Source organism: Salmo trutta, chromosome 7 (genome assembly GCF_901001165.1).
Source record: "Salmo trutta chromosome 7, fSalTru1.1, whole genome shotgun sequence".
Lineage (NCBI taxonomy): Eukaryota > Metazoa > Chordata > Actinopteri > Salmoniformes > Salmonidae > Salmo > Salmo trutta.
In genome coordinates this window covers 10,405,970-10,469,509 of record NC_042963.1, presented here as the reverse complement: position 1 = coordinate 10,469,509, position 63,540 = coordinate 10,405,970, and the positions used below count along the sequence as shown (strand labels likewise).

The following is a 63,540-nucleotide window of genomic DNA, read 5'->3' as shown; positions in this document are numbered from 1 at the left end:
CAAAGAAATTATCAGTCTATAATTTTAATGGTAGGTTTATTTGAACAGTGAGAGACAGAATAACAACAACAAAGTCCAGAAAAACGCATGTCAAAAATGTTAGAAATTGATTTGCATTTTAATGAGGGAAATAAGAATTTGACCCCCTCTTAATCAGAAAGATTTCTGGCTCCCAGGTGTCTTTTATACAGGTAACGAGCTGAGATTAGGAGCACACTCTTAAAGGGAGTGCTTCTAATCTCAGTTTGTTACCTGTATAAAAGACACCTGTCCACAGAAGCAATCAGTCAGTCAGATGCCAAACTCTCCACCATGGCCAAGACCAAAGAGCTCTCCAAGGATGTCAGGGATAAGATTGTAGACCTACACAAGGCTGGAATGGGCTACAAGACCATCGCCAAGCAGCTTGGTGAGAAGATGACAACAGTTGGTGTGATTATTCGCAAATGGAAGAAACACAAAAGAACTGTCAATCTCCCTCGGCCTGGGGCTCCATGTAAGATCTCACCTCGTGGAGTTGCAATGATCATGAGAACGGTGAGGAATCAGCCCAGAACTACACGGGAGGATCTTGTCAATGATCTCAAGGCAGCTGGGACCATAGTCACCAAGAAAACAATTGGTAACACATTACGCCGTGAAGGACTGAAATCCTGCAGCGCCCGCAAGGTCCCCCTGCTCAAGAAAGCACATATACATGCCCGTCTGAAGTTTGCCAATGAACAGAGGACAACTGGGTGAAAGTGTTGTGGTCAGATGAGACCAAAATTGAGCTCTTTGGCATCAACTCAACTCGCCGTGTTTGGAGGAGGAGGAATGCTGCCTATGACCCCAAGAACACCATCCCCACCGTCAAACATGGAAACATTATGCTTTGGGGGTGTCTTTCTGCTAAGGGGACAGGACAACTTCACCGCATCAAAGGGACGATGAACGGGGCCATGTACCGTCAAATCTTGGGTAAGAACCTCCTTCCCTCAGCCAGGGCATTGAAAATGGGTCGTGGATGGGTATTCCAGCATGACAATGACCCAAAACACACGGCCAAGGCAACAAAGGAGTGGCTCAAGAAGAAGCACATTAAGGTCCTGGAGCGGCCAAGCCAGTCTCCAGACCTTAATCCCATAGAAAATCTGTGGAGGGAGCTGAAGGTTCCAGTTGCCAAACGTCAGCCTCGAAACCTTAATGACTTGGAGAAGATCTGCAAAGAGGAGTGGGACAAAATCCCTCCTGAGATGTGTGCAGACCTGGTGGCCAACTACAAGAAACGTCTGACCTCTGTGATTGCCAACAAGGGTTTTGCCACCAAGTACTAAGTCATGTTTTGCAGAGGGGTCAAATACTTATTTCCCTCATTAAAATGCAAATCAGTTTATAACATTTTTGACATGCATTTTTCAGGATTTTTTTGTTGTTATTCTGTCTCTCACTGTTCAAATAAACCTACCATTAAAATTATAGACTGATCATTTCTTTGTCAGTGGGCAAACGTACAAATTCAGCAGGGGATCAAATACTTTTTTCCCTCACTGTAATACAAAAAAAATATAAAAAAAGATAGGGCTCAAAATTATTAGCACCCCTGTTTTCAATACATGTAGCACTCTCCTCTTGAGAGGATAACGACCCTGAGCCTTTTTCTAAAATGTTTTATCAGATTGCCAATAATTTTGACTCCTATCTTTAGATGTTTTTTTATTAGTTGTTTAACAACATCTATTTCTCTGAGAAATTGCGTTAGTATAAAGTAATTTCAGATTTTTTTTGAGCATACAATATAGCTCAGTATTTGTCTTATTTATTTTATACAGTCTTTTTTTTTGCTCATCTTTATCAAGGTTGCCAATAATTATGGACCCCACTGTACCACATCACATTGTCCAAGTAATATTCAGACAGGATAACAGAGGGAAATATGGTGACATGGGAGGAAAAGTAGAGGGAGGAAAAGTGGACATCTTGCTATTACCACTGTTGTTAATGAGATCACATCCTGCATAATCAAACGTTTTAGGCTACATCCTGGTTTAATTGGATGTCTCTGTTATTATAATCCTAATTAGCCTGTCAAGAAGAAGAAAATCAAGCGTGAGATCAAGATCCTGGAGAATTTGCGAGGTGGAGCCAACATCATCCGATTGGTGGACACGGTGAAAGACCCTGTGGTATGTCGTACAGCTCTACTTTCTTCTAGCTATGGGCTAGTTCTTAGTCACCTGAGGTCAGATTTGTTTACATTGTAAATCAATTTTGTCAGTGTTCCTATACATATAATAGCTGTTGAATTGAAGGTCCGTTGTTGTCAGTATACCTTTTATGCTTGCAAAGAGAACAAATGTTATCCTCACAAAATTAAGATTTGACTAACGAAGAGGAAAGACCACACCTTATCAACATTCTTACAGTTCCAGTTACGTCCTTTCTAATATCAGCACATTATACTTTACTTATTGTGAATGCGTTTGATATTCTTTTAGTGATGTTCACTTTAAACTGTTTGAAAGTTCTGCGATCTAGTCATCTTACTCACAGCTGAAGTCTTAAGCTAATTAACTGACAGATGATCTGAAAGCAGGTTACATCACGTGGTTCTTGCATGGCAGCCTTGATATTAACTGTACGTGGGGAAACGGGACTCTGTCTTTTTTTACATTTTGTCAGGGTTATTTTGAGAATAATGTTTATGGATGCAAGGAAGATACCCAACCGATAACATTACCTCCTCAAATAATTGCTTACATGCAATTCTTCATCACCTATTCGCTATGCTGCTGCCTACAATAACAGTAATGGGAATTATGATCATGGGAATTACTGAGGCTAATATTAACATGGCTTATCTTTAATTACAAAATGATTGCAATTGCAACCGGGACCAAATTGGGATGTGATTGCTATTATATTATTTAATGTTTTATCTATGTTGATGTGCTTCTGCTGTGTGGTGGGTGTTAAGCCACTTGTTGCTCTACCTTTCCTTCGCAGTGTACATTTGAAGTCGGAAGTTTACATACACTTACGTTGGAGTCATTAAAACCCGTTTTTCAACCACTCCACAAATTTCTTGTTAACAAACTATAGTTTTGGCAAGTTGGTTAGGACATCTACTTTGTGCATGACACAAGTAATTTTTCCAACAATTGTTTAGACAGATTATTTCACTTATAATTCACTGTATCACAATTCCAATGGGTCAGAAGTTTACATACACTAAGTTGACTGTGCCTTTAAACTGCTTGGAAAATTCCAGAAAATGATGTCATGGCTTTAGAAGCTTCTGATAGGCTAATTGACATCATTTGAGTTAATTGGAGGTGTAGCTGTGGATGTATTTCAAGGCCTACGTTCAAACTTAGTGACTCTTTGCTTGACAACAGTGGGAAGATCAAAAGAAATCAGCCAAGACCTCAGGAAAAAAAATTGTAGACCTCCACAAGTTTGGTTCATCCTTGGGAGCAATTTCCAAACGCCTGAAGGTACCACGTTCATCTGTACAAACAATAGTACGCAAGTATAAAAACCATGGGACCACGCAGCCGTCATACCGCTCAGGAAGGAGACGCGTTCTGTCTCCTAGAGATGAATGTACTTTAGTGCGAAAAGTGCAAATCAATCCCAGAACAACAGCAAAGGACCTTGTGAAGATGCTGGAGGAAACCGGTACAAAAGTATCTATATCCACAGTAAAACGAGTCCTATATCGACATGACCTGAAAGGCCGCTCAGCAAGGAAGAGGCTACTGCTCCAAAGCTGCCATTAAAAACGCCAGACTATGGTTTGCGACTGCACATGGGGACAAATAGCGTACCTTTTGGAGAAATGTCCTCTGGTCTGATGAAACAAAAATAGAACTGTTTGGCCATAATGACCATCGTTGTGTTTGGAGGAAAAAGGGGGATGCTTGCAAGCCGAAGAATACCATCCCAACCGTGAAGCACAGGGGTGGCAGCATCATGTTGTGGGGGGTGCTTTGCTGCAGGAGGTACTGGTGCACTTCACAAAATAGATGGCATCATGAGCAAGGAAAATTATGTGGATATATTGAAGCAACATCTCAAGACATCAGTCAGGAAGTTTAAGCTTGGTCACAAATGTGTTTTCCAAATGGACAATAACCCCAAGCATACTTCCAAAGTTGTGGCAAAATGGCTTAAGGACAACAAAGTCAAGGTATTGGAGTGGCCATCACAAAGCCCTGACCTCAATCCTATAGAAAATTAGTGGGCAGAACTGAAAAAGCGTGTGCGAGCAAGGAGGCCTACAAACCTGACTCAGTTACACCAGCTCTGTCAGGAGGAATGGCCCAAAATTTGCCCAACTTATTGTGGGGAAGCTTGTGGAAGGCTACCCAAAACATCTGACCCAAGTTCAACAATTTAAAGGCAATGCTATACTAATTGAGTGTATGTAAACTTCTAACCCACTGGGAATGTGATGAAAGAAATAAAAGCTGAAATAAATCATTCTCTCTACTATTATTCTGACATTTCACATTCTTTAAAATAAGGTGGTGATCCTAACTGACCTAAAACAGGGAATCTTTACTTGGATTAAATGTCAGGAATTGTGAAAAACTGAGTTTAAATGTATTTGGCTAAGGTGTATGTAAACTTCAGACTTCAACTGTATATGGCTCATAGCGTAATGTCATTTTTAATGTTTGCTTTATCAATGAATGTGATTTGAATATTTCCACCTTTTCTCAGATTTTTTTTCCTCTATTTGTCCTCTCTCTCAAACCTCTCTACAGTCCCGAACGCCTGCGCTTGTCTTTGAATGCATCAATAACACAGATTTTAAGGTAGAATCATCTCTAGGCATGGGGTTTCACTGGTATGGGATGGTGTAATGAGTGGGAATCTTGATCATTTCACCCATAATGCTTTTTTAATAGCCTATTAGGCTATACAGTTTCAGATACCATGTTGGTAGCAATGACTTATCATTGAATTGTTCAGAGAATTTTTCGCTCAATATGTCTGGCCTGTCTGTCTGTCTTTTTTTTGGTTGGTTGAAAGTGTTTAGGCAAATTGTGTTTGTTTCATCATGGATGCATGCATAACATACTTTCTTTCTGCAAATTAAATCTAAAACTTTATTTTCTTCTCTGCCCAGGAGCTCTACCAGAAGTTAACAGATTTTGATATCCGTTTTTACATGTATGAACTACTTAAGGTGAGCCTTATAGTTTTGACCCTGTGTGTTTTCACATCCTAGTCCTACCTTCACACCTTCCTAACTGTGGGGTTAGTTTGTGGTGTCTAGCCAATATGTCTCTGTCTCTGACATGATTTGGGTCTTTGTGCTCTCAGGCTCTGGACTACTGCCACAGTATGGGGATAATGCACCGTGATGTCAAGCCCCACAATGTGATGATTGACCACCAGATGAGGAAGGTAGGGGGAGCTCTTCACCTTTCTTATGAGATGTTGGGTCCTTAGAAAGCTCTAGGAGTTGGATGTTGTGAATGATGTCTTGTCCAAAAGTTATTCTCTTAATTAAGCTGTTTGAAAAGTCTACAACGCTTACAGAAATGTGTCAGAGATTTGTCTGAAGTTACTATTTCTCCACCATTATAATGGGTGTTGAACTCTTTTAGTCTTCATCAAATACAGTATTCTAATGGCATCAGATTGCATAAGGACACATACAGGACAGCAAAAATTATGAAGCTTTTTCCAGTAGCAATTTCCCTCTCGCGGTTTGTATTGTAACGCGGCGCGGTTTGTATTGTAACGCGGCACGGTTTGTATTGTAACGCAGGCGCGGTTTGTATTGTAACGCAGGCGCGGTTTGTATTGTAACGCAGGCGCGGTTTGTATTGTAACGCAGGCGCGGTTTGTATTGTAACGCAGGCGCGGTTTGTATTGTAACGCGGCGCGGTTTGTATTGTAACGCGGCGCGGTTTGTATTGTAACGCGGCGCGGTTTGTATTGTAACGCAGGCGCGGTTTGTATTGTAACGCAGGCGCGGTTTGTATTGTAACGCAGGCGCGGTTTGTATTGTAACGCAGGCGCGGTTTGTATTGTAACGCGGCGCGGTTTGTATTGTAACGCGGCGCGGTTTGTATTGTAACGCAGGCGCGGTTTGTATTGTAACGCGGCGCGGTTTGTATTGTAACGCAGGCGCGGTTTGTATTGTAACGCAGGCGCGGTTTGTATTGTAACGCAGGCGCGGTTTGTATTGTAACGCAGGCGCTGTTTGTATTGTAACGCAGGCGCGGTTTGTATTGTAACGCAGGCGCGGTTTGTATTGTAACGCAGGCGCGGTTTGTATTGTAACGCAGGCGCTGTTTGTATTGTAACGCAGGCGCGGTTTGTATTGTAACGCAGGCGCTGTTTGTATTGTAACGCAGGCGCTGTTTGTATTGTAACGCAGGCGCGGTTTGTATTGTAACGCGGCGCGGTTTGTATTGTAACGCAGGCGCGGTTTGTATTGTAACGCGGCACGGTTTGTATTTGTGCTGCAGCTACGTCTAATAGACTGGGGCCTTGCAGAGTTCTACCATCCTGCACAGGAATACAACGTCAGAGTAGCGTCTCGCTACTTTAAGGGACCAGAGTTACTGGTGGATTACCAGGTAAATCCCCAGCACATGCAAGCAAACACACAGACACAATTGGTGATTCTATACATTTGCCATGTTATTGTGTACCGATTTCATTGTTATTGCTAACTGTGTGTGTATTGATGTATGGCAGTAACTGATGCATTCTGTGATTTCCTGTCAGATGTACGACTACAGTTTGGACATGTGGAGTCTTGGCTGCATGCTGGCCAGTATGATCTTTCAGAAAGAGCCCTTCTTCCATGGCCAGGACAATTATGACCAGGTATCCCACTAACTATAACCACTCAACAGACGTTCCCTTTCTATTGTCACCATCAAACTTTAGTCTCACTACAACCCAACTTATTCAACACAATGTTACTACTAACTTGTGTAATCTCAACCTCTCTCATAGTATGATAACACTGACTCAGTGTTTCCCCTATATTTATTTAGCAACGGCGGGCCACTACTGTTAAATCGTTGCCACCACTCCAATTTTTTATTTTATTTCTCATTTTTAGAAAATACTTTTCGGGATGGTAAACCGTTTCAGTGTAAACTTAAAACCAGATATAACAACTAGACAGGCATTGGTCCCTCATTTGATACATTTTCTCTCAGCCCCATGACAACATGTTGCAGGAAACTAACTTTGACACCGCTCCGCAAAAGAATCCTAGGGGAAAAACTGACTGCTACAGTCTATTAGAGTAGATAACACATTCACTACCTGATGATAACATGTACTAACCAAATTAGCTTGTACATGGAAAAATATTCCCTAAGACAAACCCAAACACTTGTGTGAAATTGTCACTGTTCTATTTTCAGCTGGTCCGAATTGCCAAAGTCCTGGGGACAGATGAACTTTTTGGTTACCTGCGCAAATACCACATTGAACTGGACCCACGCTTCAAGGACCTTCTTGGCCAGTGAGTACCAAAAGGCAGTGCTGTTGAGACATGGAAATAAGGGTTACTCCTGGTATTTACCTGGTAATGAGGAAGCATATTTGAATTAGTTGTAGGATATCAATTATTTCAACATGCCCCACTACAAGTTTGATTCTATTAGTGATATATTTAAGCAATAAGGCACAAGGAGATGTGGTATATGGCCAATATACCACAGCTAAGGGCTGTTCTTATGCACGGCACAATCTTTAATAGCTGCCAGACAGTGGCCCGCTAGTTCCAGAAAACATAATTTCCCAGGCGACGATAATGTTGTACAGTGCCTTCAGAAAGTATTCATACCCCTTGACTTATTCCACATTTTGTTGTGTTACAGCCTGAATTAAAAATGAATACAATGAAATAAAAATCTCACCCATCTACACACAATACCCCATAATGACAAAGTGAAAACATGTTTCTTGAAATGTTTGCAAATGTATTGAAAATGAAATACAGATATCTCTCTTACGTAAGTATTTACACCCCTGAGTCAATACTTTGTAGAAGCAACTTTGGCAGTGATTACAGCTGTGGTTCTTTCTGGGTACGTCTCTTAAGAGCTTTTCACACCTAAATTGTACAATATTTGCCCTTTTCTTAAAAAAAAGATTTAAGCTCTGTCAAGTTGATTGTTGATCATTGCTAGACAGCCATTTCCAAGTCTTGCCATAGATCTTCAAGCCGATTTAAGGCAAAACTGTTAACTAGACCACTCAGGAACATTCAATGTCGTCTTGGTAAGCAATTTCAGTGTAGATTTGGCCTTGTGTGTTAGGTTATTGTCCTGCTGAAAGGTGAATTGGTATCCCAGTGTCTGAACCAGGTTTTCCTCTAGGATTTTGCCTGTGCTTAAAGCTGTATTCCATTAATTTCTATCCTAAAAAAAACTCCATAGTCCTTGCCGATAACAAGCATACCCATAACACGATACAGCCACCACCATGGTAGAAAATATGAACAGTGGTACTCTGTGTTGTGTTGGATTTGCCCCAAACATATCACTTTGTATTCAGGACAAAAGTGAATGTCTTTGGCACATTTTTTTGCAGTATTAATTAAGTGCCTTGTTGCAAACAGGATGCATGACAAACAGGACTATTTGCATTGATGCAATACTGCTACTCACTGTTTGTTTAGGGGCTCTCGAGTGGCGCAGCGGTCTAAGGCACTGCATCTCAGTGCTAGAGGCGTCACTACAGACACCCTGGTTTCATTCCAGGCTGTATCACAACCGGCCGTGATTGGGAGTCCCATAGGGCGGCGAACAATTGGCCCAGCGTCGTCCGGATTTGGCCATTGCAAATAAGAATTTGTTCTTAACTGTCTTGCCTAGTTAAATAGAAAATCAAATGTTAATATTTGTTATTTTTATTATCTATGCGTAGCCTACCTACATGTACAAATTACCTAGACTAACCTGTACACCTGCACATTGACTCGGTACCGGTTCCCCCTGTATATAGCCTCATTATTGTTATTTTATTTGTATTATGCACATGCTTCCTCGTTTTCACTCTTTAGGTGAGTATTGTGGAGTAACTACAATGTTGTTGATCCAGCCTCAGTTTTCTTATATCACAACCATTCAAATCTGTAACTGTTTTAAAATCACCATTGGCTTCATATTGAAATCCCTGTTTTTTTTTTTTTTTACACTTCTACCAATCGGTGCCCTTTGTGAGGCATTGAAAAACCTCCCTGGTCTTTGTGGTTAAATTTGTGCTTGAAATTCATTACTCGATTGAGGGACCTTACAGATAATTTAATGTGTGGGGTACAGAGATGGGGTAATCATTCAGAAATCATGTTAACCACTATTATTGAACACGGAATGAGTCCATGCAACTTATAATGCTATGTGTTAAGCACTTTCTTTACTCCTACACTTATTTAGGCTTGCCATAACCAAGGGGTTGAATACTTATTGACTCAAGACATTTCAGCTTTTCATTTTGTATTAATTTCTAAAATGTTCTACAAACCAAATTCCACTTTGACAATATGGGGTATTGTATGTAGAGCAGTAACACAAAATCTCAATTCAATCAATTTTCAATTCAGGCTGTAACACAACAAAATGTGGAAAAAGTAAAGGGGTGTGAATACTTTCTGATGGCACTGTATGTGACTGGAGATATTAAAGTTGGCTCTCTGTCGTCATCGTCGCTGCCCCCCCCCCCCCCCCAGACAGACGCGGAAACGCTGGGAGCAATTTGTCCAGACCGAGAACCAGCACCTGGTGAGCCCTGAGGCTCTGGACCTGCTGGATAAGCTGCTGCGCTACGACCACCAGCAGAGACTGACGGCCACAGAGGCCATGGAGCATCCCTACTTCTGTGAGTAGCTCAACCTGAACCACGCCTGCTGACTACCTCTGCTGCGTAGTGGAGTGTCAGTGTGCATTGATGAAAGGTGATGTGATCTTTAACATGTTGACTCCTCTACACAGATCCTGTGCTGAAGGAACAGTCTCTCTCTAATGCGGATGGCAATATGGTGTCCAGTGGATCCGCTACGGCTCGATGAAAGCAGGTGAGTGAGAGAATCACAAACACTTGTTCTGAATTGTTCCATTGTTTTAAATTATTCTAAGGCCGTACAAATTTGATTTACTGTTTAACAGATACCCCATTTCTCCAAAAATAAATAATAATAATTACAGCGATTAATTTGATTCTTATTAATATATTTTTTTCAACGATTCCTTTTGACAAATCGTATGAGTCACTTCGCCATTGTAGTGGTTGGGATTCGGTTCAATCACGGTGAATTGAATCATGAGAATCAAAAACAAATCAGTTATACTGTAAATCAAATTTGTAGGGCCTAATGCTCTGTGTTAAAGTTTCTATTTAAAACTTTTAAAATAAAATCACTAATATTCTATAAAATGAATGCGCATAAACAGTATAATTTCTCTTCCCTTTTTGTCTTTCAGAAGAACATTTGTTACCTCGACTTTTTAGCCCTTTGTGGCAGAAACTTCAAGCGTACAGTGAAAATGGATCAGAGCAACACCAGACACACACCCTCCTTCTCTTTGTCAGTGTAAGGTTGGCTTGCCCCAGTTACATGTCAAGCAGCCAGACCAATGAGCTTGGTGTCTCACTGCTGCCCCTGTCCTGCTCTGCCCCTCCTCTTATCATGAGGTAAACAGAAAATGTTCAAAGACAAGAAAAAAAGGATCCTTCCCTGTCATTATCCCCCCCCCTTTGGCCCCCCTCCCTCATTTAACTAAGCATGGAGAATGAAAAGGAATGTGAGCCTGCCCCCCCCCCCCCTCCCTCCTTGGTCAGTCTGTCTGTTCATCTATCTGTTCAGTATTCAGCCACTTGGCAGGCCTACGCTCAGCCTCCACACACTGTAGTACCAAAGTGTTATGGTGGACCTTTTCTCTGCTCTAGGTAGAATGATAATATGATTAAAAACAATACTTTTTTATATTAATGTGTTTGTGTCATGAATTGGTCATTTTTCGCCATAGCATATTGTTATTCATACTGTCTTACAGTATATTTGAAAGGGGTAATTCATCAGACAGAACTACAAATACTACCTGTATCTGGTGGTCAAAGAACCGTTGTCATCAATGCCATTAATAGGTGAGGAAGGTGACAATAGCTGAGGAAGTTGCCACCACAACCGTTAATGGGCTTGGCTTCAAGATGTGCACAACCTAGATATGGCCATAATGTTTTGATAGACCATCCATTGTGAACCATCAGTGCTCGTCCACAGAACCAGTGTAATCTGTTCGGGTTTGTGCACTTATCTGTTGAACGACGGCCCTCAGGAAACCAGATGAGACGATACCCTGCGACGCTGTGCAACTTTTATGCAACGTGATACCTGAAAACCTCCGACAAATGAGTGTCTGGTTCACACCTTGCTACCACTCTCAGGACAGTAGTGTGACTACTAGGAAGGGCACTCTGAGGGTGTCACATCGCAGCATGAAGACCTATTATTTGTCTGTGTTTTGATCCTTGGTTACATTTGGGCTTCAATCTATGCTTGTTGGGTATATTCATCAATCTCATTGTGTGTTTTTACCCACATACACAGGCATTGATGCTGTGACCCTTACTGTGGTATAGGAAAACGTTGTGTCGCCTGACCCTTGTGCCTTAGTGCGCTCTGGTTCACGTGAGTAGCTGAGCACAGCCCGTTGCACAGGAGCCCTTGTGAATAGAATTACCGGGATGTCAGGTGACATGGTGTCGTACTGTCAGAGGAAAAGTGGAAGTGAGAGGGTCCACTCCTGTCAAAATCTCCACGCGGGAATACAGCTATAAGAAGACCGCCTACCTTTTTGGACAACGACTCCCGTTGATTGTGCAGAGACAAGACCCTCTCATCGTTATATACAGTATCTCTGGTACGGTGTTGCTCTCTGATCACTTCAGGAACTGACACAGTTCCTCCACAACACTTCCCTTCTGCTAAAATGTCCACCTATCGGCGCTCAGCAATGGCACACATTGGTTTATCACATATTTGCACGAGGCAGATGTATCACAAGCACCAAAACAACAACCACACAATTTTAACCTATGAGTTAACTGTTGATTACTGATTTATCAACTCATTTTTAAAAGTCTATAAACTTCTATTACCTCTTTAACAAACCAATTGTATACCCTTTATAACTAGTAACTGACTGTAAAGTGGTACCCATCTAACAAAGCACTGTTTCTAAAATAAAAGTTGACCGGTATATAGAATGAACCTAATTGACCTGACATCACTGGTGGAAGTTATCCGAATCAGAGTCCCTGATTCTTTTGCACGTCTGTAGTGATGAGGCAAACTTGATGCATGTAGGCTAATGGTATTGTCGTGTAATCTTGGTAAGAGTTATAGTCACCATGCAGTACACCTTGTGTTGAAATTGTACCTGTACATACGAATTGGCTCCTTAATTGTTTAACCTTGATATCAAAATACAGGAGTAAACATTTGGTGAGACGGAAAAGTTGTGTTGTGTCCAGTACGATCTGATATCACGTCCGGGGTACATAAATCAACCTGGAACCTTTTTCAGTCAGTTGTCTCTCTCACCCCCACCTTGGGTAACTAGACTTGCTTATGTAATGAACTACATTGACATGTGCTGTATAGGGGATCCATTGGCCATTAGTATGTCTCCACCCAAGGAACCGGAGGACAATTGTAAATAACTACTGTAAATGGTGCTGAAGCCCTGGAGCCAAACAGCCACTGTTGAGGGGCATTGTTATTGATTGTGTATCTAGTGTATAAATACATCATAGGAGTTTTTGACACTATAAGTTTAGCAATGCCATCATGCCTTATTTTTGATTTTGAGTGTGCAGCTTTGAGTGTGTATCTTGTTTTTGTAAATGCGTGTAATTCTAGGGTAGCTTGGCTGAAATATCAACTTCCTCCTTAAGAGGAAACCTGAGAGCGAGCTTTTTGTCCCACAACCGGACTCCTCTGCTCCTCACGTTCAGAAAACATCTCTCCCAATCAAAGTTTGAGCAGGGGCCTTGTCAGATCAGCAGGCGTCCGTATCCGGTCAGCTGTGGTCAGCTCTGCATGGCTTTAGTCAAGCAGGAGAACAGGAGTCGGTGTTTACAGCGGTGTGAATGACATGTTCCATGTCATTTAACAACCATATGAATCTTTAGGAATTGATGGGAGGACTTATTTTAGGTCTCTTGTGTCCAGTGTTGTTTTTAGTGTCCAGTGTTGTTTTTAGTGTCCAGTGTCTTATATTATTTTAAGTGTTACCTATTCTTCCCCTTTCTTTGTGTCTCTCGGCCTTTCATTTCTCTGCCTCTATATGAAAGAGGATCATTCATATGTGTCTTTTGGATTCATTTACTCAATTAAACAATGGAACCACAACTGCATAACAATTCATCATGCATTCCCCACTATTATGTTTGTTCCTGAACTTCCCTCCAGCTCTATCCTGGAACCGTTAAGGAAAATGGAAAACAGGGCACCCATGAAATACCCGGATATGGGAGCTAGCAGCAGATACCAAAAGATGTGGCATGGGGTGGAACGAGATAGACAAGAACTTAGTAAGTAGAACTTCCTCCAAGCCTCCAAGCCAGTAATAACTGTAATGTTTTGATTACTCATCTCCATTTGGAATTAACTGGCAAATGCTTGAAATTATGTCTGCCACAAACAGGTATGCAAGTACTATGTGTCTTCCATTGTAACTACGGTCTGTCTTTGTAACCGCCATGTAACCCAGAGTCGACACGTCAATGGACAGTAATCTATTTGATTACATTTACACAACAAACAAACATGTAATATTACATCAGCACAATACGACAGACGAGGAGTTAAGTTGATTGAAGTAGTCAAAACTTTAATAAAGAAACCACGGTAGAAATCCATTACAGGTTTTCACAGTGCCAATGTCAGTCAATTACACCTTCCGTTTAGCAATGTACACCCGGAATTAAACACCTAAAAAAATAAAACCACCCAAACCCCCAAAAACAGTTTGGTCCCCTTTCATGACCCCTGGAAACATTCCACAGGTTCGATTACTGACTGACCTTTGCAGTGAGCAGAGTCTCACCTGTTGAAATTACACACAAGACAAAATAAATCAGTGTGGTCGAAGCTGAGTCTGTCAGTCACTGGTACACAAAATACATGTTTTCTTTGTCTCAGGAGTGCCCTCCCTACCCCCAACAAACGAAGCATGGGGACATGGAGTCTGTGCTTCTCTGTACTGGTTTGTGTGGAAACGTGAAGGGAACTCACTCCCATCGGCTGGGTAAGGATTGTTGGAAGGGTAGGGGGTGGGCTCTTTGGGATCCATTATCATCCAAATCTCTTTATGTTAGTAGTATTACGTCTGTGGCGAAAGCAGGAATGCAGACATCTCCTGTTTGACTTGGCCGGAGAGCTAGGTGGTGGAGGAGAAGATGCTTGCTTCCTGAAACCCAAAGAGATGAACTATCATTTAGTGATATATACAGTATATTGAAGTATTCATTTACTATTATCAAATATTCAGAACGTGATTTTTTACATTTATTTAATTGATAATTTCAGACCATATCCCTTTTCCCCAATATAACACATTTTGACAGTGCTAGATTACATATATTCTACCTACACACACAGGGCTTGAAGATAAATAAGACTGACAACAATCCATCTAGAGACATGACACAATGCATTTAGAGTGATCTTGCAGGGCAGTGCAGCATGGGGATTTGGCCTCACCTGTTGTTGCCTGCAGCAGCAGCCTCAAAACGCATCACACGCAGCATTCTGCAGATCTGACATAGAGTCAATTTAGGGGCATTGCATGCCAGACGCGGGCGGGGGACATTACGAGGGCTACGGTAGGCGATGAGGGACATGTAGCCACACGTAGGGCCCTTCCCAAAGAGTTGAAGAGGCTGATGGAGAGTGCTGTTTCCATAACAAGACGCAAACTGGAGGATACATGTAGAGAGAAAAATAAAGTTTTTAGTAGTCTAGTATTCTGAAACAACACAGAATGTCAAGTCTATTTGTCTGATTTTAGTGCCAAAAAATGAATGAAATCAATGAAAACTACTATGTTTTCAAAAACACAAAAATAAAAAAAATGGCATTATTTGTTAAGTTTTGTTAATTTTAGTTTCTAACAATGAACATTGTTTTAACAATTTCATCGTACTCACACAGTGCTAAATGTTTTGTCTCTACCCAGAATTTCAGTAAACAGTTCAGGAAAAAACAGGCCACGTGAACAAGAGAGATAAATACAGAACACTAACACTGTCAGATCACACCCAATTCATTTGCATACGAGCCGTCGCTGGCCTCTTAATCACCCTCTCCATCAGAAACCCAAGCCCAGCACACACTCACAGGCTCCATCTATCACCGGATCCATCCATCTACCTCCATCTACCTCCACCTTGTAATCTCCCACATTTCTCCATTAACTTTACATAACAACCATTTCATCAAAACTCTTCTGCTGATCCAGTTCTGTTGAGGATCATCCATCAATTCCCCACATTTTCCCAAAAGCATTATTATTACCCAAACACAGAAATACTCACAGGCACTACAGTTGCCATGGACTGAGATGGAGAGATGAAGAGACTGCTCTATCTGTTCAAAGTGCTGTGGTTCAGGTGGGAGGGTAACTTTGAGCCACTGTGCAGACATGCCACCTTCGTATAGCTTCTGAGACAGTGAAGCTGAATAGGGTACGGACAATTACATTACAGCCAATACAAAACAGACCTGCCCACTTCTGACATCACCGACTGAGCTCACTGCTCCCTATGAACCTCCACTACACACACGGAACACAGCAAAGAGGAGGCCTCATGTTTCAAAAAAACACAAACAAGCTCTTAATTATTAACAAGGCTTTTGTCCCTGTGTGTAAATTTAGAAGCAGAGGGGTGGGAACCAATGGTTGGAACCAAAGTTATTTTCCAATAATTTAGTTCTGAATAGAACCATTTTTTTTAATCCGTTCCACAGCTACGACCAGCAAAATAAAGTTCTGAACCAGGTCGAAACCCCAAAAAGTACTGTTTTATATCGTTCCTTTCTGTTCCTTTTTAAACCTCTGTAATCATGTTTTTTTAATTTTTACATTTAGCTCAACATTACATTAAATTAAGCATCCCCATAGCATGATGCTGCCACCACCATGCTTCACGATAGGGAGGGTGTTAAATGGGTGATGAGCTGTTCCTGGTTTTCTCCAGATATAGCACTTTGCATTTAGGCCAAAGAGTTCAATTTTTGTCTCATCAGACCACAGAATATGTTCCCCTATACTCTTAGTCTTTCACAGTCCTTTTTACAAACTTCAGGAGTGGCTTCTGTCTGGCCACTCTCCCATAAAGCCCAGATTAGTGAAGTGCTGTAGAGACTGTTGTCCTTCTCTTAGGTTCTCCCATCTCAGCCAAGGAACTCCGTAGTTCTTTCAGTGTGGTCGTTGGGTTTTTGGTCACCTCCCTGACCAAAGCATATTCCAGAAAGCCCCTCAATCCCTAACAGGTACCATATACCCACACATGTATAAATCAGGAATGTACAGCAAACTTGTACACATTGTAAAATATAAAAATAGAATTCAGTATTCAGAACGTGACCTACCCCTTGCATCACATTTTCATACTGGGGAGACCTGACGTTCACAATCTCCCCCGATCTGCAAGCGGTGCCAATAACAACACGCCTTATTGTCATCGGAATTTAACCAACCAATAAGAGTGCTTGAACATTAAATACACATTTCTTTAGAAGCAAGTGGAAACATAACCAACCCTATTACATATGCCTCATCACAATTCTCTCAGAGATCTACAGACAGTTCCTTGGACCTCATGGTATAGTTTCTGCTCTGACATGCACTGTCAACTGTTAACCTTATATAGACAGGTGTGTTTCTTTCTTACTTTTTTGTTTATATTTTTTTAACCCCTTTTTCTCCCCAATTTTGTGATATCCAATTGTAGTTACAGTCTTGTCCCATCGCTGCAACTCCCGTACGGACTCGGGAGAGGCGAAGGTCGAGAGCCATGCATCCTCCGAAACACGACCCCGCAAAGCCACACTACTTCTTGATACACTGCTTGCTCAACCAAGAAGTCAGCAGCACCAATGTGTCGGAGGAAACATCGAACAGCTAGTGACCAAAGTCAGCGTGCGTGTGCCCGGCCCGCCACAAGGAGTCGCTAGAATCCCAGCCCCCGTCCCCGCAGGAGGCCTTTTGGTAGGCCGTCATTGTAAATAAGAATTTGTTCTTAACTGAATTGCCTAGTTAAAGGTTAATATATATATATATACTTTTAAATCAAGTCAAACATCTGAACTCCAATAATTACATTGTTTTAAAGAAATCAAAATAGTAAAGAAATGCATACATATGACTTTTATACATAACATATAAACATCTGACTTTGAAGTAAAGATTAAATGATTTATTCACCAATGCCACAAACCTGGGACATCAAAGAGCACCATATGAACTTTTATCCCTTTCCAAGAGCGCACAGACTTCTGCTTTTCCATTTCAGGAATTAGACCTGCACACACAACACAACATGTAAAACAGCATAGTGTGATGTTTGGTGGGTGAGTTACAAATGAAGAGACAACTGGATGTGTAAGGTAGGTTTGATATAAAATACTAGGTCAACTAGATTGAATTCAAAGTTGACAAATTATAAACTAAGCAATGCGATGCAACAAATGGCTAAACATATGAAAGACTGTACCACACTGGCCAGTACAATAGCCTACACATAGAGAGGAACCTAAAGGTGCATACAGTACCAACCAATACAACTCACCAGACAGACATGCAGGTGTGGACCAGTGCTGCCTTGGCTGCAGTCTTCTGGTCCGCAGCTGCTCCTTTCTTTTTCTTAACAACAAAGTGCATATAAATGTAACACTTTCGAGGGGCTGATGCGGTTTCTTCTCTCAGTAATTATTTGTCCCGTTTCGAGAAGACCCTCTCAGAGGGAACGAATGTGGCCACTATGCAGAGTCTCTCTGTCATGACTTTAGTAGGCCGTGGGTAGACAGAGGCCTTGTTCTTCCACCAGCTCAGAGGATCTGCAGATCTTTGGATAAGGGGATCCTCCAAATAGGATCGGACCTCCATTATGGCATCTGCAGAGGGATTCCTTCGTGCTGCATCCCCAGTTGCTCTCTCGTCAAACAGCATCCAAAGAGCAGACGTTTGTGGCACTACTGCTGGTGCTTCTGCTCCATCTGATCCCTCTTCTTCCTGTTGCCCTCGTGCCTGAGCCAGCTGACTGCTGGGGCTGTCCCTCCCTGCTGCTGAGGTTATTCTTTGAAGAGCCTCATCAATCACTCTGGAATCACTGAAGGCTAACTTCTTAAACTTGGGGTCAAGTGCAGCTGTTTCTGATAGCACGTGATTATATTCCATTCTGTGTCACATGTCCTGTGGTTACATTTGCTTCTCTCTGGCAGCTGGCTGTGACTCGCTGCAGACCCTTACACAGGAGTATCATTTTTGAGGCTGTCACATAGCTGAAAAGAGAGAACAGGAACTTATTAGTTCAGGTTCATGTTTTGTCTACTGATACTACATTTTCATCTACTGCTCATATACATATATAATACTGGATTAAATAATGATGTAGTAATAACTGCTTACTGTACCTCTCTCCACTGATCTCCACAGTGACCTGCTCAAAGGGTTCCAGGACTCTGCATACATCCTCCACCACCTCCCATTCCTCTTGGGTCAAAGCATCAACAGGTGCATGGACAATGGCCAGGGTAGAGATGATGAGATCCTTCAAGAACTCAAGAAACCGCTTCAACGTATAAAATGTTGAATTCCACCTTGTAGTGCAGTCTTGTTTAGGCCTTAGCTCAGGCATCCCCATCTGGCGTTGTGTAGACTTTCGTTTTTCAGCACCTACTGTGCTCCTGTGGAAGTATTCATGTAACAGTCTGGTGGCCATTTGATTAATTGTTCAGCAGTCTTATGGCTTGGGGGTAAAAGCTGTAAAGGAGCCTTTTGGTCCTAGACTTGGCGCTCCGGTACCACTTGGCGCTCCAGTACCGCTTGCCGCGTGGTAGTAGAGAAAACATTCTATTATTTGGCTGACTGGAGTCTCTGACAATTTTATGGGCTTTCCTCTGACACTGCCTATTATACAGGTCCTGGATGGCAGAAAGCTTGGCCCCAGTGATGTACTGGGCCGTACGCACTACCCTCTGTAGCGCCTTACGGTCAGATGCCGAGCAGTTGCCATACCAGGCGGTGATACAACCAGCCAGGATGATCTCGATGGTGCAGCTGTAGAACTTTTTGAGGATCTGGGGACCCATGACAAATCTTTTCAGTCCCTCTTCACGACTGTCTTGGTGTGTTTCGACCATGATAGTTCGTTGGTGATGTGGACACCAAGGAATTTTAAACTCTCAACCAGCTCCACTACAGCCCCATTGATGTTAATGGGGTCTGTTCGGCCCGCCTTTTCCTGCAGTCCACGATCAGCTCCTTTGTCTTGCTCACATTGAGAGAGAGGTTGTTGTCTTGGCACCACACTCTGACCTCCTCCCTATTGGCTGTCTCATCGTTGTCGGTGATCAGGCCTATCACTGTTGTGTCATCAGCAAACTTAATGATGGTGTTGGAGTTGTGTTTGGCCACGCAGTCATGGGTGAACAGGGAGTACAGAAGGGGACTAAGTACACATCCCTAAGGGGCCCCAGTGTTGAGGATCAGCTTGGCAGACGTGTTGTTGCCTACCCTTACCACCTGGGGGCGACCCGTCAGGAATTCCAGGATCCAGTTGCAGAGGAAGGTGTTTAGTCCCAGGGTCCTTAGCATAGTGATGAGCTTCGTGTGCACTATAGTGTTGGACGCTGAGCTATAGTCAATGAACAGCATTCTCACATTTATTTTCTAGGTTTCAGTTCTGTTCGATGAACCAGTTCCAACCCCTAGTGGGAACATAAGTGTAATTCTGGGAATGAAGAGGGAAAATAATAGGATGAGTTAGGTTAGAGGGATGCATTGTGTCATCATTTCATTGTATGATTTGGGCCCTTGATGCTCATGCTTGACTTAGACCACTTGAGAGGACTACTCTGTACCCAGAGGAGCGCTTCCATTGAGCATAAAGGTGAGCTGCTGTATAAAAGTATGCCTTATCTATGCTATGCTTCACATCATTGCCAGTTGAAGCTACAGTATGTATGTTACATCCTATTCACAGCACTATTCATATACCGGAGCACACACGTACACACACACACACACACACACACACACACACACACACACTCACATTGACAAATGGAACACCTCATTTTAGGTTAAAAAAGCCCTGCTCTTTACAATTCATCATGATTATATATAGGCCAGGTTATAATAACTTTATTTTGCCCCAATTTTGCCGGGGGAAAAGAAACAGGGGCGACCCAGAAACACTTGAAGGAGAGATGTCCAGGCAGAAATGACTGAGAGCGGTCTCAACTGGTGTGTCCTGAAAAAACTTGCCCATAACTGAGTAAGATGGAGGACATTCGTCAATGGCCTATGCTCCTATTGTTGGAGCCGAGGGTTTAAGTAACATTTTGCCATCAGAGGTGGTGTTGAATTACTGAGTTGAATCCAGTTTGATTCCAGTCTTATGATATGAAGCTCAATTAACTAATGGAAAAGTCCTCCAAGAAAATGACAGGTTATTTTCCATCCTAATGCATGCTACTTTATGGGTGAGGAAAATACTCTCCTCTGTTCTTCTGCCACCTATGGGAAGACTCTTGAATTGTTATAAACCTGACTGCATGGATGAGTGTTTTTAGAACGCTATAGACCGTTCATGTTTGTAGTTAGTTATCACAGCTCCTCTTAGAATCAAAAAGAAAATCATTGTGAAAATTGAATAGTCATGACATGTCTTTTGTGTTGTGTTGTAGAGCTGGACTATGTCTTACTGTTCCACCAAGCATAATGATGTGTGAAAGTGACTGTTTTATGGAAGCTGTGCATGCCATTTTGAGTACTGCAGGCTTGGACCATGTGAGCCCCCTAGCAATTCGAGGTTTAGCCAATGAGGTTCAGCCCCTTGCCATTTGAGTGAAAGCTAGCAAGAGGCCTGTCCCACGTTATCCAATGAGATTGCAGGGCGGGCCAAAGGGTTCAGCACACACAGCAGTGAGAGAGAGAAAGTAATGATGTGGTGCACATATCGACACATATGTGACATGGTATGCAATTTACTGGGACCACTTTTGTCTCGTGAGCGCTAATTTCAGAACTACTGGCTAAAAAGTATAGAGTACTGGAAAATATAGTACTGGAGAATATCTAGGCTACCTGGAACTGCACTGATGCCATCTTTCTCCAACAAAGAGTGCTCCAGGTGGATCACCAATAACACCTCTCCAGAAATGGACCTGAAACCTTGGCCATGGTAAACTTGGCCATGGTAAACTTGGCCTCATTAACGTATATTACGAGCAGGTAGTCTGCATTTGCATAAAAAGAAAGTCACACTCTATATACAGTGCATTCAGAAAGTGCATTCAGACCCCTTCCCTTTTTTCCACATTTTGTTACAGCCTTATTCTAAAATTGATTAAATCATTTTAGAATACCCCATAATGACAAAGGGAAAACAGGTTTTAGAAATTTTTGCAAATGTATAAATGAAAAAAAGGCATTATTTACATAAGTATTCAGATCCTTCGCTATGAGACTTGAAATTGAGCTCAGGTGCATCCTGTTTCCATTGATCATCCTTGAGATGTTTCTACAACTTGATTGGAGTCCACCTGTGGTAAATTCAATTGATTGGACATGATTTGGAAAGAGACACACACGTGTCTATATAGCGTCCCACAGTTGACAGTGCATGTCAGAGCAAAAACCAAGCCATGAGGTTGAAGGAATTGTCCGTAGAGCTCCAAGACAGAATTGTGTCGGAGTTACCCAAGAACACAGTGGCCTCCATCATTCTGAAATGGAAGAAGTTTGGAACCACCAAGACTCTTGCTAGAGCTGGCTGCCCGGCCCAACTGAGCAATCGGGGGAGAAGGGCCTTGGTCAGGGAGGTGACCAAGAACTTGAAGGCTACTCTGACAGAGCTCCAGAATTCTTCTGTGGAGAACCTTCCCCTTCCAGAAGGACAACCATCTCTGCAGGACAACCAATCAGGCCTTTATGGTAGAGAGACCAGACAGAAGCCACTCATCAGTAAAAGGCACATGACAGCCTGTTTGGAATTTACCAAAAGGCACCTAACGGACTCTTAGACCATGAGAAACAAAATTCTTTCTCTGGTCTAATGAAACCAAGATTGAACTCTTTGGCCTGAGTGGTGGTGGCAGCATCATGCTGTGGGGATGTTTTTCAGTGGCAAGGACTGGGAGACTAGTCAGGATCGAGAGAAAGATTAGCGGAGCAAAATATAGAGAGATCCTTGATGAAAACCTGCTCCAGAGTGCTCAGGACCTCAGACTGGGGCGAAGGTTCACCTTCCAACAGGACAACGACCCTAAGCACACAGCCAAGACAATGCAGGAGTGGCTTCGGGACAAGTCTCTGAATGTCCTTGAGTGGCCCAACCAGAGCCCGGACTTGAACCCGATCTAACATCTCTGGAGAGACCTGAAAACAGCTGTGCAGCGTCGCTCCCCATCCAACCTGACAGAGCTTGAGAGGATCTGCAGAGAAGAATGGGAGAAACACAAATACAGGTGTGTCAAGCTTGTGGCGTCATACCCAAGAAGACTCGAGGTTGTAATCGCTGCCAAAGGTGCTTCAACAAAGTACTGAGTAAAGGGTCTTAAAATATTTTTGTAAATGTGATTTCAGTTTTTTATTTTTAATACATTTGCAAAAATGTCTAAAAACCTGTTTTTGCTTTATCATTATGGGGTATTGTGTGTTGATTGATGAGGGAAAAAAACAATTTAATCTATTTTAGAATAAGGCTGTAACGTAACAAAATGTGGAAAAAGTCAAGTGGTCTGAATACTTTCTGAATGCACTGTATGCTCCCAAAAATGTTATGGTTAAACCTAATAACCAACGTTTCAGCAATGCAGTGCCTTCTTCAGGGTTTCATAATGAATGCTTAAACCAGCTTATGTAGACAAAGATTGCAATTAGTGTAACCAATGAACACAGTGAAGGGTGTGTTATAGTAATTAGGGTAATGAGGGATGAACATCAAGATGTTGAATACATTGGGCTATTACTTGCATTATATTTCAACATGATTAGATATGGTAGAATACATGTTATTAACATCATTAATCTTTGTTGTTTCATTTCATTTCATTTGTTTCATTGTTTCCATTTAATGTCATCGTTGTTTTATGTCACCATCTTGTGGTTCAAACACAAGGCATAATAAACATTAGTAGTCAGCTATCACATTCTCCAGTAGACTGGGCCTCCATGGTTGCTTGAGAAAGTTTGAATCCTATGCAAAACTGACCAGTGTGATCACTTGTGCTGCCTGGAAAACATTGATCGTGCAAGTGGTCCAGCTTTAAATGAAGTGCAACTTATGAAGGCTTCATAAGCACTACATACATGTGTCACGAATCATCTTTAACTGTATGTCATGCTCTATAAAGGGTTCATAAATGGGGCCTAACTGTGTGACATAACCATCAATGTCAAATGTGACACAACCCCCTCTGTCAAATATGACATAAACCTGTTCTTTTTAAAGGGTGACATAACCACTGCTTAATAAAGGCTTTAAAAACCATATCAAATTGAGGCTTCACAAAGCATCTATAACCTTGTAATGTCATACATTTCTAGGATGTCCCAACCTCTTTCCTTCTTGGGTGCATAGCCAATATTGGACCTGACCCCAACCTAAAGTGCAGTCATGGAGTCACATTACACCATGCAACACTTACTGTACCTTGATGAAAGCCCCCAACATAAGGAAATTGAAAGTGGCTTTCTTCTGGAACTAAGTTACATCTTTTTCAGTACACAAACATGCACCAGACGGACCAGTCCATCTGTCATTTACCAGAATTGCCCTATGATGACCAGTCTGACCAGTTCCATATACTCTAATGTATGGAATAAATAGGCCTATTCTAACTTTGTAGACTGCTTTGGTTCTAGACTACGTCCACAGCTTTTAAACCATACTAAACCATCATTGCTACATCCACAAGTCCAACAACAAGGGCACTCAAAATATCTGCTCTGATTACTGTTTGACGGATTATTTAGGGCTGCTTTGGACTCCGACAGACCTTAATACACCTTAATACCTTAATAAACATTAATATTGTTTCGACCTTAACCTAACACCTAGCGAACTTGTCAAGTGGTTCAGACCTCTTGGCGTAAAGGTTAAGGTGTTAGCTTGACAGTCCCTGGACCTGGGTTTTAGTCCCAGTCGGTGCTACCCTCTGAGTTCGGCTATATTGGTGTCGGAAGTGGGAAGGCGCCTGAGAGGCCGTCGTAGAGGCGTGTACACGTGAGGGACTAGAGAAGCGTGGGGCCACACTTTCCTGAAGGAAGGGAGTAATGTAGCGACCTTAGCCCAACACCTAGCGACCTTGTCAAGTGGTTTGTAACTCTTGGTGTAAGGGCTTGACAGTCGCTGCAACCAGGTTCGATTCCCTGTTGGAGCTATCCTTAAAATTCACTACATTAGTAAGGGCTATTTGACCAAGAAGGAGAGTGATGTAGTGCTGCATCAGATGACCCTGCCCCCACAATCACATGACCTCAACCCAACTGAGATGGTTTGGGATGAGTTTTATCGCGGAGTGAAGAAAAAGCAGCCAACAAGTACTGAGCATATTTGGGAACATATGCATTTCCGGTGAAGCTTGGTGAGAGAATGCCAAGAGTGTGCAAAGCTGTCATCAAGGCAAAGGATGGCTACTTTGAAGAATCTCAAATATAAAATATATTTTGATTTGTTTAAAACTTTTTTGGTTACTAAATGTGTTATTTCATAGTTTTGATGTATTCTCTATTATTCTACAATGTAGAAAATAGTAAAAAATTAAGAAAAACCCTTGAATGAGTAGGCATGTCCAAACTTTTGACTGGTACTGTATATACAGTGCCTTCAGAAAGTATTCATACCCCTTGACTTATATCTCACACATCTACACACAATACCCCATAATGACAGTGAAAACATGTTTTTTGAAAAGTTAGCACATTTTTTTAAATTGAACTACAGAAATATCTAATTTACATAAGTATTCACACCCCTGAGTCAATACTTTGTAGAAATACTTTTGGGGGCGATTACAGCTGTGAGTCTTTTTGAGTGTCTCTAAGAGCTTTACACACGTGGATTGTACACCATTTGCTCAATATTCTTTTAAAAATTATTGATTGATTGTTTATCATTGCTAGACAACCATGTTCAAGTCTTGCCATATATTTTCAAGCCGATTTAAGTCAAAACTGTAGCCAAGCCACTCAGGAACATTCAATGTCGTCTTGGTAAGCAACTCCAGTGTAGATTTGGCCTTGTGTTATAGGTTATTGTCTTGCTGAAAGGTGAATTTGTCTCCCAGTGTCCGTTGGAAAGCAGACTAAACCAGGTTTTTCTCTAAGATTTTGCCTGTGCTTAAAGCTGTATACCGTTTCTTTGTATCTAAAAAACTCCGTAGTCCTTGCCGATGACAAGCCTACCCATAATATGATGCAGCCACCACTATGCTTGAAAATATGAAAAGTGGTACTGTGATATGGTGTGTTGGATTTGCCCCAAACATAACGCTTTGTATTCAGGACAAAAAGTTAATTTTTTGCCAAATTTTTTGCAGTATTACTTGTGCCTTGTTGCTAACAGGATGCATGTTTTGGAATATTTTTTATATGGTAGAGGTTTACTTATGTTGTTGATCCAGCCTCAGTTTTTTCATATCACAACCATTAAACTCTGTAACTGTTTTAAATTCACCATTGTCCTCATGGTGAAATCCCTGAGCAGGTTCCTTCCTCTCCGGCAACTGAGTTAGGAAGGACGTTTGTATCTTTGTAGTGACTGGGTGTATTGACACACAACCCGAAGCCTAATTAATAACTTCACAATGGTCAAAACGATATTCAGTGTCTGCTTTTCATTTTTATCTACCAATAGATGCATGTCTTTGTGAGGCATTGAAAAACCTCCCTGGCCTTTGTGGTTGAATCTGGGCTTGAAATTCACTGGTTGTTTGAGGGACTTTACAGATAATTGTATGTGTGGGGAACAGAGATGGGGTAGTTATTAAAAAATCATGTTATCCACCAATATTAAACACAGAATGAATCCATGCAACTTAATGCGATTTGTTAAGCACATTTTTATTCTTTAACTTATTTATGATTACCATAACGAAGGGGTTGAATAATTATTGACTCAAGATGTTTCAGCTATTCAAATGTCACGTTCTGACCAGTAAAAGGGTTATTCGTTATTGTAGTTTGGTCAGGACGTGGCATGGGGTGTTTGTTTTATGTGGTTTGGGGTTTGTTGGGTTATGTTATTATGTAAGAGGGGTGTTTGTTTAGAGTGTTTCGGGGTTTGTTGGGCTATGTTCTATGTTAGTATATTTCTATGTTAGTTCTAGTCGTTCTATGTCTATGTTTAGTTAATGGGGTTGACCTTCAATTGGAAGCAGCTGCTCCTCGTTGCTTCTAATTGAAGGTCTTATTTAAGAGGGGTGTTTGTTCTATGGTATTTGTGGGTAGTTGTCTCCTGTTTAGTGTCTGAGCACCCTGATAGGACTGTCAGTGTCGTTTGTTTTTGTATACGTTTTTGTTTTTCCTTCTTTACATTAAAAAGAAGGTGAGTATACATGTTCCCGCTGCGTTTTGGTCTGATCCTTACGACACCCGTTACCAAAAAAATGTATTAATAAAAACACAAATGTACAAACAAAATTATACTTTGACATTATGGGCTATTACAGTGGGGGGGAAAAAGTATTTGATCCCCTGCTGATTTTGTACGTTTGCCCACTGATAAAGAAAGGATCAGTCTATAATTTTAATGGTAGGTTTATTTGAACAGTGAGAGACAGAATAACAACAAAAATATCCAGAAAAACGTATGTCAAAAATGTTATAAATTGATTTGCATTTTAATGAGGGAAATAAATATTTGACCCCCTCTCAATCAGAAAGATTTCTGGCTCCCAGGTGTCTTTTATACAGGTAACGAGCTGAGATTAGGAGCACACTCTTAAAGGGAGTGCTCCTAACCGCAGCTTGTTACCTGTAAAAAAGACACATGTCCACAAAAGCAATCAATCAGATTCCAAACTCTCCACCATGGCCAAGACCAAAGAGCTCTCCAAGGATGTCAGGGACAAGATTGTAGACCTACACAAGCCTGGAATGGGCTACAAGACCATCGCCAAGCAGCTTGGTGAGAAGGTGACAACATTTGGTGTGATTATTCGCAAATGGAAGAAACACAAAAGAACTGTCAATCTCCCTCGGCCTGGGGCTCCATGCAAGATCTCACCTCGTGGAGTTGCAATGATCATGAGAACGGTGAGGAATCAGCCCAGAACTATACGGGAGGATCTTGTCAATGATCTCAAGGCAGCTGGGACTATAGTCACCAAGAAAACAATTGGTAACACATTACGTCGTGAAGGACTGAAATCCTGCAGCGCCCGCAAGGTCCCCCTGCTCAAGAATACATATACATGCCCGTCTGAAGTTTGCCAATGTAACCGATGTGAAATGGCTAGTTAGTTAGCGGTGGTGCGCGCTAATAGCGTTTCAATCAGTGACGTCACTCGCTCTGAGACTTGAAGTAGGGTTTCCCCTTGCGTCGCAAGGGCCGTGGCTTTTGTGGCGCGATGGGTAACGATGCTTCGTGGGGTGTCAGTTGTTGATGTGTGCAAGGGTCCCTGGTTCGAGCCCGGGTTGGGGCGAAGAGAGGGACGGAACCTACACTGTTACACCAATGAACATCTGAATGATTCAGAGGACAACTGGTGAAAGTGTTGTGGTTAGATGAGACCAAAATGGAGCTCTTTGGCATCAACTCAACTCACCGTGTTTGGAGGAGGAGGAATGCTGCCTATGACCCCAAGAACACCATCTCCACCGTCAAACATGGAGGTGGAAACATTATGCTTTGGGGGTGTTTTTCTGCTAAGGGGACAGGACAACTTCACCGCATCATTTGACGGGGCCATGTACTGTCAAATCTTGGGTGAGAACCTCCTTCCCTCAGCCAGGGCATTGAAAATGGGTCGTGGATGGGTATTCCAGCATGACAATGACCCAAAACACACAGCCAAGGCAACAAAGGAGTGGCTCAAGAAGAAGCACATTAAGGTCCTGGAGTGGCCTAGCCAGTCTCCAGACCTTAATCCCATAGAAAATATGTGGAGGGAGTCAAATATTTAACATCAAATATTTATTTCCCTCATTAAAATGCAAATCATTTTATAACATTTTTGACATGCATTTTTCTGGATTTTTTTGTTATTCTGTCTCTCACTGTTCATATAAACCTACCATTAAAATTATAGACTGATCATTTATTTGTAAGTGGGCAAACGTACAAAATCAGCAGGGGATCAAATACTTTTCCCCCCCACTGTATGTGTAGATCAGTGACACAAAATCTTAATGTAATTAATTTTAAATTCATACATTATTTTAATAGCAGGTCACTGTAAAGTCCATTATCCCTAGGAATTTGTCAATCCTCAGGAGAAGACCCAGATGCAGACAGTTTCGAAGTAACAAAAGTTTATTACAAAAACAGGGGGGCAGGCAAACGACAGGTCAAAGGCAGGCAGAGGTCAGTAATCCAGAGCAGAGTCCAAAAGGTACAGAACGGCAGGAAGGCTCAGGGCAGGCAGAATGGTAAAAACCCGGAAAACTAGAAAACAGGGACTAGAGAAAGACAGGAGCACAGGAAAAATACTAGTAGGCTTGATGAAACAAAACAAACTGACAACAGAGAACACAGGTATAAATACACTGGGGATAATGGGGAAGATGGGCGACACCTGGAGGGGGGTGGAGACATGCACAAAGACAGGTGAAGCAAATCAGGGTGTGACAGAATTAGGTTGTTTGAATCCTAAACAACCTGCCTACTTATTGTTGGAAGTACAATAGACCAACATAACCACTGTAGTAGGTCAAAGCTGTGTGCTGGAAAACCTTGGTAAAGCATGGGTACACCTTCTGGTGCTGGTGAATTTCCTTTATTTTTCAGCTTCAGACCAATGCCTACTTCTCACTTAAAACAGTTTTTTGTTTTTAATTTCCATGGTTTTTACACCGGTAGGTGATTATACAACATAATACAGCAAAACACAGCAATAAAAGTCAAAGTACACAATAACAAATGGCAAAATAAATACTGCATTTATGAGTATTTATTTAATATTAACAGCTGATTTTCCAGAGGGAAGTGAAAAACCAGAAACCCATTTAAACCAATATGGATTAAACTAGAAACATTTCCCCTGATCTCTTTAAACAAGATAAGCTCCTGGAAAATGCACAAAATAATCAACATGCACCCATTAACTATTTACATGTAAATGTGTTTTAAAGTTGAATAAATGGCAGTATATATATGAAAACAGGAGTACTCACAGATTTGGAACAGAACATACATAAGTGCTACTAATGGTGTGCAATGTACTGTACTGTGTGCATATCAATAAACGTACATTGTTTGTTAGCTCCATGTAACCGATGTGAAATGGCTAGTTAGTTAGCGGTGGTGCGCGCTAATAGCGTTTCAATCGGTGATGTCACTCGCTCTGAGACCTGAAGTGGTTGTTCCCCTTGCGTTGCAAGGGCCGCGGCTTTTGTGGCGCGATGGGTAACGATGCTTCGTGGGTGTCAGTTCTTGATGTGTGCAAGGGTCCCGGGTTGGGGTGAAGAGAGTGACGGAACCTACACTGTTACATCCACGTGGGCCTGTTTGACGAATTTCTTAGCTTCTCAAATTAAAGAAAGTGGCCCCTGAAAATGAGAAACGTTTACAACCTGTGCAACTTATCGAGTGCATTTGTGCTATACTACGGAAGAGGGTAACGACATCTTCCTTGAGAGTTTGAGAGCTGGTCCCTCCAACTTTCTCTCCTCGGTAGTAGCAAGACGCACGCACACTACTAGTAAACGTCACACTGTCCCTTGCCACTCAACGATGCCCAACATACCCCAAGGCCCTTTTAAGAGAGACCTAATAAATGACAGTAAGCATGAGTGCCGGTGTGTGTGTGTGTGTCGGGAAAGGGAGGGGGATGTCAAAAACTATACACGAAAGAGAATGGTCAAAATCTTCCCTCAGGTAGGCAGGCCTCGAGTCGCACTGCATTATTTCCGCCTCATGCAGAAATTCATGTTGCTCATTTGACCAGAGAAAATGAAATATTTATCGAAATTAAAATAGACATGACGAACTGCTAACAATAAAAATGCAGGTATTCCGATACACTTGGCTACTAATTCAGTGCAGCTGCAGCGCGAGTCAGGAGTATGTTTTATAAAAACAGTGTTGACAGTGCTGAATAAAGACTTAAACATAACGAGCCTTTGCTCGTAATCTTTGATCGTTTCTCTATGGTCATGGTTTTAAAAGTTAGTAAATCTCAAGTAGGCAGGTATCAAACTTTGCTGTGGAGTACTAGGCACGGTGATTTGAGCTATCAGATTGTCCAGAACAGTAGGCTTGATTTACGCACAGCTCTCCTGGTCGGCCGGGTAGGCGGAGTTTGTCCTTTCAGTTCAGACAAATGAAATGGTTCAAAATGGGAACACTGCCTTTTCGGCGCACAGGGTTTCTGAATCAAGTGCACATAAAGGCAAAAGCGCAAAGTCGAATTAAAAAAAATCGAGTAATTAAGGAGCTCAAGCCTTTATCGTCGACTTTTCTACAGAAATGTTTGGTGATCGATTGGGAATAACTAGATGATCGATCGCGATCGACCTGTTGGTGACCCCTAATATATGTTATTGATATTGAGAGGCACCCACACATCAAACAGAACTACGCCCATGAGGAAATATCACGCATGTTTAACAGGTTCTCTATTAGACTAGTTTAAAAAGATAGTTTTTATTTGATCTCAGCCCCATCTAAACATGAATGAACAATGTAATAATGGCTGTAAACATTGGGGGTAAAAAAGAAGCTAGAGCGCTGTAAAGTTGCAGAGCGAGCAAAAGGCAGATGAAAGACTGAGCTTTGAGCAGTCTTGAACGATGAATAATTAATGATATGCTAATGAGTTGGTCGAGTAAGCTCAGTCAGGGCTGAGAAATGAAGTAGAAGTTAGTACGTGGTCAGTCGGCCAGGGGGTCTTTACGCGCTCCTTTAGTTTATGTTTTTTTTGTGGATACTTCAACATTGCAATGTCTCCATTGGTGTCCCCTCGGGTTTTCTCTGAGATGGAGGTAGCCCGTCATTCCACAAAATACTCATGTTGGGTATTATTGGGGACGAAGGTTTATGATGTGACGGGATTCCTTCGAATGCATCCGGGTGGAGAGGCTCTGATATTACACAGGTCAGGGAGTGATATCAGCCTGGAGATGGAGGGACCCCCGCACCGCCATTCTGAGAACGCACGGCGGTGGATGGAACAGTACTATATCGGAGAGCTGCACACAGACAGTACTGCCGATGAAACACAGGTACAGGCTATAATACTCTGCTCTGATAGCCTACTCTAAAATGTAACCCAAACATAGTTTCTTATCGAATCAAATCAAATTGTATTTGTCACATGCGCCGCATACAACAAATGCTTATTTACAAGCCCTTAACCAACAATGCAGTTCAAACAATAGAGTTAATATAATATTTACTAAATAAATTAAAGTGAAAGAAAATCGAAACAATCAAAAATAAACACAATAAATGTACATAACAATAACGAGCCTATAGGTTAGTCGAGGTAATTTGTAAAATGACTGCATAGATGATAAACAGCGAGTAGCAGCAGTGTAAAAACAAAGGGGGTCAATGGAAATAGTCCGGGTGCCCATTTGATTAGTTGTTCAGCAGTCTTATGACTGGAAAGTAGACTACAGTAAATTAAGACAATGTTCATGGTGGTGTGATTTTCACATCTGATTTGAGACACATTGCCTATTTACATCTAACAACAATCTCACATTGCCCCTATTTGTAACCACATGCATGTGGTTTACAAATAGGAGATGATGATGGCACAACAATATGCCTATTAACACAGTCAGTGGATTTGGGAGAAACTTTCCATTACTATAATGGTTGTAGGCTACATGCTAGTAAGTGGGGGTCGGTGCTGTTTAAGTTGAAGGCGGACAATTTTCTTTTTTCATGAGCATGGCCTTTTTCTATTACAGCATATTGGATGACTGTCATTCACATTCCATTCATCCAGTTCAATATAACATTGATAGGTTTAGAGTACTACATGATACTCTAATTTTCCCTATACCCATCATGAGGTTGCTACAACCTAGCCTATGAATTAAAGTTTACAATGTAGGTGTACACAGGTCGAGAGAAAGATTTGAGGTGACAGACAGTGACACATTCAATACCGCCTTGCATACTTGATTACACTAGGGTGTAATCATTAGTTCAACAGTTGCAAACAAGAGTTTCTATTGGACAAATTCAGGTATGTTTATTCCCGTTTCATTCCGTTTGCTTCTGTTTAAGAAACGTTTTTCTACAGAATCGTCTAAATGAATACACCCCTGATCGGACATAAACCCAGTTCACTTTTATAGCAGCCACGTTGTATTCCTTCTCGCATCTACGCGCTCTCCTCCTCAAACCTTTTCCCTTCGCTTGTGGACTTCAATGCACAACACATCAGCTGTATGCGACCAGGCTAAAAAACCTTTCCAAGCCAAACCATGTCATAACCACTACACACAGCCTACCTCATTGTCACCATATTAGCTAAAGTAACGTCATAGTCAAAATAGCTAATAGAACTAAAGCGCCAGTAAACCCGCTACAATTATTCAGTAACGTTAGTGTACAGTCAGTAAGCAGTTCAGTAAGCAGTTTAGCACTTACACCGGTGGGCCCAATGGCAATACATTTGTAAAACCAAAAGCTTACCTTGACTTGGAAGAGTTCCAGTGTTGTGTTGGATAGTCATAGCCAGCTAGCTAATATAGCAACCCTCTGATTGAGCTGGGTGTTTGAGTAGGTTAAACTAGCTAGCTAGCTGCATTTGCTGGCAAAGAAAGTGAAAAACAAGACGAAATATAGTTCTTGCTTTTTTATCATTTTTGAAGAAATTAATTTTAACTGTTCAGCTATTGTCTTTAAGTCATCTATCACCACATTTTATGCACAGCAGGGCTAGCTAGCTGTAGCTTATGATTTCAGTACTAGATTCATTCTCTGATGCTTTGCTGGGATGGACATGTCAGTTCATGCTGCAAGAGCTCTGAGAGGTTGGAGTACATCCTCTGGATGTTGTCATAATTACTGTGTAACTGAATGGAAGGGGTGAGAACCATGAGCCCCCTAGGTTTTGTGTTGAAATCAAATCAAATTTTATTGGTCACATACACATGGTTAGCAGATGTTATTGTGAGTGTAGCGAAATGCTTGTACTTCTAGTCCCGACAGTGCAGCAATATCTAACAAGTAATATCTAACAATTCCACAACAGATACCTAATACACACAAATCTAAGTAAAGGAATGGAATAAGAATATATAAGTATGTGGCTGATTAGTGACGGAGCTGCATAGGCTAACATGCAATAGATAATATAGAATACAGCATATACATATGAGATGAGTAATGCAAGATATGTAAACATTATTAAAGTGGCATTATTAAAGTGACCAGTGGTCCATTTATTAAAGTGGCCAATGATTTCAAGTCTGTGTGTAGGCAGCAGCCTCTCTGTGCTAGTGATGGCTGTTTAACAGTCTGGTGGCCTTGAGATAGAAGCTGTTTTTCAGTCTCTCGGTCCTAGCTTTGATGCACCTGTACTGACCTTGCCTTTTGGATGGTAGTGGAGTGAACAGGCAGTCGCTCGGGTGGTTGTTGTCCTTGATGATCACCCTCTGGAGATCCCTGCGGTTGTAAGCGGTGCAGTTGCCATACCAGCTGGTGATACAGCCCGACAGGATGCTCTCAATTGTGCATCTGTAAAAGTTTGAGGGTTTTAGGTGACAAGACAAATTTCTTCAGCCTCTTGAGGTTGAAGAGGCACTGTTGCGGCTTCTTCACCACACTGTCTGTGTGGGTGGACCATTTCAGTTTATCCGTGATGTGTACGACGAGGAACTTAAAACTGTCCACCTTCTCCAATGCTGTCCCATAGATTTGGATGGGGGGTGCTCCCTCTGCTGTTTCCTGAAGTCCACGATCATCTCCTTTGTTTTGTTGACGTTGAGTGAGAGGTTATTTTCCTGACACCACACTCAGATCCCTCACCTCCTCCCTGTAGGCTGTCTCGTCGTTGTTGGTAATCAAGCCTATTACTTTTGTGTCGTCTGCAAACTTCATGATTTGAATTGGAGGTGTGCATGGCCACGCAGTCATGGGTGAACAGGAAGTACAGGAGGGGGCTGAGCACGCACCCTTGTGGGGCCCCAGTGTTGAGGATCAGCGAAGTGGAGATGTTGTTTCCTACCTTCACCACTTGGGGACGCCCCGTCAGGATGTCCAGGACCCAATTGCACAGGGTGGGGTTGAGACCCAGGGCATCAAGCTTATAATGAGCTTGGAGGGTACTATGTTGTTGAATTATGAGCTGTAGTCAATGAACAGCATTCTTACATAGGTATTCCTCTTGTCCAGATGGGATAGGGCAGTGTGATGGTGATTGCATCGTCTGTGCACTATTGGGGCGGTAAGCAAATTGAAGTGGGTCTAGGGTGACAGGTAAGGTGGAGGTGATATGATCCTTGACTAGTCTCTCAAAGCACTTCATGATGACAGAATTGAGTGCTACGGGGTGATAGTCATTTAGTTCAGTTACCTTTGTTCCTGTACCCAAGAATGCAATGGTGGCCATCTTGAAGCATGTGGGGACAACAGACTGGGATAGGGAGAGATTGAATATGTCTGTAAACACACCAGCCAGCTGGTCTGCGCATGCTCAGAGGATGCTGCTAGGGATGCCATCTGGGCCGGCAGCCTTGCGACGGTTAACACATTTAAATGTCTTACTCACGTAGGCCACAGAGAAGGAGAACCCACAGACCTTGGTAGTGGGCCGCGCAGGTGGCACTGTATTCTCCTCAAAGCGGGAAAAGGTGTTTAGTTTGCCTGGGAGCAAGATGTGGCTGGTTTTCCTTTTGTAGTCCATGATTGCCTGCAGACCCTGCCACATGCATCTCGTGTCTGAGCCATTGAATTGCCGTTCAAGTGCGCAGATGTTGCCCTACAGGAGTTACACAGTAATAGTGTTACTGCTATTGGCTTCACGACTGACAATTGGACCAGCGATATCAGAACTGTTACATACACAACTGGACAAGATGGAAACGGACACAGTGACAGTGCGCACCGAGGAAGAGAGGCCACGGACAAACAGACAGCTGAAACTTCACTGTTTGACATGTATGATGAAATCCTGGTTGAGAATGAAACGACTGAACAAATTAACAATGAAACAGCACAGCAAGTAAGTGAAAGAAATAGGTTTTGATGATGTTTTACTGGTAATGGTTACATATGTAAATGCCAACAAAATAACGTTTTGGTCAGTGTGGTGTGTGTGTAAACTTTATTTAACTAGGCAAGTCAGTTAAGAAAATATCGGATATCGGTATCGGCCAAAAATGTCATATCGGTGCATCACTACTTATAACACTAAGTTTCATTGGTCGACTCTGACTTTTGGAAACTGTTGCTACCTCTACAACCCCATCATAAAGTGTGAGTGTTGCGGAGAGGGGGCAAGGGATGCATGTGGTTGTCACTGCCTTGATCCTGTTTACTACAGTTAAACAATGTCACTGTATTGATCCTGTTAACCACAGTTAAACACTGAACTGCTCCCACATGCAAGTCTTTATGCCTAAGTATGGCATTCTCCTCTCTGTCAAAGTCTTATTTTTATCACATATCAATTCAAAACATTGGGTTCAGTTTCAATTGACAGACTTGTGTTTACAGTTCTGTCAGGGTTTTGCATTGATTATAGTGCTGGTAGTATAAACCAGAGTTTTGGCGATGTGCCTCTTGCTTATTCAGTGGTCCCTTTATATAAACATTAGGCACCAACCCAGAGGACAATTCTCTTCACATCCTCCCACCCGCCCATTAGCTCATCTTCTGTCTCTCGCCGAGGTAGCGGAGGTTGGAGGTACTGGTAGAGTAACGTAATGCTGCCGTGGGTCATGGGAGAGATGTTAATGGATGATTGGATGATCCATGTTAATGGATGATTGGGTGATCCATGTAAATTGTTAATTGGATGGCGTAAATGGGATCCGCAAGCTATTACTGTGGGTCTTTTGCAGGATTGTGATCAATTTAATTTACATCTCAGTCAATTCAGGAAGTACACTAAAATTCTAATTCCAGTTATTTTGAATGGGGGGAAATTTGGAATAGAAATTGGAATTTGTTTTACTCTCTGACTTGACTGGAATTTAGATGGAATTGACCCCAACCCTGTTTTGTTGCTCTGGGTTTGGCTACTCAGAGTGGCATTGTGCTGTCCAGTATTTTGTAGCCTATCTTGTGTGTATGAGAAAAGGAAAATACACTAATCTGGCTTCTGGCTGGCTTCCGTGCATTGGCAGGACAGAGCAGCTACGTCTAGTAAGATGAGGGGCGGGGGTGTGTGTCTATTTGTCAATAACTGCTGGTCCGCAATGTCTAATATTAAAGAAGTCTCAAGGTATTGTTCGCCTGAGGTAGAATACCCCATAATACGCTATAGAGCACAATATCTACTAAGAGAGTTCTCATCTATATTATTCGTAGCCGTCTATTAACCACCACAAACCAATTCTGGCACCAAGGCCGCACTCTACGAGCTGTATAAGGCCATAAGCAAACAAGAAAATGCTCATCCAGAGGCGGCGCTCCTAGTAACCGGGGACTTGGGGTCCAACATGTATGCTGCGGCGTGTATGGACTTCAGGCAAAAGTCTTCACGCTTTTTGATGTATTTCAGAACTGCGGTTTTCTCTGCTTGGAGCAACAGTGAAGTGGGCAGTGCAGTACGGATTTCTTCTCTTACATCTACAAGCAGAGTCTGAACATCAGACAGGATGGCATTGTCTCCCTCAATCCGTGCAATGGCTACTGCTATAGGTTTCAGGCTGCTTACCACTCTCTCCCAAATACATTATCCAGGAGGATCCTCTTGATGGGGCTGTCCATATCGGCAGACTGTGATATGGTCATTTCTTGGAAAGACTCCTTCCCCTTCAGTATACTGTCAAACATGATGACAACACCACCCCAATGGGTGTTGCTGGGCAGCTTCGATGTGGCGCTCTTATTCTTCTCACTTTGCTTGGTGAGATAGATTGCTGCTATAACTTGATGACCCTTCATATACCTAACCATTTCCTTGGCTCTCTTGTTCTCTTGTTGAGTGTATCCATTGTTTTCAGTGCCATGATGTCCTTGAGGAGCAGATTCAATACATGAGCAGCACAGCCAATGGGTGTGATGTAAGGGTAGGACACCTCCACTTTAGGCCAAGCAGCCTTCATGTTTGCAGCATTGTCTGTCACCAGTGCAAATACCTTCTATGGTTCAAGGTCATTGATGACTGCCTTCAGCTCATCTGCAATGTAGAGACCGGTGTGTCTGTTGTCCCTTGTGTCTGTGCTCTTGTAGAATACTGGTTGAGGGGTGGAGAGGATGTAGTTAATTATTCCTTGCCCACAAACATTCGACCACCTATCAGAGATGTTTGCAATACATTCTGCTTTCTCTATGATTTGCTTGACCTTCACTTGAACTCGATTGAACTCTGCATCTAGCAAATGAGTAGATAAAGCAGGTCTGGTTGGAGGGGTGTATGCTGGGCAAAGAACCTTCAGAAATCTCTTCCAATACACATTGCCTGTGAGCATCAGAGGTGAACCAGTTGCATACACAGCTCGAGCAAGACATTCATCAGAATTTATCTGACTACATTCCTCCATTGAGTCAAAAACACTTCTGATTCCAGGAAGACCATGAGCTGTTGCTATCGATAAGGTGTCTGATTTTTCATCTTCACCTCGAATAGAAGTAGAGGGACTTTTGTCAGAGGTTGCTTGTTGTGAGTGCTGAGGGAACTTTATGCACTTGGCCAGATGATTCTGCATCTTTGTTGCATTCTTCACATATGCTTTGGCACAGTATTTGCAAATGCACACAGCTTTTCCTTCTACATTAGCTGCAGTGAAATGTCTTCACACATCAGATAGTGCCCATGGCATTTTCCTGTAAAGATGAGAAAAAAAACCCAAATACAATTCCATGTTGTAACATCTGCTTCCAACTCACACTCTCAGACACATAGATCCCCTGAACGCCGCTCACTCTCCAGATCCCAATCACCTGAATTCTGATCACCTGTTCACACACCTGTATGTCATTTACACACACTATTTAGTTAAGTTCTTTGCACCTTATCATTGTGAGGTATTGTTTGTTTTGTGACACACTTCTATTCAGAGCTCTGTTTTTCCCAGTAATTTAATCCACCCGTGTATGAGAGTTTTTGCCTGCCTCCCTAATGACGCCCTTTGCCTATTCCCTGCCTGTATTTAGCTTAGCGGATTTCCTGTTATCAACCTATTGCCTGATCTCCCGGACGACGTTACTAGCCTTTTCCCTGCCTGTACTGTTGCCTTTTTGGACCCCCTGTGTATGACCTTCTGCCTGCCCCTGGACCCATCTACCTGCCTCCTCCTGTGGTCCTTTACCAATAAACACCTGCTGCTCCCTGCGCTTGAAACCAGCTCTCTGTCTCCCATCGTGTTCATTACACATGTACAGATAAATACACTGCTCAAAAAAATAAAGGGAACACTAAAATAACACATCCTAGATCTGAATGAAATAAATAATCTTATTAAATACTTTTTTCTTTACATAGTTGAATGTGGTAACAACAAAATCACACAAAAATAATCAATGGAAATCCAATTTATCAACCCATGGAGGTCTGGATTTGGAGTCACACTCAAAATTAAAGTGGAAAACCACACTACAGGCTGATCCAACTTTGATGTAATGTCCTTAAAACAAGTCAAAATGAGGCTAAGTAGTGTGTGTGGACTCCACATGCCTGTATGACCTCCCTACAACGCCTGGGCATGCTCCTGATGAGGTGGTGGATGGTCTCCTGAGGGATCTCCTCCCAGACCTGGACTAAAGCATCCGCCAACTCCTGGACAGTCTGTGGTGCAATGTTGCGTTGGTGGATGGCGCGAGACATGATGTCCCAGATGTGCTCAATTGGATTCAGGTCTGGGGAACGGGCGGGCCAGTCCATAGCATCAATGCCTTCCTCTTGCAGGAACTGCTGACACACTCCGGCCACATGAGGTCTAGCATTGTCTTGCATTAGGAGGAACCCAGGGCCAACCGCACCAGCATATGGTCTCACAAGGGGTCTGAGGATCTCATCTCGGTACCTAATGGCAGTCAGGCTACTTCTGGCGAGCACATGGATGGCTGTGCGGCCCCCCAAAGAAATGCCACCCCACACCATGACTGACCCACCGCCAAACCGGTCATGCTGGAGGATGTTGCAGGCAGCAGAACGTTCTCCACGGCGTCTCCAGACTCTGTCACGTCTGTCACATGTGCTCAGTGTGAACCTACTTTCATCTGTGAAGAGCACAGGGCGCCAGTGGCGAATTTGCCAATCTTGGTGTTCTCTGGCAAATGCCAAACGTCCTGCAAGGTGTTGGGCTGTAAGCACAACCGCCACCTGTGGACGTCGGGCCCTCATACCACCGTCATGGAGTCTGTTTCTGACCGTTTGAGCAGACACATGCACATTTGTGGCCTGCTGGAGGTCATTTTGCAGGGCTCTGGCAGTGCTCCTCCTGCTCCTCCTTGCACAAAGGCGGAGGTAGCGGTCCTGCAGCTGGGTTGTTGCCCTCCTACGGCCTCCTCCACGTCTCCTGATGTACTGGCCTGTCTCCTGGTAGCGCCTCCATGCTCTGGACACTACGCTGACAGACACAGCAAACCTTCTTGCCACAGCTCGCATTGATGTGCCATCCTGGATGAGCTGCACTACCTGAGCCACTTGTGTGGGTTGTAGACTCCGTCTCATGCTACCACTAGAGTGAAAGCACCGCCAGCATTCAAAAGTGACCAAAACATCAGCCAGGAAGCATAGGAACTGAGAAGTGGTCTGTGGTCACCACCTGCAGAACCACTCCTTTATTGGGGGTGTCTTGCTAATTGCCTATAATTTTCCACCTGTTGTCTATTCCATTTGCACAACAGCATGTGAAATTTATTGTCAATCAGTGTTGTTTCCTAAGTGGACAGTTTGATTTCACAGAAGTGTGATTGACTTGGAGTTACATTGTGTTGTTTAAGTGTTCTCTTTTATTTTTTTGAGCAGTGTAGTTAAGCAGTTAGATTAAACAACTCCTTTTGTAGGATACATGTTTTAAAATGAAACATGTATGGATACAGGTGAATTAACACTCCTCAGTTAGCAGGCTCAAGCAAGCTAAAACCCACATGGTAGCAAAAACGAACTAGCAGAAATTGTTAACAAGTTAGAAATGATTTAAACACACTTTGCTGAAGGCTACTATTTACTAGTTAACAAAATAATGTATGTCATATAAAATATATTAACCCCACCCAGTATCGTAATTAAAACTTACCAGAAAGCATATAGTCCTTGGCCCAGACAGTGTAGTAGTGTGGGCTCAATAGCATCTCATTAGTGTGCAAGATCTTGAGAATCAGCTGTACATGTGATGGAAGAGTGCACTGTGCATGCAGAGGGTTGCAATTGCATTGAATTGGGGATAGTTTAACCAAAATATGCTACAAGACCTAAAATTGCCTTGTGTATCCCACAAAAAACTTTCACTGTTATAAGCTAACTTTTTTTGATGAATTTAAGCAAAATTACCCACATTCCAGGGCTTAACCTGTTATGGATAGGGGGCAGTATTTTCACGGCCGGATAGAAAACGTACCCGATTTAATCTGATTATTACTCCTGCCCAGAAACTAGAATATGCATATAATTATTAGCTTTGGATAGAAAACACTCCAAAGTTTCTAAAACTGTTTGAAGGGTGTCTGTCTGTGTATAACAGAACTCATTTGGCAGGCCAAAACCTGAGAAGATTCCAAACAGGAAGCGCCCTCTCTGACCATTTCTTGGCCTTCTTGATCATCTCTAACCAAAACAGGGGATCTCTGCTGTAATGTGACACTTCCTACGGCTCCCATGGGCTCTCAGAAGGCGGCAAAAAGCTGAATGGTGCCTTTGCAGGCCCTGGCTGAAAAACATTAGCGCATTTTGATAGTGGTCGATCAGAGAACAGAGACTGGAGGCGCGTGCACGAGGCGACCCCATGTTTTTATTCTTTCGTCTTTGAACGTAAACAACGACTCCCGGTCGGAATATTATCGCTTTTTTACGAGAAAAATAGCATAAAAATTGATTTTAAACAGCGGTTGACATGCTTCGAAGTACGGTAATGGAATATTTAGAAATGTTTTGTCACGAAACGCGTCGGGCGCGTAACCCTTCGTCACCCTTGGATAGTGTCTTGAACGCACGAACAAAACAAAACGATACAACCGCTATTTGGATATAACTATGGATTATTTTGAACCAAACCAACATTTGTTATTGAAGTAGCAGTCCTGGGAGTGCATTCTGACGAAGAACAGCAAAGGTAATCAAACTTTTCTAATAGTAAATCGGAGTTTGGTGAGGGTCAAACTTGGTGGGTGTCAAAATAGCTAGCCGTGATGGCTGGGCTATCTACTCAGAATATTGCAAAATGTGCTTTCACCGAAAAGCTATTTTAAAATCGGACATAGCGAGTGCATAAAGGAGTTCTGTATCTATGATTCTTAAAATAATTGTTTTTTGTGAACGTTTATCGTGAGTAATTTAGTAAATTCACCGGAAGTGTTCGGTGGGAATGCTAGTTCTGAACATCACATGCTAATGTAAAAAGCTGGTTTTTGATATAAAAATAAACTTGATTGAACAAAACATGCATGTATTGTATAACATAATGTCCTAGGCGTGTCATCTGATGAAGATCATCAAAGGTTAGTGCTGCATTTAGCTGTGGTTTTGTTTTTTGTGACATTATATGCTAGCTTGAAAAATGGGTGTCTGATTATTTCTGGCTGGGTACTCTGCTGACATAATCTAAGGTTTTGCTTTCACTGTAAAGCCTTTTTGAAATCGGACAGTGTAGTTAGATAAAGGAGAGTCTTTAAAATGGTGTAAAATAGTCATATGTTTGAAAAATTGAAGTTTTGGGATTTTTGAGGCATTTGTAATTTGCGCCACGCCTATCATTGGATATTGGAGCAGGTGTTCCGCTAGCGGAACGTCTAAATGTAAGAGGTTTTAACTTCCCATGGAAAAATTCCAGAAAAATGTTGGAAATTTACCGGAAAGTTTCCGACCCTTTGCAACCCTATTTTTTTTTTTTAGTTCAGACAGCAGTTATTTTCTGACAAGGCTACACTAGTTGTCATAGTAATGATGGGTTTGTGTTCAGTGGTGTAGGCTGATTGGTGGTGGTGCTAGTGTTTCCTATCACTCAGAAGTTATGTAGCAAGCTAAGGTAACAACAATGCCTGCCATGGACATTTCCCAGTTGCTTTGCATTCTCAAAATCATAGGGTAAGAACATTTGTAAAGCCTCAAAGGATAAGATGATCCAACTTTCAAAATGAGTCCTTTTTGGCTAGCCACAGCAGTCAGCTAGCTAGGTAGGTAGCTGTTTAGCTTTCTAGCATAATCACAAATTTGTTTGTAAACAATTAACAAGCTAGTTAGCTACCACATGTTCTTGTCAGACTGTCAACAGAGCAGCTAGCAAGAAACAAGATATTCCAAATAGCAGTCTAAAACACTTGAGGGCAAATAAATCCGATTTGACCATTCAGACACATGGTCAGGAATCAGATTTGTATCGTATTTCAAACCATCTATAAATGTGACTGCAGGAAAAAGAACCGATTCGAATCGGATATGCAAATAAATAGTCACTTTTTGAGTCACTTCAAACTGCCAATGTGAACACGGCTACAGAGACTTACCCAAAAACGAACATGTAATGACTCAGGGGGTTGAATACTTATCTAATCAAGATATATTACTGTTTTATTTTTTGTATATATTTTTTTAATTGTAGCATTTTTCATCCACTATGACATTATAGAGCAGAGCTGCCCAACCCTCTTCCTGGAGATCTACTGTCCTGTATGTTTTCAGTCCAACCCTAATTTAGCATATCTGATTCAGCTAGTTAAGGTCTTGTTGAGCAGTTAATTAATATAATCAGGTGTGTTAAATTAGGGTTGGACTGAAAACCCACAGGATGGCAGATCTCCAAGAAGAGGGTTGGGCAGCCCTGTTATGGAGTATTGTGTGTGGATTGTTGACAAAAAACGTCAATTAAATCAATTTTAATCCCACTTTGTAACAACAAAATGTGTAAAAAGTCAAGGAGTGTGAATACTTTCTGAAGGCATTGTATTTTTATGTGTGTGTGTATGCATAGGCTTTTGTGAATGGTGAATGTTGGCCGTCTGGCCTGATGTGGCCCTCCACAACTCTTTAGGACAGAGTGCCCTCTGAGAGAAAAAAGCTCCATCAGTGGGTTGATGATAACCTTTTGGGAGGAATTTGTGAGGGCAGTCAGTGGTGCCTCAGCCTCGAAGGAATGTTTCCTCTTTATGGATCTGAATCACATTTTTTCTCTCAAAGGCCTTATTGTCTTTCATCACTCATCCCCAGGGACATGACCAAGCATTATGCAGCAGGCTACTGAGGGGGTGGAAACTAGAGCGCCTCAAACGTTCAGTTTGAGGCTGCCATCTCATCTCCTTTTGTAATTTGACAGCAGAATTAATCCATAAAGTATATTTTATCTGCTGCAGTTGGCCTAAGTTTATCATTGTGAATGCTAGGGTTGTTTAGCTTCTGCTTCCATGGAGACAGTTGTCACAAGCCTTCAATTAGCACACATCTTCATATGTAGGTCCCTCAGGTAATGCTCTACAACTGCTGGCTCAAGTCAAAGGGTGGTGAGGGAATAGGATGATGTAACTGGGGAGGAGAGAGCCGGAGAGAGAACAGGTTGTGAGGTCTGATTGATTAAGACGCAGCACAAACACAGCCGGCATGTTTCACCTGTCCTGTCTGAGGATGGCTGGCCTGCTCTGCCACAGTAATTGCAATAAGATGTGGCATGGGCCCCTGGGAGAGGCAGCAGGGGCAGAGTTGAAGAGGTGAGACTGTCGTCACCAGGATATAGAGAGATCCAGGGGGATCTCATTGGCTAGTGGGGCAGGGTAGTCCCACACATGAGGAGCCCTGAAGGCTGGCAGAGACACAGCTGCCTGTGGCAGTGCTGAGGGGTGGGGGATGCCATGCTACACTGTTGTCTCTGCAGCCTCCTGATTCTCCTTACCCCTCCCCATCAGGAGAGCCAGGGATAGTCAGTTTCTCGCTCATAGACATCATTTTGTGTGATGCAGACCAACTCATTAGTGATGGGGGAAAACATCAATACAGTTATATTATTTTTGACAATATGGTTATATTATTTTTGACAATATGGTTATATTATTTTTGACAATATGGTTATATTATTGTTGCACTAGTCGGCTGTATCTGTGCCACTTTTTAAATTGTGAGCCAACATGTTTTTAGCACGTATTTTCATGACTGATCAAAACTCACTTTTTCACGGCTCTCTCTTGTCCCTCTGCAGCATACATGATCAGCAATATGTTTGGAACATCGAATCACAATAAAATCGCACTATCAAATCTCAATACACATAGAATTGTGAGAATCGCAATACGTATCATATCGGCACCTAAGTATCATGATAATATCGTATCGTGTGGACCCTGTCAATTCTCAGCCCTACATATTATACTGTAGCTGTTTAGCTAATAGGTTTTTGCTAACATGTTTAGTTAATAGGACACTGCACAGGTCAGATTGTATAGCAAGGACAGACACAATGGTAGACAGGTGCATAAACACAACAAATAGGGCAGGGCTAGATGAATTAAATGGAGATAAAACCAAAGGACAAATTGCTGTGTTTAGTTTCATGTTAGTGAGTTGTTAACCATTGTTAACCACAAAGAGGACAAAAGGAGCTCTCATTATCATTTCTCCCATAGCTCTGTTTACATCTAACACAGGCCTCTCTCAGCCTCCAGGGCCTTGAGCACCACTATACTAGAGCATGTCTGTTGGTATTTATATAGGAAGGACCTAACTCTCAACGCCAAGTGAAGTTCATTGTTCAAGCACCACCCAATACCAATTCTCTGTCATGTCTATTTATAAACGGCCTATGGCTAAATGGTAGTAGTGCTATGACAAAAACGTGTTTTGTAAAACAAGCCGTTAAAGGGTGGGTGAGCAACTTTGGAGTGAATGACTGAAGGCACACCCTGGCCCAGCATTTGGCTCATGTTAGGCGTATCTTGACAAGCTATGGTGATCAGTAGTTTAGCAATTGCTGAGTAACTGTAATCTCGGGTGGGAGGTTATTACCTCTCCCTTTAACAAAGTAGAAAATCCATCTGAGTCAGCACGAACAGGAGCCTATCATTCCATGACTTCTTCTTCTCCCAAACTTATCCACACACCCTTTAAACCAATAAAATCAGTGGTTAAGAGGAAGATAAATCTCTCTCATGCTGAGCTAAGAGCACGTAGAACATATACAATTCTCTTTCTATGCCTATGCTAATATCAGCGTTGTCCTGGTCATTTATGATATACATGTTAGCACACATCAACATGTGGATAGACCTTTTGCACCTGGCTTTCCCAATCTGTGAGCTATGAACTTCTACCTGCCACCAGTTATGAATCTGTGTATTGAAGAATCTCCCCAGTTTCCATGTCAAGAGATTTTCTGTGGTTGTCTGCTGCTCAGACGGAATCTAGGTCAAAAACTCTCTGGTCACCATGCCCATATCGTGTTTGAAGTCTATCATGGTTCTCCTGGTTTATTGTGGTAATATAATGGCAGTCTCTTGTCATACTCTGTGTATGTAGTAACAGGACACTCGGTCCCAAACGTCTCCAGCTACAGTTTGTCTCTGATTTTAGTACCATCCTCATCCGCCCAACTGAAAGAAAAGAGAACACGATTGCGCGTGTGTGAATGAGAGTAATCTTAATTTGTTGCCAGTCAGGTTTGACTGGCTTTGTTACTAAGAGAGGCTGAGTGACCCTGCTAGCCTGTGTGTGTGTAAGGAGAGGAAGAGGAGAGGGAGTCACACACCTCCACACCCTGCCACTGTTTCTCTCCACAATGAAAAGTCAAACGTTTTGTGAAAACATGTTACTCCCCTGTACGGAATCATTCATGCAGTTCCGTTATATAGGAGACATATTTCTACAATTTAAAACATCCTTTATGGGACCGTTTTTACACTTTAATAAACAGCTGAAGTGACTTTTGTGCAAGGTGACTGTTGTGACTTAAAGGAATGTGGGTTCTGTAAGTGACCTAAATGAAGTAATTAAGTCAACTTTTAATTTCTTCATTAGCCACTTGCTGAAGTTAGTAACTTGAAGCCGAGACGCGACAAGGTGGTAGTTTCATACCCAATTGGCTCAGGGATTAAAGAAAGAGAGAGAGAGAGAGAGAGAGACTGCTCTTACATATTCTAGCAGAGCCATTTCAACTGATATGTGAATGAGACTGAGACTGATCTGACAATGACACTCAGTAAATGGTTCTTATGTACATGTGTGGGGCGAAGGGGAAGTACACTTATCTCTCTAAACTCTGTAGCCCGTCCGACTGTGTACCCCGGCACAGATATGATAGTGATGGTTAACTATTAACCAGGATGAGTCACATGACCTCTTCACTGTGACCAGGGATGGAACCATTGATGACATCTGGGATATACCTTTTTAACTGACGTACACAAAATCCACCACCTTCCTGCTGTGACATAATGACCGGTGATACTGTTACTTGAATAATACTGATTGGGTCTGTCTGTCGTGTCTCCTCTTGTTACCCAACTACTCTGGCTACACCATTAAGACCTCCAGTGTGGGCTCAAGGACTCCAAGAGTGTGACTGTGAACTTTGAACCTGTATCCACATTGGAAATTACCATACAGCCCAACCCAGCAACTGTTGGCAAACACTTGAATAATCTGCTTGATACTGTTAGAAAGAAACTCCCTGCTTTCTCTTACTACTCCTTTATACAACAAGCTATCCATCCATAATCTCTCACAAAAGCCTTGACGTAACATGTATTGAGATTGTGTCCTGTTCCCTCTTCTCAGCCATTGACTCACCCCACTCATTATCAGAGCTGCTCTCTGGATAGGAGCAACACTAGCCTGTTATGTGTAGACCTACTTCTAGTCCAGTACTGTGCCCTTATGTGAGCGCCAGTGGTTGCCGGTTTTGTCTTGACAAAGAATAAAATACAAGGCAGGATTGTGCTGTGGCTCTGGCCAGCTGGGTGGGCAGTTGTTCATATTGCCTGTCTGTGACCTCACAATTCCCCATCCTAAACCAAGCATTCCCCTCCCAAACCACGGGCCCCCGCCTTCCTCTGCCACGCCCATCCGCCCAGTGCCCCACCAACACACTATGGCCCCTGTTCTGATGGTACCAGCCTGGACTAGGGTCTCCTCTGTCCATCCCCTTTGTTTTTTGTCACTCATTCTTTCCTTAATTCTCCTTCCCAGCCTATTAGATGGAGGACACACAGAGTGCCTTATTACCGTTCGCTCCCCCACCTCTCCTCTCAGTGTAGGGCTGAGAGGACCGGGAATGAAGAAGCTCTATTGTCTGACTAAATGACTAAAATGTAACTGCTCAGTTCTCCCAGCCTGCATGCCTCCACACCAGCTGCAACCAGAGACAATTACCCCCATTCCCTTGAAACACTCAGACCCGTACTGTAGAAGTAGCAATAGGAGTAGTACTGTAGTAGTATATAAACATGCAGTGCAGGATATCTCTTATAATTCATCTTCTAGGTTTAGTCACCAGAAAAGGTCACACATCTTATTTTTGAATGAGAATATAGTTTGATGTCTGGCAATGCGAAACTAGGCATCATTTTTCCATTACTGTCAAGGCCCACACTTGGTTCCCTACTATGAATACAGGAAGGTGTGGTATATTAAAGCTATAAGGCACGAGGGTGTGGTATATGGCAAATATCCCACAGCTAAGGGCTGTTCTTATTCCCGATGCAACGAGGAGTGCCTGGATACAGCCCTTAGCCGTGGTATATTGGCCATATACCACAAACCCCTGAGGTGCCTGATTTGCTATTATGGTTACAAATGTAATTAGAACAGTAAAAATACATGTTTTGCCTCACACGTGGTATACGGTCTCATATACCACGGCTTTCAGCCAATCAGCATTCTGGGCTCGAACCACCCAGTTTATAAAAGGAATTATAAATCAGGTGGTTCCAGCCCTGAATGCTGATTAGCTGAAAGCCGTGGAATATCCGACCCTATACCATGGGTATGACAAAACATTTATTTTTACTGTTGTAACTATGTTTGTAACCAGTTTATTTAAGTGATAATGCCCGATAAGCGGGTGTTTGGAGGATATATTGGCACGGGTGTTGTTAGGCCAGAGATGAAGTTGAGGGCCGGCAAACCGTGCCAATACATCCTCCAAACACCGGCTTCGAGGGCATTATCACTTTTATACAACGGTTTAACAACATATTCAAATAATGATTGACATATTTTTAAAAACGTTATTTTGATGAATTTACTCATACTATTTCATCCTTGCACAAGAAGGTTTCTACCCAAGCCGGCTGGTCATTCATTCTAGCGGTTCGGTTGCTAGTGTCACGTCCTGACCATAGTAAGATGTTATTTTCTATGGTAGAGTAGGTCAGGGCGTGACAGGGGGTGTTTTGTGTTTTTCTATGTTTTCTATATCTATGTTTAGTTCTAGTTTTCTATTTCTATGTTGTTGTTTTTTGGGATGATCTCGAATTAGAGGCAGCTGGTCCTCGTTGTCTCTAAATGGAGATCATACTTAAGTAGGTTTTTGTTTCCCAGCTGTGTTGGTGGGTAGTTGTAGTCTGTTTAGTCTATGTACCTGACAGAACTGTGCACTTTCGTTTTTCTCTTTGTTATTTTGTCTTTAGTGTTTTTGAGTTAAAATAAATTTCATCATGAGCACTCAACATGCTGCGCTTTGGTCCCCTCTCTGACAGTCATTACAGCTAGAGACGCGACCCAGTTGTTCAGTCTTTTTGTTCTGTATCTATGGACGCGACCCAGTCGTTGGTTGTAAATGTTCCATTGCCATAATGGCTGGCAACATTCTTATCCTTTGCTTGCAGCCAGATTAACAGAAAAGTAGCTGCATTTGCATTTGTTTAAGCTGTTTTCTAGTGACATTTATTTGGATTCATCCATAACAATAAGCTAATGAGGCACTATTTCGCCTGGCATAGAAGAATGTGCTCACTCATCAGGACACTGTTGTTCAGAGGAACTAGCCAACAACACAGTCACTACAACACAATCACTTCAAACTGAAGCTGGGAAGACTGCAAACTAGATGCACTTTGTTTCATTTTACCTTTATTGAATTTACATTTATTTGTATTTATCCATAAACAGGATGCCAGCTGATTCATGATTTTGACTGGCTGAGAAACGCTGCCTGCCTGCCTGCCTGCCTGTTTGTCTCGTCTCAACATGTTCATTACTATGGGACAGCTGGAGATCGAATTTGAATATTGAAACAATGTTGCAAATGTCGGAGAGACATACAGCAAGGTTTATACAAATCTCCGCTGTTGAAAACTAAATGTTAGTCTAAAAGAAATGTGAGATAATGTCTAGATGCTTTTTATAGTGGAGATCAAGTTTATAAATTGCCTGGCTGAGCTGATGAGACAGTGGATTGCGCAGTCAGATGGACCAGAGTAAATAGGCATTTTAACATCATAGATTTAGCCGGTGGTAACTTGTGGAATAGACACCGGCTGGAATGCTGTTTTAACCAACCAGCATTCAGGATTAGATCCACCCGTTGTATAAAATAGCAATAAGACACCTCTGGGGTTTGTGGTATATGGCCAAAATAGCAAGTCATTCTGTGTTGCATCGTGCATAAGAACAGCCCTTAGCCGTGGTTTATTGGCCATATACCACACCCCCTCAGGCCTTATTGCTTAATTGTACACCCACAAACATCAGAGATGAGTGGTCCATGACCTTTTGAGTACGTATTTTGTTGACCTAAATTGTATGCTGTGACCAGGGGTGTGAAAAGTGTATAGTACAGTATTTGCAAACTCTAACAGTAATTCAATACACCTCGTAATCTCTGTCAATATTCCTTGCGTTCCACACATTGTGTCATAGTTCACATAGTAAGAGTATACACAGGCACAACCCTATTCTGTGTAGTAGACCTAGTCAGCTTTATGCCGGTGTGTCTCGCCCCAAGCGATGAAACTAATGTGTGTGTATGTGACTGTCTGTTGCCACATCTTGAGACTGAGTAGATGTCTCAGAGAGAGAGTGAGGGGACACTGTACCCTACGCTATGAGCTGATGGGAGGCCCTCTGTCCTCTCCTCTAATCTGATGTGCTGTTGATGTGTTACCATGGTGAGGCCTACCTGAATGAGTGTGTTCAGTGGATGGGAGGTAAACTGGTCTGGTGTGGATGACCTTACTTAATGACCCTGCCTCTCTCTTAGCAGTATCCATCCCTCACTTACCCATCCTGGATGAGCAAATAAAAGCCTTCCGCTCTCTCCTCTCCTCAGGCCCTCTCCCATTTCACATGGAATAGCCAAAGCCCTACACACACACACACAGTACACACTGAGACACTGCTCTGCTGGAGCAGCTTACAGTCTAGAACTTCAACGGATAATTTTGTATTTTTTTATTAAAGTATTTTATGGCTTGCTATAAGTATCAGTAAGCTAGTTGATTTACACACTTGTTGGCTCTGACGCCTGTGTTCGGTTCACAATAACTTACCCTAAAGTTCAGGTCCCTGTTAAGAGTGGCCATATTTCCACACATGCTGGTTTCAAATCAAAGCCATTGCCCAGGGTGATAAAAACTAGGCCCAGAACAATCATTGCCAGACTCCAATTTGCTGCTTATTCCAGCCAAGCCTTCCAATAAGTCAGTGAACTCAACTCAGGTTACTACGTAGAATCAGGTCAGGTGCTTCTACACTTCTTCACTTTCTCAGGGTTCTTATGACAATACTCTCAAGACTTCTCTGGGAAATAATATGTTCCGTTCCTCTTCAGAAAAAAGCAACATACCAGCTGTAATATTCAATGGTATTTTTAGTGTTGTAATCCTTTTTTAATTTTTTTTTAATTGCTTTGGTGCAGTTTCCACAAGTATGTGGTACATTTTCACAACCCTTGTAAGGGGTGTTTAACTGGCGGCAGAGAAGTCAGACGCAGGAGAGAAATAACTGTTTCCAACAGCACAGTTTATTACAAAAAAAACAACGGAAAACATAATAATAAAAATGTATGGGTAACATAACCCGACCCGACCCACACCAGTACAGGCGTACACATACACTTACAATAAACAATCTCCGACAAGGACATGAGGGGAAACAGAGGGTTAAATACACAACATGTAATTGATGGGATTGGAGCCAGGTGTGAAGGAAGACAAGACAAAACAAATGGAAAATTAAAAATGGATCAGTGATGGCTAGAAGGCCGGTGACGTCGACCGCCGAACACCGCCCGAACAAGGAGAGGGACCGACTTCGGCGGAAGTCGTGACAACCCTTAGTACAAAACTCAAAGCAGATCATCAAAAAGGTAGATGTTTCAAAACTTTTTCAATTGACTCAGTACAACAGACAAATTAATAGTACATTTTTCACCAAACCTAATCAGTGTTTGATGTTCGCTACACATCATGATACATGATTACAATACAGGTGGAACAATGCAGTTTAAGAAAAAATAAGTGTTAAATAAAAGTAACAAATAATTCAAGAGCAGCAGTAAAACAACAATACAGGTGGTACCGGTTCAGAGTCAATGTGCGGGGCCACCGGTTAGTCGAGTAATTTAAGTAGTGTAAACATGTAGGTAGAGTTAAAGTGACTATGCATAGATACTAAACAGAGAGTAGCAGCAGCGTAAAAGAGGGGGAGGGGTGGGGGGGGCAATGCAAATAGTCTGGGTAGCCATTTGATTAGCTGTTTCAGGAGTCTTATTTAAAAAAAATATTGAACCTTTATTTAACTAGGCAAGTCAGTTAAGAACAAATTCTTATTTACAATTACGGCCTAGGAACCTAGGCCTTGTTCAGGGGCAGAACAAAAGATTTTTACCTTGTCAGCTTGGGGATTCGATCTAGCAACCTGTCGATTACTGGCCCAACGCTTTAACCACTAGACTACCTGCCACCCCAAAGCCTTGTGTTTTGGGGGTGGAAGCTGTTAAGTCTTTTGGACCTAGACTTGGCACTCAGTAATCACTTGCCATGCAGGAGCATGCAATTACATCAATACAGACCAATGTCAGGCCATGCCAAAAGGTTTTTCCCACGGTGCATGAACAATTAGGACATTAAGTGCTTTACTGCGATGTCAATGAGAACCTATGACCAAATGCTCAAGACAGGATTTGTGCATCAATGAATGTGAAAGATGTCTTCAAGATGTCTTCAACACATGGGATAGAAGTTATGGAAATGTGATTTTCTATTTTATTAAAGTGTATTTATTGCCTTATGTGAAAACAGTGCAATGTGAAACGGATATCTTTAATAATAAATTGTTTGCTATAAAATTAACTGGTTGTTAAAACAGCTAATCAGTTCAGTTGCACTAATACATTGAAATATCAGTGTGTCATAAACCAAATATTAAAACATGCTGAAGCTCACATATGAACGGTGTGTCTGCCTCTGGTGCCATAAAAGTCCTGCCTAGGTGATCATTAACTTTTTATTTTTTTGTGCATCTGTTTATAACTGTAATTATGAGTTTCCATCATGTGAGTTGACATGCTTTTTTTGCTTGTGTGTTGTATTTGCATTCAACATAGTTTAAGTAAGCTCATGGAACACATTTATAATGCCTTGAGAAAGTATTTTATTGAAATGTATTGAAAAGGAAATTCAGAAATATCTTATTTACATAAGTATTCACACCACAGAGTCAATACATGTTAGAATCACCTGTGGCAGTGATTACAGGTGTGAGTCTTTCTGGATAATTCTCTAAGAGCTTTGCACATCTGGATTGTACAATATTTGTACAATTCTTCAAGCTCTGTGAATTTGGTTGTTGGTCATTGCTAGACAGCCATTTAAGTCTTGCCATAGATTTTCAAGCCAATTTAAGTCAAAACTGTAGCTAGGCCACTCCGGAACATTCAATGTCATCTTGGTAAGCAATTCCAGTGTATATTTGGCCTTGTGTTTTTGGTTAGTGTCCTGCAGAAAGATGAATTTGCCTCCCAGTTTCTGTTTGAAAGCAGACTGAACCAGGTTGTCCTCTAGGGAGTTGTCTGTGCTTAGCTCTATTACATTTATTTTTATCCTAAATAACTCCCAAGTCTTTCCCAATGACAAGCATACCCATAACATGATGCAGCCACCACCATGCTTGAAAATATGAAGGGCGGTACTCAGTGATGTGTTGGATTTGCCCCAAACATAACACTTTGTATTCAGGGGGAGGGAGAAGGAGAGAGAGAGGGAGAGAAATAATAACGTTTTGGAACTTTTTGTGAGTGTAATGTTTACTGTTAATTTTTTTAAATTGTTTGTTTCACTTTTGTTTATTATTTATTTCATATGTAAACATATGTTTCCCATGCCAATAAAGCCATTAAATCAAATTGAGAGAGAGAGGGAGAGATGGTGGAAAAGGTTGGAGGAGGCAGAGAGTGAGATGTGGTTAGGATTTAGAGAGAACAGATGAGGTGTTGCGTAGCCGTGGAGATGTGTGAGTAAGAGGGCGGAAGTACAGGAGGATTGTGGTTAATCATTTGTACAGCTGGAGAGTTGAGATAGAGAGAGAGAGTTGCCGATATACACCTGACTAATATTGCACCTGTCTGACTCTGAGAGGAGTTGCCAGGCAATGGCTCGACCAGGGAGAGCTGAGAAGGGATGCACAGGAGAGAAAATGAGATGGCATCGCCTTGTCCCTGGGGAAGGAGGGGAATGGGAAGACCATCACAGGACAGACATGGTGGGAGGGATGACACTGAAAGACAGGCTCTACCCCTAGGTCACAGGGACGCTAACCTTCACCAGGTAGTTTAGGTCAAATTTGTTGCTCAAGAAACCACAGATCAGCTCTGTGATAGGAGGGTTTAGACTAGGGTCAATAAAACCATCTCTTACCCCCACTCATAACTTGAGCTATGAAATTCACCTTCAGAAATGAGCATGGGGTTCATATTGGAACATTAGCCTGCCCTTTTAGAAGAATTAATGATTTGAATCAAAAGTTATTGTTGAATAGTAAAGGATGGAGGTGTGTTCCGTTGTTAAATAGTTACTATGTCGCTTTGTGTAAATAGTCAACACCCATAGTCAACACCCAATGCAGGGCATTGGGTTTCAAGCTGAGGCATGCCTCTCTGCCTATTTGTTTTAATTGTACAAACTCCTCATGTCACATCACCAAGCTTGACAGCATGCTATCCAAGGATCTAGTTATCCCTCCCCTCCCTGTAATTTTCACCCACTTAGTTTTATGATGACCAACAATATGGCTGAATTATGATGATCCGCTGATAGAGCTACCCTTTGAGGAGATTACCTGGTCCTGAGCATAAACGCAGACAGTCATGTGCCCTGAGACATAAAAGGGTGCCTTACCAAACAATATGAACTGAAAGGAATGCGCTTTATGATATAAACACTGATGTGTCTATGTTACGTCCTTCCCATTCTTCAGGGCCAATGGCAAAGGCAGATCTATATGCTCTATGCCTCTGACTCATACAGTCAATAAATGGGAGAATGTACCGTTCCTGTTTGAGTGAATGCAGATAACATCTGGTCATCATGAGTGTAATGGTGGACGCTGGACATCATACTTAGTCCATTCAGGTGGCAACACTGATACTAGTAGTTGGCAACGCTGATACTATAATGTCATTAAATAATCTGGAGTATAGCCATGGGGATGTGCAGAAACCAATACCTGTCATGATTCTCCACACACACACACACATCTAAACCAAATTGTATGTCCCCATGGTAACATTATATTATGAATAACTTGCTTTAGTTTCAAGGTTTAATTTCACATGCACAAGTAAAGTAAAATGCCTTTCTTGCAAGCTCTAAACCCAACAATGCAGTAATCAATATCAATGTAATACTAAAAATAACATAAGGTAGAACAAAAACACTAAAGCAATAAAAACAACACAAGAAAGTAAGTAAGCATACTACTGTATATGTAGGGTCAGTATGTTCCAGTACCATATTTACAATGTGCAGGGATACTCGAGTGATAGAGCTATGTATAGGGGTAAGGTATTAGGATATGTGATAAACAGAGTAGAAGCAGAGTATATGATCAAATCAAGTCAAATCCAATCAAATTTTATTGGTCACATACACATGTTTAGCAGATGTTATTGCGGGTGTAGCGAAATGCTTGTGTTTCTAGCTCCAACAGTGCAGTAATATCTAACAAGTAATATCTAACAATTTCACAACAATACACACACATTTAAAGTAAGGGAATGGAATTAAGAATATATAAATATTTGGACGAGCAATGTCAGAGCGGCATAGACTAGAATAGAATACAGTGTATATACATATGAGATGAGTAATGCGAAATATGTAAACATTATTAAAGTGACTATTGTTCCAATTATTGAAGTGGCCAGTGATTTCAAGTCTATGTATATAGTGAAGCAGCCTCTAAGGTGCTACTGGTGGCTATTTAACAGTCTGTTGGCCTTGTATGTGAGTGAGTGTACGTGGTGTGTATAGACTCTGTATAAATGTATGTGCATATTATGTGTGTGTGAGCAAATGATGAAGTGAGTGTTTGTGCGTGTGTGTTGGGAGTGTCAGTGTGCGTGAGTGCCTTAATGGATATCCTGCCGATGTTCGCATTTTGAATTGCAGCTCACAACCGTTGTCTCCCATTGTCTCCTGTTGTTCCACAGACAGTGAGGGAGAGGAGGAAGACCCAGGAGCACACCGTGGACGAGGAGCCTTCACCCCTCAGCAAATGCAGTCAAGTCGACCTGGACACGGTGAGAGAAAAATACATTGAGTAAAAGGGAGAGGGAGAGAGAGAATCAGAAAGAAAACTGGAAGAAGAAAAGAGTAGGAAAGATCTCGAGCAGTGTTTCCTTCTTGGGTTACTGTACCACCAACTGAATTTAGCTCTGGCCGGAGTACCCCTGAAGTACCCCCTCGTGCATTTTACCAGTAGGCCTATGGTCTCATGAGTCTTCTCAAGTACCCCTGGCTAAGAAACACTAATCTAGAGGATGCCCATAGGGTCCTCTGGACTTCCCTCTTTGATCAGGCTGAACATCAAAACCCAACCACTGCAGGCTTTCAGCCAGGCAGGAAGTGACAGGTGATCAATCAGGGGTTGGTTATGGGGTTCAACTACAAGTCAGAGTTGAGCTCAGATCCCAGAGCCGTACTGGGTCGCCATTGGCCCAACACTGTGACACAATGTCCCCACCCTCGAAGCATCGTTACCGATCGCTCCACTAAAGCCGCAGTCCTTGCAGAGCAAGGGGAACAACTACTTCAAGGTCTCAGAGCGAGTGACGTCACCGATTGAAACGCTATTAGCGCACACCCCGCTAACTAGCTAGCCATTTCACATCGGTTACACAGGCAGTGTAACAGGCAGCCAGGGTTGTGCAACATCAATGTGTCTGGTCCAAGGCCCTTGAGTTCAATGCTCTTGCTGCTCTGACTGTGGCCTGTGAGCTACAGTACACTGCTGCATTGACACATAGGGCGTGTTCGTAAATTCACTCTGGCTATCTACTCCGATTTCAGAGCACTCTCATCTGAGTGTGCCGGAGTTCAGAATAACTGATGAATTTACGAATGCTCAACACCCGTGGAATATGTCCGGTGTCAGTTAAACATCGGGGTAAAAAGATTAATTAAATTGTTGCCAGCAGCACAGTAATAGTCACAGAATTCTCTGGATAACATGAAAGCAGCTTAACCAGCTCTGCTAGGGTGAGGAAAATGGTCAGAGTGAGGTGTTCTCTCATGCATGTCTGGAAGTAGCTAGCAAGATAGATAACTTTAGCCAGTTAGCTTGGGTGCTTGACTGCCGTTGTGAGGTCAGAACGCTCGGATCAACCCTACTCCTCGGCCAGAGAGTCCAGTGTGGGCTCTGAACCCCACGAGAGCGAAACACTCTAAATTTACAAATGCCCAGAGCACACTCTGAGCACTCTCTGGCACTCCAGAGGGAATTTACGAACACACACATAGAGGGAGGAGATGGAGAGAGTTGGGAAAGATGGAGACGTGACCACGCACAGTCATTCACCCGGCTTTGCTAAAAAATGTGTGCCCACCCGTTTTCACAGCTAATTATTAAAGACCATGGGGGAGCCGCTCCGGGGCATTCATAATCATAGCTTATGACCGTCTGTAGTAGATATGAAGATATGTGGAAGGTTTATCTGTATTCAGTACAGATAGACAGGGTACGGTATGCAGGGAGATATTCCTTTGTTCTCACTAACAGAACAGGTCTTTCTCAGGCCTTAGGAATGTTTTTGATTAGCTAGTGGATAGCAGTGAGTCACCTTTACTTTGCAACAGGGCCAGCTGTGTGTGTTTGTCATTGTGATGCGTTGAGCGATGGCATGATGCTTGGCTTGCTTGTCACGTACCTAGTGCAGCGTCTCTTCTCTTGGCTCATTCAGCCCTACATACTTACACAGTGGAGGAATCTGTGGCCTGAATACCATGATACTTTTGTCACTCATTGTTATATTATTGACCTGTTTGTTTGCTTTTCAACACATACCTGACTGAAACCCCATTCCTCACTTTTAACCTCCTACCCCAAGACAATCGATGTCCTCAATGAATGGTTTGTTGACATTTTTGTTTCTCTAAATTGATCAAACCTTGTCTAATATACTGCCGTACCAAGCAAAAAGGAAGTAACTGCTCATTTGGTCTAAAAATGAGTTGATGTCATTTTTGCTACATTAAATACATGCTTAATCATGTGGACAAGTATCCCGCCTCTATTATATTGTGTTTTGGAGGAAGTGGGGTTCATGTTAGCAGTAACTGCATAAAGTTACTGTGAAACCAAAGTAAATAAAAGTAATTTTTCTCAGTTCCATGCTATGAGCAGTTACTGCCTTTTTGCTTGGTAGGGAAGAATAGTAAATAGATATTTCATGCAGTCTATATAAACCTGACCCACCCTATAACTGATTACAGTGCAGAAGAGACCATGACTCTAAGAACAAGTCCATTTCAGTCTGCCTGGTCTCTATCCAAGGTCATGTTAACGGTTAAAGGAGACGTTTAGTAAAGGGTATGGACAGAGATATGATCTGCAGATCCTTCACAGAGATTGGATCACGAGTTTATCAGGGAGTTGCACAACACCTCTACTTCCTGGGTCTGAAGTGTGGTGTGGTGGAGACTCTTTCCCGTGGACATCTGTCTGTCTCTCTACCGCCACCTGCTGGATAGAACACCATCAGTCAGAAGGGCCAAGCCAAAGTGATCTCACTGTCACATAAAGTTATGACTGAAATAAGTTATCAGTCCAATTTCCATTGGATTTTGATTCTCCATGAAAAATGTCGTTTGACAATTCATGCTTTTAGGCAGAAGTAGTGCTAATGGGGTTCTAAAACATTAGAATCACCTTGTATTGTATGATGCTGTATTTATATATTAAACTGTTGTGTTGTGTGCTGTAAGCCTTAAGCTACTGTACTGTGTTGTAAATTGAGCCGTGGCTCCCCTGCTATTCCTGCAGGACCTGGTGGACTGGCGGAAGCCCCTGGCCTGGCAGGTGGGCCACCTTGGAGAGAAATATGACACCTGGGTGCACCAGCCTGTGGACCGGCCCATTCGCCTCTTCGGGAACGAGTTTCTAGAGGCCAGCACTAAAACGTCCTGGTAAGAGAGAAGAATGTATACTTCGTGACGGTTTTCCAGACACAGATTAAGCCTAGTCCTGGACTAAAAGGCTATTTCAATGGAGACTCTATTAAACATACTTTTAGTCCCAGACTTTGCTTAATCTCTGTCCGAGAAATCGGCCCATACAGCGTAGAAAAGCACTTACCCCAGAAAGATAAGCTTGGGTTTAGATAAGTCATTTGATTGTCTGCGTGTAGGTACATGGTCCCTGCTGTGTGGATGCCACTGGTGTTCTATCTCAGCTGGTACTGCTACACCACCTTGGCACTGGGGACAACCAGACTGTTTGCCAGCACAGGTAACAGACCCAATCATATCTCTCTCTCTCTTGCTCTCTCGCTCTCTCTCTCGCTCTCTCTCTCACTCTCTCTCTCGCTCGCCAGCCAGCCAGCCCATGCTTTTCCCCTGTACAGTCTAGTAGATATCTATATGCTGTATCTGTCCCACCGCCTCCCTCTCCAGACTACTCCGTCTTGGTGCACAAGTACAGCTTTCCCCTCATCTTCATAATGGGCATGGTCATGTGGACCTTCATCGAATATTGCATCCATCGCTTCGTCTTCCACATGCGCCCGCCCGCCCACAACTATTACCTCATCACCATTCACTTCCTGCTGCACGGACAGCATCATAAGGTGAGATACGGACATACACAGAACAGAGATAATGATACTCTGGAACTAATGTTCAAAATCACTCATGTCTTTTTTTTTTACGGATAAGTACCTACATGTGTTTAATGCCTCTTTGGTTTATGATTCATTTGGAATTCAGAAACTTGGGAAACTGCAGGATCTAATTTTTGTTCCAAATCTAGGCCAAGCCATACAGTATGCTTAACTGATAAAACCAACCTTTTTAGTAACTAGTCAATGTCTATCTGCTCCTGGACAAACACCATGGTTAATCCTGCTGTTTCTTCCTTCCAGTCACCCTACGATGGCTCCCGCCTGGTCTTTCCTCCTGGCCTGGCCTCAGTGGTGGTAGGCAGCTTCTACCTGCTGCTAACCAAGGCCTTCCCCGAGACCCTGGCGGTGTCCCTGTTTGTGGGGGGGCTGTTTGGGTACGTGGTGTATGACATGATCCACTACTACCTTCACTACGGCTCCCCTCAGAGAAACACCTACCTGTACAGCCTCAAGGCATACCACGTCAAGCACCACTTTGAGCACCAAAGAGCAGGTGAGGAGGACCAGAATAGCTCTTTGCATCACCATACTTCTGTTGGCATACTAACTTCTAATGAAGAGAATGAGGGACATAGAATGTGAAGTATATGACGTCAGACTCTTCATACGTCTCTGTAATTCTCTGTAGTTCAGCTCTGTGTATGGTTCTTATATCTATTATACCTTATGACTCGGTCCGCTCACTGATGACATGCATTGGTTTCCCTCTGCAGGGTTTGGAATCAGCACCACATTGTGGGACCATCCGTTCAACACGGTGATCCCCGAACAAACCTTTTAGAAGACCCAACTTAATCTACTCCCCAAAGGGGGGGCGACCTTCCCCCATCCCTCTTACACCTGACAACTTACTCCTTCAATGACCCCACCCTGTGACTCCAGCATGTCTCTCTAAACTACCACAAACCAGTCTGTCTGTCTGGCTCACTGCTTCGCTGCTACAGTGCTACTCTCCTCTCCTCTCCGAACAAAACAAAACACACTTCTCCATAATGTTCCACCTGCTAGTCAAAGCAGGAAGTATCTTTTCAGAACTGGGGGGGTGGAGGCTCCGGGATGGGGAACATGTTTATATTTCTTTATTGTTTATTCATTTTGTTTATAATGGACAAAAGGATACAATTAAGATTGTATATGACTATGATGCATTAAGGATGAACTTACATGCAGTCCCAGGTTCTAACGGTCAACATCCCACCAGAGACAGTAGAGAGAGATTGGAAAGTGAGAGAAGGAGTGTGCATGTGGAAAGAGAGGAGAATGAGTGGGTGAAAAGTGAAAGAGATTACACTTGTCCTTATCGAAGCTGTCCAAGTTTATACATTTACATATACCTTTAAGAAATCTCAGGAAAGTCCCTTCTCTATCCCTGGAGTGTTGATGCTGGAGAATGCCCTCCTCTATTCTAAAGGTCAAGCGTTACTAATGCTCTTCCCACAGAAAAACGCTTTTGACAGCATGTGTTCACTGAATCCAAAGATGGTTCATTTGTAGTGTCTTGCCTTCACTGGGACATTTCCATAAAAAATATCTGTGGGAAGGTATGAAGGGAGCTGATTTACTCTTTCACTATGTTCATATTAATGTATATTTCAACATAATGTCTATTTGTATTAATTAATGGTATGACTAAATATATAGAAATATGTGTGTAAACAAAGAGATACTGTATCTTTCCCATTCCATCTCTCTCATATACACTCTGGTTTGTTGTTGACATGTCAAATGAAGCTTCAGAATGAGTTGATGTTTTACTAGGTGGAGAGAGATGGAGTCGGATGTATACATCCTGATTTTTGTGTGGATGGATGTATTGAAGGATGGCCGGATACGTGGTGTTATGGATACAGAGACAGAACGCTGAGGGCATGAGGCCGGTCTATCAGGTCTCCTGCTGTAGGGAGCAGCACGTGGTTAATGTGATAAGGTAAAGGATGGGGCCGATTCTATTAGGACCTCCCTATAGGTGCCCGTTCTCCTCCCTGCATGTAGGGTGACGATCTAGCGTCAGACTAAAGTGTAGGAGACCCTTGGTTCAGTTACAGGTTGATCCTCGGCTGTTCTGACTACTTGTTTTATATCCTAATGTTTCTATCTTCTGCATTCCACGTGTTTTTGTTCATTCCCTTCTTGATTCTCTTTACAGTTTTAAATAACCCTTGGGTGAAGCCACTACAGATGAGCCCAAATACTCCTACTGTTCCTCAGGAGACCATGGAAACAGACAGGGGACTGGGGCCTCACGAAGCCCATGTGGTCTCAGACAGTGATTTGAACCATTAGTTAGGTCATGTTAGTAATAGTATGTTGCTACAGTAAGGAAGGCTTCCGGGGGCCACAGTCTCCTATCACCTCCAAGGGCCTTGATGGGGGTGATTTATAAGACGAGAGTAATTCTTCATTGTAAAAATATTATGTGTAATCCAGCATGTAGTTAACTGTATACAAATTGCAGTGGGGGTGGGAGTGGTCTGTTTGGTACTCAGGTCAGGGGTCGGGTTGGGTTCACACTGTATTCAGACAGAGAGCGGTCAGCAGAGGACCAGTAAAATACCCAGATTAGCATCAAGGACTCACATTACAGTACTGAGATGATGCATGTTCAAACCAATATTAGTACTCATGCTTATGATGATGACTTTTGTATGATGAACTTTTCACATGACTTGATAAAGAACCAACAATTGTTGTGATGTTGATAATGATAATAATGCTGATGTTGATAATGATAATAATGCTGATGTTGATGCCCCTCTTCCGTGCCCTCCCCTCAAGCTTCTGGTTGGGTTAAAGTAATAATACATATATATATATATATTTATAAACAACTTGTAACTTTAATACTGTCAAGTGAAAATATCTCTGCTAAATTATGCATTTAAATAATTTTCCAAATCTGTTTACCGTAATACATATTTTAACTTTGTCTATGCAAATGCAGATATCTGTAAATAAATGCCTGTATATTTCTGATGATCACTTGTTTGAGAGCCAGCCCATTTTTGTCTTCTAAACCTACTAATATAAAATAATAGTCATGCTGATGTACTGAACTGTAGATCATTCTGTTATTCTTTGCCTTTAGAAATGGCTGCTAATGAAGGTTTGATGTCACACAGCATACTGTACATATCCTCTAGGATCTGCTGAGACACTGGTCTCAGAACAGAGGACCTTCAGTCATAAACAACAGAGAGCTAAGGTATGCCATCATCTGGCACATTGCCCCGCCATAATCAAGTAAGGAAGCCAGTAGTTGAAAGAATTTGGTATAACCCATCAAGGAGTATATTTATTTAGTATAATTCAGAAGGAGCTTTGTCACAAACTCCACTAACTCCAGAACATTATGGCATTTATATATATTATATCTTTAAGCCTATGTTGACTTCTCTTCTTATAAAAGCTCAATTTACCACCAATGTAATGTAAAATATATATTCCAGGTATTACCCTGTAACCCTATCAGCTAATAGGCTAAACATAGTTTTAAAGCACAGGAGGCCAGAAAAGA

The 63,540-nt window shown here is 42.3% G+C and overlaps 2 protein-coding genes and 1 long non-coding RNA gene across 5 annotated transcripts in view; 2 read left to right on the top strand and 1 right to left on the bottom strand.

Annotated features, from left to right (window-relative positions):
• Positions 1 to 10,957, top strand: part of LOC115196912 (casein kinase II subunit alpha') — a 15,677-nt gene extending 4,720 nt beyond the window's left edge. For 2 of the 3 annotated variants that reach the window (XM_029757933.1, XM_029757931.1), the window contains 10 exons: positions 2,064 to 2,165; positions 4,752 to 4,802; positions 5,117 to 5,176; positions 5,314 to 5,397; positions 6,471 to 6,581; positions 6,733 to 6,834; positions 7,386 to 7,486; positions 9,698 to 9,846; positions 9,960 to 10,042; positions 10,449 to 10,957. In XM_029757933.1, coding sequence (XP_029613793.1) covers positions 2,064 to 2,165; positions 4,752 to 4,802; positions 5,117 to 5,176; positions 5,314 to 5,397; positions 6,471 to 6,581; positions 6,733 to 6,834; positions 7,386 to 7,486; positions 9,698 to 9,846; positions 9,960 to 10,036 — 837 coding nt within the window. In that variant the 3' untranslated portion in view covers positions 10,037 to 10,042; positions 10,449 to 10,957. The remainder of the gene's footprint in view (positions 1 to 2,063; positions 2,166 to 4,751; positions 4,803 to 5,116; positions 5,177 to 5,313; positions 5,398 to 6,470; positions 6,582 to 6,732; positions 6,835 to 7,385; positions 7,487 to 9,697; positions 9,847 to 9,959; positions 10,043 to 10,448) is intronic. The other variant, XM_029757934.1, reaches the window with a different exon arrangement.
• A 6,479-nt stretch (positions 10,958 to 17,436) lies between these two features.
• On the bottom strand, positions 17,437 to 17,910 carry LOC115196913 (uncharacterized). Its single transcript, XR_003878930.1, has 2 exons — positions 17,824 to 17,910; positions 17,437 to 17,556 (listed from the first exon to the last, which is right to left on the bottom strand). It is a non-coding gene; the product is annotated as an uncharacterized LOC115196913 (long non-coding RNA).
• Positions 17,911 to 31,021: 13,111 nt separating this feature from the next.
• On the top strand, positions 31,022 to 63,005 carry fa2h (fatty acid 2-hydroxylase). The gene is made up of 7 exons (XM_029757930.1): positions 31,022 to 31,646; positions 56,340 to 56,429; positions 59,171 to 59,313; positions 59,535 to 59,635; positions 59,800 to 59,972; positions 60,267 to 60,519; positions 60,740 to 63,005. Exons 1-7 carry the CDS (start codon positions 31,365 to 31,367, stop codon positions 60,805 to 60,807), a joined length of 1,110 nt encoding a protein of 369 aa, XP_029613790.1. The 5' UTR covers positions 31,022 to 31,364; the 3' UTR covers positions 60,808 to 63,005.
• Positions 63,006 to 63,540: the final 535 nt, after the last annotated feature.

Bases quoted from the DNA above. Each gene is read 5' to 3' on its own strand.
- fa2h (XM_029757930.1), top strand. From the start codon at position 31,365: ATGTCTCCATTGGTGTCCCCTCGGGTTTTCTCTGAGATGGAGGTAGCC. The intron at 59,314-59,534 runs GTAAGAGAGAAG...GTCTGCGTGTAG, and splicing joins GCCAGCACTAAAACGTCCTG to GTACATGGTCCCTGCTGTGT. The intron at 59,973-60,266 runs GTGAGATACGGA...TCTTCCTTCCAG, and splicing joins TGCACGGACAGCATCATAAG to TCACCCTACGATGGCTCCCG.